The sequence below is a fragment of the Capsicum annuum genome, chromosome 5 (assembly GCF_002878395.1).
Source record: "Capsicum annuum cultivar UCD-10X-F1 chromosome 5, UCD10Xv1.1, whole genome shotgun sequence".
Lineage (NCBI taxonomy): Eukaryota > Viridiplantae > Streptophyta > Magnoliopsida > Solanales > Solanaceae > Capsicum > Capsicum annuum.
This window is the reverse complement of record NC_061115.1, coordinates 218,257,639-218,319,306: the sequence shown is the minus strand read 5'-3', so window position 1 is coordinate 218,319,306 and position 61,668 is coordinate 218,257,639. Positions and strand designations below refer to the sequence as shown.

General features: G+C 33.7%; 5 protein-coding genes across 11 annotated transcripts; 2 read left to right on the top strand and 3 right to left on the bottom strand.

Moving 5' to 3' along the window:
• The first annotated feature begins 10,385 nt into the window (after positions 1 to 10,385).
• LOC107872305 lies at positions 10,386 to 11,862 on the top strand. Its single transcript, XM_047412807.1, has one exon. The coding sequence runs from the start codon at positions 10,455 to 10,457 to the stop codon at positions 11,178 to 11,180; it is 726 nt and encodes a 241-aa protein (XP_047268763.1). The 5' UTR covers positions 10,386 to 10,454; the 3' UTR covers positions 11,181 to 11,862.
• Positions 11,863 to 18,536: 6,674 nt separating this feature from the next.
• On the top strand, positions 18,537 to 26,374 carry LOC107870236 (dolichyl-phosphate beta-glucosyltransferase). The gene is made up of 10 exons (XM_016716695.2): positions 18,537 to 18,760; positions 20,923 to 20,971; positions 22,243 to 22,349; positions 23,234 to 23,279; positions 23,878 to 24,012; positions 24,138 to 24,227; positions 24,397 to 24,528; positions 24,638 to 24,721; positions 24,836 to 24,900; positions 25,822 to 26,374. The coding sequence occupies exons 1-10, from the start codon at positions 18,648 to 18,650 to the stop codon at positions 26,006 to 26,008; spliced, it is 1,008 nt and encodes a 335-aa protein (XP_016572181.1). The 5' UTR covers positions 18,537 to 18,647; the 3' UTR covers positions 26,009 to 26,374.
• A 1,417-nt stretch (positions 26,375 to 27,791) lies between these two features.
• LOC107870237 (actin-58) lies at positions 27,792 to 31,365 on the bottom strand. The gene is made up of 5 exons (XM_016716696.2): positions 31,213 to 31,365; positions 29,963 to 30,035; positions 29,350 to 29,743; positions 28,344 to 28,957; positions 27,792 to 27,994 (listed from the first exon to the last, which is right to left on the bottom strand). The coding sequence occupies exons 2-5, from the start codon at positions 30,020 to 30,022 to the stop codon at positions 27,929 to 27,931; spliced, it is 1,134 nt and encodes a 377-aa protein (XP_016572182.1). The 5' UTR covers positions 30,023 to 30,035; positions 31,213 to 31,365; the 3' UTR covers positions 27,792 to 27,928.
• Positions 31,366 to 34,929: 3,564 nt separating this feature from the next.
• Positions 34,930 to 43,458, bottom strand: LOC107870238 (very-long-chain enoyl-CoA reductase). Of its 6 annotated transcripts, none has more exons than XM_047412800.1 (6): positions 43,045 to 43,175; positions 42,642 to 42,719; positions 40,537 to 40,576; positions 36,969 to 36,998; positions 35,922 to 36,676; positions 34,930 to 35,240 (listed from the first exon to the last, which is right to left on the bottom strand). In XM_047412800.1, the coding sequence occupies exons 1-6, from the start codon at positions 43,045 to 43,047 to the stop codon at positions 35,172 to 35,174; spliced, it is 975 nt and encodes a 324-aa protein (XP_047268756.1). In that variant the 5' UTR covers positions 43,048 to 43,175; the 3' UTR covers positions 34,930 to 35,171. The 6 variants fall into 6 exon arrangements, with proteins under 6 accessions (XP_047268756.1, XP_047268758.1, XP_047268759.1 ...); XM_047412802.1 differs by lacking the exon at positions 43,045 to 43,175 and adding an exon at positions 42,904 to 42,922; XM_047412803.1 differs by lacking the exon at positions 36,969 to 36,998 and having other exon boundaries at positions 43,045 to 43,458.
• A 2,641-nt stretch (positions 43,459 to 46,099) lies between these two features.
• Positions 46,100 to 50,666, bottom strand: LOC107870239 (KIN17-like protein). Of its 2 annotated transcripts, none has more exons than XM_016716699.2 (2): positions 50,537 to 50,666; positions 46,100 to 47,822 (listed from the first exon to the last, which is right to left on the bottom strand). In XM_016716699.2, exon 2 carries the CDS (start codon positions 47,777 to 47,779, stop codon positions 46,592 to 46,594), a length of 1,188 nt encoding a protein of 395 aa, XP_016572185.2. In that variant the 5' UTR covers positions 47,780 to 47,822; positions 50,537 to 50,666; the 3' UTR covers positions 46,100 to 46,591. The 2 variants fall into 2 exon arrangements, with proteins under 2 accessions (XP_016572185.2, XP_016572186.2); XM_016716700.2 differs by lacking the exon at positions 50,537 to 50,666 and adding an exon at positions 49,820 to 50,445.
• Between the last annotated feature and the right edge of the window lie 11,002 nt (positions 50,667 to 61,668).

Genomic DNA, 61,668 nt, shown 5'->3' with positions numbered 1-61,668 from the left:
GGGACCATACTTTCAAAACATGAAATCCTTCTTTATCATAATCTTTGTTCGGGATAACTTTTTTTTCTAGTTTTAATTTTGGTTTCAGGAGCCCGCCTGAAGAACAGGGTGATGAAATTGGAAGCTGAGGAAATTATAAGTCAGGAGCTCGCCTGAAGAACAGGGTAAAGGAATTAAAAGTCAAGCAACAAGGTGAAGAAATTGAAAGCCAAGCAACAAGTTGAAGAAATTGCAAGTCAGGAACCCGTCTGAAGAATAGGGTGATGAAACTCAAGTCAAGAGTCCAAAACAAGCTGCATAGATAGGATTTTTGTAATTTCATTTATGTTTTAATTTGTAATTTTCATTTTGATGTAATGACAGAACTGCGGACCAGAACCTCGATGGAACCTCACTCGACTCTCCAACTCGGTATAGTCCACTTTTCTTCAAACTCTTTGAGATACCTGTGACTTGATTATCTCATAACTAGGGATGAGTATGATGTCAAAATCAAGACTTGGTTTCCCTCCTTCCTTCTGTTTCATATAAATTTCTGTCTCGTGTCTACTTCTTTGTCTGAAAATACTCTGTGTTTACATTCAAAGGGGACATGTTGTAGACAACTAATTTTGTCCCTCCCAAAGTCCAATTTTATCCATTTTTAGCTCACGTTACTATACACCCCCTTCCATGTGATTATACCAACCAAAATACAAAAAATAACAATCCTTAACAAAATTTCTAACAAATTTTATCTTGTTTTATCTCATCCTAACCACTACCCCACCCCCCACTCACGTTACCACCCCTTCACATTTATTGATTCCTTTTTAACCAACACACTAACAACAAAATAGGGAGGGGTCCACTAATTTATACATCACATAATATCTATTCACATAGATATGGATGAACACAAAAAATAAGGGCCCACAGGGAATATTTCCCTGAACAAAATACTACTAATACAATTCCTATTTTTGAATAGTGGGCCCCACGGGTACACCTCACAAAAAAGACACCACTCCATTTTTATCATTCCATCCATACACACACTAATACACTCATACACACAGTGAGCTAGAGAGTAATCTGGAATTGAGAAAAGAGAGAGGGGGGGAAGAGAAAGAGACCGAGAGAGAGAGATAGAGAAATTGAGAGAAGAGGAGATTTGATCGGAGAAGAGATAGATAAAAATAGGGAGAGAATGGAATAGAGAAAGTAAAAAGAAACAGGTGTTGGTCCAGCTTTTTCCGGCAAAATCATCGCCAGAATCACCCCGTGGTTACTGTTACAATATCGAAAACACCCCTGGAAACAAAACTGACCAAATACGCTCTAAACCCCCAAAAACAGTGACGAAATACTCCAAATCCATCCTTCGTTCGATTCCGGCCAAGTCCCAATCGAAGTTGACTCTAACTAATTCTACTCCGATAATGTCCATCGGAAAAATGAATGAAGCGGTGACACCTAACACGGTTCTGATTTGGTAGTCCAAGTTCTATCGGGATCCAGTCATCGTGGGATCAGTGGCTGATCTTTCCTCGGTTTTGATATCGATTTGGTTCCGTTGGTTGAGAAAGTTCAATCCGAGGTCCGGTCGTGGATTTCGTCTCTTCACCCGGTTAATACTAAAGTTCAAAATCTTCGAATTGAGGTCCAATTCTTTTCCTTCTCTTTTTGATTTCGTTATTTGTCGTGTTTGATGCTTTGAATTGAATACGGTGTGTTAGTTGATATGTGATAAGGTAAATTATTGGTTATTGTGATTCGGTGTTTGATATCCTTGATTATGATTGATTATGGGTTGTGTTATGAAATAATATCTCATTAAGAATTAAAATTGGTTATTTGGAAAATGGGAATCGAAAATTGACAAAAATGAATGTTATGGTATTTTGATTCATTATGGATGTTGAAGGTGATATGTCATTGAATTGAATAGGAAAAAATGTTTAAGTTGGGTAGGCAAACTTAGAAATGGTGATTTGTTGAGAGTGTGAATCGTTCTTTCTTCTTTATCGCATAAGATTTGAAATTATATTCATTTGCCAGGGAATGCCCCGAGGTTTCATATACTTATTCACCGGAGAATGCCCCGACGTATTATGTGTTTGATGGAAGTTCGTGATCAAGGCCCGAGGCATGGAGTAAAGCCATGGATCGTAGTTTAGGATTAGCTTAGAATAGAGTAGGTTTACATTTCTGTACTTTTTCTATGTCGGACTGTATAATCGGACTGGACATTAAACTTTGAATTGTTTTGTTTGATTGATTATTTTGCGTATTTTTTTTTTTGTGTTTTATACATTTGTGGTGTCAAATTAGCTGATACTTTCCACCAAGAGACCGTGGTCGAACCACGGGATCGAGGGGTGCCTAACACCTTTCCCTCGGTCAACAGAATTCCTTAGCCGGAATCTCTGTTCGCAGATCAGTTTTTAGAGTCAAACTGTTTTGAAAAAGAATTTGCAAAGGTGACTTGGCACACCCAATTTTATGTCAAGTGGAGACTCTGAATTTAATTGTAAAAGATCCTTCTCGGAATAACATTTTCATCTTTTTGTCACTTAATAATAAAAACCCTTTCTAACCGTAAAACTAATCTTTTTGGAAAAAGGGGTGTGATAGCTTTGGCGACTCCGCTGGGAAGACTTTTCATAATTCGAGCTTATTTTTGGAGTCGTATCGGCTTTTTTGGTATTATGGATGTATAAACATTGTTTGTGATTATTATTTGTGTCATTGTTATTACCGTTGTGCATTTACATGCTCTTTGTTTACAGTTTTTATCCTATATATTACCACTTTATATCTGTCATCATGTGCATAACCTGAGTCATTCTTTCCGCAACAAGTCTGTAGTACACGTGTTGTACATGATCTATAGTTGAGTCACCCTTATCTTAAGAGGGGGAGCCGTCGGTGTTATGGAGTGGGTGGAAAGCTCTCGCAGCCACTATCAACCATGCGCTCCCCCGAACAGCCTTGTTAGTGAACCCCAACGCTGGTCAGCCCTTAGGTCATGCTTATTTGAATCATATTGAGACCTAGCGGAACCCACTTGGTCCTTTGTAGGAGACTCACCTCTAAAGCATCCCTACGTGCTAAATGACACATCTCTGAGGGTAATGTGGTCATTTGACAGACTGATTTGGGGAAAAACATGTATTAGAAGTAAAGTGTGTAGCCAAGAAATACGGAAAAGTGAAAAAAAAAAAAGTATTTCGTAGTTTTTAGTGTTCTTTATGGCTTTTGATTTTTACAATTCAAAAATTCAAAATATTTTTATCTTTGGCACTCATTTATACAAAAAAAAAAAAAAAGAAAAAAAAATCAAAAGTTTTCTTTTACTTTGTCTCCTTTAGCATGCATTCATAATTCGAAAACTTCAAAAAAGTTCTTTTAATAGGAGCCTTTTATAATTCAAAAAATATGGTAGAAGTTTTGTACATTTCATATATCATATAACGAAAATACCAAAAGATTTTTCCTTCATATTTATTGGTGTCAGTTTTATGTGAAGTGTCAAATTGAAAAACCCAAAAAAGATTTCATTGACTTTTTCATCATCTGTCTTTTGTCATGTCTCTTAAGTCGAGGTCTAGTTTGTTATTTAATCATTAATTGTCCAATCTGGACGAACTACGCACCCCTGATTCTCCTCTCTCGGGAGTGAGATACGTAGGCAGCCTATTGTGGGTTCGGGGATCTTATTTCAAAAATTCAAAAAAGATTTTCTTTACTGTTCATTTAAAGTAGGTGTTTCATGTACATCTTTAAAAGAAAACAACAAAAAAATATTTTCCTTTAATAGGTTCAAGCTTCATTTTCGTATGAAATTCAAAATCGAAAATCCAAAAATATTTTCTTCGATAATCATAGATTTCATTTTGTACAGGAATCTGAAAAATTCAAAAAGATTTTCTTCACTCTTCACTTAGAGTAGGTGTTTCATATACATCTTTAAAATAAAACTACAAAAAGATTTCCATTAATAGTTGTAAGTTTCATTTTCATATGAAATTAAAAATTGAAAACCCAAAAAGATTTTCTTTGGTAATCATAGATTTTATTTTGTATAGGGATGTTAAACCTGAAAAATTCAAAAAGATTTTCGCCAATTCTTTTGACAATTTGTTATTTTCTTTTCTTCTTAAAGTTTCAAGAAAAAAGAAAAAAAAAAGGAAAAAGAGTTTAAGTGGCCATTTTGGCAAGATTTCACGAACTACGCACACCTGATTCTTCTCTTTCGGGAGAGAGATACGTAGGTGCCCTTCTTGAGTTCGGTGATCTTTTCTAAATGGAAAAAAAGGTTTTGAAGAAAAATGTTGAACTCTAACATATTTATTGCTTCTTGTTCAATTAGTTTAAGGTGGCTGGTTTGTGGCTTCCTGGTTGGTCCTCCACATCACACCAAATCCAAGGAAGGGTTAGTTGTGTCCAACAAGGATATAGAGAGTGGCATCGTGGATGAAACAAAGAGTCAGGAAATTAAGAGTTTAAAGGAAGATAATTTGAGACTGAGACAGCGGGCCCGGTCAAGAAGACCACGTCGTCGTCACTCTCAGGCTAAAAGGGACTATCGATATAGGTTTATTTTATTCTAAAGATTGCAGTCTCGATTTTTTTGTTATGCTGATGCTGGCTATTTATCTGGCCCGCATAAAGCTCAGTCTCAAACAGGCTATGTGTTCATATGCGGAGGTCCTGCCATATCTTGGAGATCTACAAACCAGTCTATCGTAGTCACCTTATCGAACCATGCTGAGATTATAGCTATTCATGAAGCAAGCCGAGAATGTGTGTGGTTTAGGTCCATAATATATCTCATTCGACAAAAATGTGGTTCGAAATATGACAAAGTACCCATGATTTTATATGAAGATAATGCAGCATGCATAGTACAACTTAAAGGAGGATTCGTAAAATGAGATAGAACGAAGCACATTTCACCAAAGCTTTTCTATACACATGAGCTCCAAAAGAATGATGACATTAACGTATAACAGATTCGTTCAAGTGACAATGTGGCTGATTTATTCACCAAGTCTCTTCCAGCTACAATTTTTAAGAAGATGGTGCACAAGATCGAAAAGGTTCAAGGATGTTCTTATTGGGGGGGATTAATACGCGTTGTATTCTTTTTTCCTTACGAGGTTTTATCCCACTGAGTTTTTCTTGTAAAGTTTTTAATGAGGCAGCATCTATGCGTATTATCTATCAATTAGACATTCAAGGGGGAGTGTTATAAATGTACCATATATTGAATGTCTATTTTACCATATATAGTGAAGATCTACTTTACCATATATTGTGTATATCTATTTATGAAAAAATTACAAACCCCAAGATTAGTTTTCCCCTATAAATAAAAGTGTTTTCCCTCATTATAATTCTTCCCTCAAGAGAAATAACAAATACTCTCCGTGTTCTCTCTACTCTTCTTCTTTATTCTTTATTAGTTTATAACATGTGTTTTTTTTTCTTTTTAATTTTCAATTTAATACTCGATATCTGCATTAATATTTGACTAATTTGATTTTGTGTCGTATAAGATTCTTTCAGGAAAAGCGCTTCCTTCAAAGGATATACTTTTATGTATAAATCACAATTTCCAATGGAGCAAGAAAGAAAAAAAATGATTTTTTGAAAAATATGCAGTATTCTTGTTTATTTTCAAATGTTTGATAAATAAATAAAAAATTTTATCCTAAAATTATTTATATTTAGGATATATTTGGTACGGAGCTGAACTAGGATATATAATAACTTTGTGGATTCTGAATTTTGAAAATTACGAATTCGATCAAGTATTAACAACTAAGATCTAAACTTCTCTAATACTTGCACATATTTAACGAATTTCTTTAACATAAATACCCCATTTAAGTAAAAGTTATTAAATTTCAACGGAAAATATATCTAAACTTCTAACTCTGTAAAAGGTTGTCGGTCTTCTTTTCGATTCATGCCCTCGTCAACTTGCCCTCCATCATGAATGTCATATTATATCAACTTTGCTGACGGAGCGGTTAATAATAATTTTAGTGCGCCAACAACCCCTTTCGAAACAAAAGAACAAAAAAAAATATTTTTCAACTATGAATTTTTTTTATTTTTTAATAAAATAAATGATTGCTAAATTCTAGGAGATTCAAAATTAGAAAAAAAAATAGTACAAATACTGTATGTAGTATGGGGAAAATAAAACTTTGTCGTTGAGCTACACTATGAAAATTTTCTTTTGGTCCACAAAAATATTGTCACATATACCATTTTCTAAGACAAACATATATTTGGTACAGCATATTATTTGTCTCAACAAAAAATAAATATTGTTAGTGCATGGTAGAAGGTGAAAGATATTATGTGGATTTAATCGAACTGCATGAAAGCTGCCTCATTTATTATGATTATAAAAAAATAATTAAAGAAATAATCAAGTATGTATAAAGACGAAAATTTGTCAAAAATTCACGAATGAATAATGATTGAAAACAAATAGATAAGTTCAAATCACGAGTGCTATAGTAGAGTCAGCCTTTGCTATATATAGGTGTTATCTGACGTAGTGACGGAGTTATGATTTTTTATTAGAGAATTCTCGAAGTTCTAAAAGTTGTCTTACGTTAGATATAACTTAGTGGTAGAAAAATCAACTGCACTAAGGTCCAAGTGAATAATAATCGTAATTATAATGATCCTAAGGTATTGAAAATCTTTATCAGGTAAATTCAAAGCTGCATAAAGTACGTCAATCTGAAAACTATGTCGAAGAGAAGTTTGGGAAAATCGATATATATGTAAAGATGCAGATTAGCTATGCTCAGACAAAAAAATCGCGATTTAATCTCTTAAATAAAAGAGAATAAAAAAAATTAAAAAAAATATTTGCTAATTCTTTTTTACATTTTTTTTGTGGCTTTTCTTTGACATGATTGATGGATATTGTGCCTTAATTAGAGCAACAAACAAACTTCATTTGTAAGATTTTTTTTTTTGTTGTCATATAATAATGGGATGTTATACCTTATCCTTCAACAAGAAGAACCATATAAATTAAGTAATTTTTTTTCTTTTTCCTTCTTTTATCTTATCATTTGAAGTAAAATTAATATTTCATACATTTAGTATGGTAGTAAGAAAAGTTTAGATGAACCAATATATATATATATATATATATATATATATATATATATATTGGTTTGTTTATTTAGATAATTAAAAATACCAAAAAGATTAGAAATAATTACTAATTCTTTGTCCCAAATTTACTCCTATAATAATCATAAGTTTTACTTTTTTATGTTTTCACTTGAAGTTTAAATTACCTAACCATAACTTGAAAATGATTTACAAGCAGTGTAATAATCATATAATATAACTTGAAAAAAAAAAAGATTATTTGCTTTATCTTTTATGATTATCACACCATTGATTATTGATAATTGAATTTAATTTTAAGATAATTATGATAGGATCAAACGCTTATCATCATGTAAAAATGATAGCTGGTATCAAGAGTGCAATCCAATTTCTTAAAATAAATCAATCAAACAAATGTTATGTTCGATCATAACACCGATTTGTAGCCCCCTCGTAGATCATCGTTGTACTGGCAGAATATTGGCGTTATCCGATATAATGTATTTTTTTCTTACATGGGCATGGAAAGAAAAAGAGAAAAGAAAATGTTGGAATTTTATAGAATATTTAAAAATCATGACAGGTTCAACATGTGTGCACATTTCCAAGTAACTATTTATATTTATTTTTTTTGGTATATTACTTTAACAGTACATTGAACAAGAATAATATTCTCATGTAGAAAAACCAGTTAATATACATTAAAAAACATTATAATGGACCAAAAATGGGAAGTGGGACAATGATTATAGTTTTACATTATAGTTGCAATTGAGAAAAAAAAAAGTATATAATTTGGATCAATTTAGTTACATTTTTATGTTATTATTACAGCATGTTAGAGCTTTACAATTAATAGTTGTATCGATTTGGCCTAACAGTCAATAATATAAATAACATTATGAGAGAAATCAGCGTTTAAATCTTAGCAACAAAATTTAATCGCTTTTTTAGTACATAACATTATTCTGGGCTTGTGCTGATAGAAAATAGCGATGTTATAATAAAGATGTTCGCAAATTTTTTTTAATAAAATAGTAATATTAAACATGTAAAATAAAAGAATTAAAATTCCTAAAGAAAAAAAGGACAAAAGAAGTGACATAATTATGGATTACTTTCACACCTACTTTATCTAGACAAAATAAAGAGAAAACAAATCATCATTATTGTGATTGAATTAGAGTAAAAAGAAAGATTATGATAAATGAGTATTTCTTCCTTCTTAAATTAAATTTTGGATTTAAATTTGAAAATGAGTATTTTATATTACACTTCTGCAAAGAATTTAAATTATTCAAATTTCAAAAATGAATATAGAATATTAAATCTACCTCCCACCCCTCAAAGAGAAAAAAAAGAGAACACTCATAATGTGATTAACTTAGCTTAAAGATAACATGGAATTTATTCAAAGTTACATGTCCTTTTCTTTATTATTAGTTGATGTTTTCGTTATATTATTTTTTAATTATATTTTTTTATATTTATTTTGATATGTTTTACTTTAGCGATTTGTTGGAAGTACTTTCTCTATTTACACCAAGTAGATGTAAGATTGTGTACAAGCCATTAGCCACCATTTAATATCTCTGCTCATAAAATTATATTGAATATGTTAATATAATTATAGTTGTTGGGTGTCTTTTTCTCGAGATTAAATCTTAAAAATAATGTCACTTTTGATAGAGATTTTTTTTCTTCTAAAATTACATTTTTCGATATAAATATAAAATAATCAAATCTAAAAAAAAATATTTAACAACAAATGAGAAAAAAAAGGAAAAGAAACAGAAAAAGAAAAAGAAGACAATCATTTATTTGATTAAATTAATACAAACATAACCTTGAATTTATGCAAAGTGGTTTGCCCTTTATGTTGGTGTCATTATTATATACTTGGTATAGTACGTGTACTACTCCCTCCGTCCTATTAAGAAAAATAATAAATAACATAATTAATTTATCATAGTATTCCTATTAAATGATGTTTATATTTTAATTTAATGAAAAAGTAATTGATGCAAAGGGTAAAATATGGAAAAAAAATTATCTTATCTTGATAAGTAAAAAAGAACAAGTAAAATGAGACACCAAATTAAAAAATTTGAGACGAATAAAATTGGACGGAGGGGATAATATTTAGATACAATACTTTTAATAAACTTAACAAGTAGTCTCTGTCTTGTTAAATTTATGTGATACAACTGAAATTTTGAGATATAAATCTTTAAATTTTAGTTGTCTGTTTAAATATAGAAATTCAAATTTTTTAAATTAAAATTCATATATTTAAATATTTCTTACAATTTTACGTTACTTTAATTTTTTTAAAATTTTATTAGATGCGTATCAAATTTATAAATATAATACTTCTTCCGTTCCATTTTATGTATCGTCATTTTACTTGACACGGAGTTTAAAAAATAAATGATGATTTTGTAAAGTTTACGAAATTGCTCTCTTAAAGTTAAAATGGGATCCACTAAGAATAAAATGGGAATATTGTCATTAAATAGTTATCAAATAAAAAAAGATGGTCTTCTTTTTTAAACGAACCAAAAAAGAAATAAACACCCATAAAATGAAACGGAGGAAGTATAATTTTCAGAACGCCACACAACTGTGATATTATTATTGAAGAGTTCGAGCAACAGAAGTAAAAGATACAATAAATTATGTTCTCTTTGTCTCAATGCATATGAGTTAGTTTAACTTGACACGAAATTCAAAAAGAAAGAAACTTTTTAAAATTTACATCTAAAATAAGATATACATATTTATGTGATTATAAAATTATTTCTTTAAAGATAAAATAAATATTTTAAAGTTGAATTGTTACTCTCACTATTTCAAAATAGTTAAGTCTCATTGATTTGACACTTCTCTTAAAAAAATTATTAGAAATTTATTTTATCAAATTTAATTTTATTAATTATATTTTTAAAATATAAATTTATTTAGTCATTTAATAAAGGACAATATTGAAAGAATACACATAAATTTCTTCTGATTTTATAAAAGGAATAACTAAATTGAAATAAATCTTTTTAAAAAATAATCATAAATAATTTACTAAGAAACATTTATTTTAATAATTAATATACTAACATATTTAAAAGATATATAAAATATTTTGGTAGTAGTAAAAATTTAGTCAACTCTCTAAAATTAAATTTGTGACACAAATTAGGACAGAGATATATAAATAAATAATAAAATCACAAAAAGCTAAATATTGGTCACTTACCTCATTTTCGACCACCACAACCATCTATCTCTATCATCATCATCCTTTTCTTCAACCTCCTCCTTCATCAATGGGAGAAAAAAAGCCGCAACAGCAACAAAAGGAGAGAGAAAAATCCAGTAAGCAGAAATACAAACACTCAAATACTCCATCTGCAGCACCAGCAGCAAAATCCACTTCAGATTTCACATTTAAGCAGATCTCCGATGTGAAAGGCCTCCGATTCGGAGGCCAATTCATCGTAAAATCCTTCACCATACGCCGCGCTAAGCCATTAGAGCTCCTGCGTCTGCTCTCCCTTCACCCCGTTAATCATCCATCTGCACCTAACACTACAAAGATATTTCCAGCATTTCCATCTACCACAGCTTATTTACCAACCAACTTCACAATCCTAGCCCACCAAGCTTGGCATACGCTGACGTTAGGTCTGGGTACGAAGAAATCGAAGGTGGTGCTGTTCGTTTTCGAATCAGAGACGATGAAAACAGAAGTGGATATGAAATGGCCAGTTGAAATACCGTTAGGTGAAGTGAATAAGAAGATGATAAGAGGACTACAAGGTACTGAAATGGCAAGATTTAAGTTTAGAAAAGGGTGCATAACATTTTATGTTTATGCTGTTAGGAAAATTGGTGATTTAGGGTTTGGTTGTGTTGAAGATCTGAAATTGATTTTGGAATCAGTTGTTGCATTGAAAGATTTTTTTGATCATACTGCTATGTTAGCTATGCCTAATCAGAGAAGTATTAATTATACTAATGGTGAATTTCAACATACGGGGATCGCTCATTAGTATGTATATTAAGAGTTTTGTTGATTGGACTCTTTGAAAATGTTATTGTACATGTGTTGGATTATTCTTCGGAAAAAGCTGATGGAGAAGAGTTGCTCGGATGGTAAGCGTACTCCGCCTTCCTTCTACCTTTAAACTGTTGAGGTTGTGGGTTCGAGTCACCTTCAATTGCTTAGGTCATGGGTTCGAGTCATCTTCAACTGTTAAGGTCCGTGGTTTCGAGTCGCCTTCAACTGTTGAAAGGTCGTGGGTTCAAGTCGCCTTCAACTGTTAAAAGGTCGTGGGTTTGAGTCGCCTTCAACTGTTAAAAGGTCGTGGGTTCGAGTCATCCTCAATAGCTAAGATTGTCAGTTCAAGTCACATTCGACTGTTAAGGTAGTGTGTTTGAGTCACATTCAATGGTTAAGGTTGTGAGTTTGAGTCATCGACAGAGTAAAAACATAGTTTCTAGCTAAAAATGAAGTTCTTCGCAAGATTATTTTTGAAGAAGTCGACACGTTGATAATTTTGAAGAGTTTGAGCGCCATATAATTTGTCGGTCATCATTTTTCGAAGATTTTTATTTTTGATTATTAAATACATTGTCAGTGTAAAAGATTTTTTTATATATATATATAGATAAGTTCATATATGCATTGTAATTGATGATTTACTATCATATTTTGCAAGATTTCTGAGTTTAGTTTACTGTGAAAAAAATACTATAAAAATGAAAATTTAATTTGAGTCCATATGTATCTTTTTTTCATAGTTATTTAATTGACTAAAATTCAAATTTATAAGTGGTATTAATTATTTTACAACCACCTGCCTATAGTAGTTAAATTCTTTTCATTTTTAGTATTAAAGGTGTTGAAGTAAAGTTTTATTAGAGGCGAACTCAAAATTTAAATATTGAATAATGAGTTTCAAGTTAAATTTTTTGCCACTAATTGCTTAATTTATTAGTTTGAGATCTATCGTTTATAATACTTATTATTTAATAGATTATTTTATACTTATATTGAATGAGGTAGCTGGATGGATGAAGTGTTCATCACTTTTTTTTTGTTTTTTTTCTTATTTTGTTGACTTGAAAATATTCTAAATATGGAGGGAGAATTTTTTAACTTTTTGGTTAGATCTTTTGTATTCTATTTTTATTATATGAGAATTATTGCAATAAATGAATAGATTGAATGTGACAGAGTTGAGTTCAAGAATGAGGAATGAAAGTTATTGTTTTGATTTATTATAATGTTATTTTAAATTATTTTGATTTTTTCATGACATATGAAAAAGTTGACTATTTTAAGGTCGAACTCATGAATGAACATAATTGCTTAAATTATAGTCATTCTAATAATTAATATAATTTGCTAAAATTATAATTCATGTTTATGTGCATCCCACTAGAAATTTAAGAAAAAAGAGAGGAAACAATAATTATTAGTCCTGTAAAAATTATTTTATTTTTTATTCTAATTTCTGATGTAAACAAATCACATATATATTATTTTTCATCGATCATTTAAGTTATGTACACAGTACACGCATAAAATAAACATCTTTTATGCTATCAATGTGATTTGATCTATTATAACAACTTAATTATCATTTTAGCAATTATCAATCAATGTTTATTCGTAAGAGTTTACGCTTAGTTATTTTTACCGTCGATAGTCAATAAAGGTGGATTCAATTTGTACGTGCTTAATTTACTTAAATCCTATATATGTATCAACATATTTATTAAATATTTATAAATATTTCACTATAAACTCAATTATTATTACATAAATATATTAATTTGAAATTATAATAAAATGTCATAAATTTTAAATTCTGAGTAACATCGTTTAGTCAATTGTTTGAATTAAATTGAAGTGTTAGGGGCCTATTAATATGACTTATTGTCACCAAAATTAATGCACATCGAGGATACAAAATACTATGATTGAAAGGTGTCCCTTTTTCATTAATTTATTTTGTTGATTTAAAATAATGTCTTGGCCAATTTCAATAAGGTATTATATTAAACTTTATGAGCAGAGACCAAATTTATGAAATTTAATTTGTTGATCATTCAATTAACGTGAACATTCAGGTAGTTCGTGTGATACTTACCTTATCCGTTTACGTTTACTTGTGACATTTCACTCACCGAGAATTAATTTGTTTAATTTTTCAAAATTAGATTAATTTAATATTTTAAAATTAAAATTTAGATATTTAAAAACAATTTAAAAAATATTGCTAATATAAGTTACAATTCTTCTTATATTAATATGATGAAAAGAAATCTTAAAATGTCGGTTAAGATCATGTAATATGACTTTCGAGAAGAGAAACACAACAAGTAAAAGTGATGAAAATGACAGATTGAACAACTCTTTAGGAATGAACATTGAAATTGTAATTATTTACTATTTAATGTATACAATTAATTAAAAGGGTAAAATGAGAAAAAAAAAAAAAAGTAATTCTATCCTGATTTAGTATGTGATCAACTAATATGAGATATTTATTTTTAGTAGGGATAAGTATTCGGTCCCCCCTTAAACTATGATTAAAGTTGCTACGACACACTCCAACTTTACAGGGGTCCTATTTCCCTCCTCGAACTCCATTTTTACGTATTTTTTATCCTTTTGTGTTAATATGACACCTTTATTACATAAAATGAGATCCACGTCGGTTAAAAATATTGACAAAAGCTGCCACATTAGCTAAAAAGGATGACAAAAATACGCTAAAATTTAATTCAAAGAGATAATAGGATTCACGTGAAGTTGGAATTTATCGTAGCAAATTTGGTCATAATTTAGGGAGGTACTAGATATTTTAATTAAAATGACCAATTAAAACGGGATAGAAGGAGTAACCATTTCATGCTTGCATGTCCCATACAGTTTCTCTTAACTCTCGAGAAGCGAAACAAGACAAGTAAAAATGATTGGAGGAATTTTTAGAAGCCAATGTCCTTTTTCTTTAATAAAATTTTTAGAAGCCAATGTCCTTTTTCTTTAATAAAACTATTTAGTGATGGCATGTCCCATGCTCTTTCCCTTATTGTGACCTTCTAGTTGGTGGGAAAATTGCCTATATTGAAGGCAACTATATAGTGCTATCCAATATAAAAGTTATTATGTAATATCTACATCAAAGAGGTAGGGTATAGTACTAAACAATTTTTCACATCTATATTGTGAAAAATTCAACTCCATTAATTTTGCCATCTCTATTCAAATTGTTACCTCATTTTATAATTATACAACAATATATCTGTTATAGTTCTGCAAAGTGAAATTTGAAGAGAATAGACTATAAAGTGGACGCGAATCTTAAATTTACCTTAAAATTAGAATTAAATCAAATATTATTTTCGATAGACTATTGATTTATATTATAGAATAATAAAAACAAGTAATGGCTTGATGAGAGGGATGTGACCTTCATGATGATGATGAATAATTAGATAGTGAGGAAAAGTTGGAAGGTAATAATGAATCATGGGGGAGACAAAAAAAAAGTGTTAAAGAATGAACAATGTAAAAAGGCCAACATATGCCAACTCTACACAATTTTATGTATGTTGTACCACAAACACTAAAGTAAAAAAGAGAAAATGAATTTTAAAGAGATAAGCATTCAGTACCCTCGAACGATGGCTAATTTTATAGGGGTTTTATTATTCTTGAACTTAATTTAATGTATTTTTATCATCTTGTTGTATTGACGTGGAACCTTTATTATGTAAAATGAGGGACGTCTGCTAAAAAGGCTGATAAAAAGTGTCGCACCAGCTAAAAAGATTGATAAAAATACGCTAAAATTTAGATCAAGAAGGTAATAGAACTCTCGTAAAATTAAAGTATGTCGTAGTAAATTTAATCATAGTTCGGAAGGTAATAGATAGCTTTACTCAATTTTAAAAGTTCCAACTTTTAAACTTTTTTTTTCTATTGTTTACTACCTTTGCCTTTAATCATTTCTTGAGAAGGTCCCTACAATAGCAACCAACTTTTTATTTTTATTTTTCTGTTACTTGTATATCAATTGGGATGTTACACAGGTGTGGGACTCCACAAGGGGATCAAAAATCTACTTTTTTCTATTTTTCATCCATAATTCAGTACACATTTTGAAGCTCGAATAATTTAAATTCTTATGAAGTATGATCAGAGAATGCGATCACGAGAAATAAACAACAGATGATACAACAATGATAATAATATACACAGTGTAATATCACAAATAGGATCTAAAAAGAGTAAGATGTATGCTAATCTTACCTCTGTGATAAATATTAAATGATCTTTTTTAAAAGGTAGACCGATGTACAAATCATCCTACATTCACGCAGAGATGGAGCCAGGATTTATGCTGGGGGTGCGGGGTTGCAAAATCTAAAGAAAACAATATATACATAAAAATTATTTTAATTATGTATTAATATTTAATAGCATAATTTTTCGTCGAAGGAAATTCTGATAAACCTCCTATTACTAAGCTGACTCCGCCTCTGCATTGACGGGGTTAGAAAGGGCCAAACCTTTAGTAAATATATATGATAAGAACAATCTATCCTCGTACAAGCATCAATGATCGATTTTACGAATCAAAACCTGTCAACTTATATAGCTCATACATAAATAATTTGTAGTTGCTTCAAGGCTCACTCTAGATAAATAACTCTACATGCTATAAATTAATTAAACAAACTTATTTAGTATTTTATTTGTCCTAATTTCAAGTTATACTATAAATAAATAGGGCAGTTCTAACTTCCAACTGCAAAAAGAAAGAAAAGCAAAGTATAAAAAAGGTTAATGCTTAGATCACAATGGCTGGGGCACTGTGACACTTTAATTTGTTTACTATAGGTTGATAAACTTTTCATCCATATAATTAATTAAGCATAATTTAATTTTTAAGTTCCAAATATTAATATTTTAAATACTTGATAACTAAGCTCATTTAAAACAACTACAAGTATTATATATTCAACTTAGCTAGTTAATAAGGAGCAATATCTCATTAACAGAGTTAGATAAGAAAAATAAAACCAATATATTTTAAATATATAAGAAACATAACCATACTATTTATACTAAAACTTAAAAAAGGAAAGCAAACAAAAAACAAAGAGCAAAAATATTAAATTGCACGACTTGTCTTTCAAATGAGCTGGTCAATAACTTTTGTCCTTAGTAATCGAACTTACATTTAGCAAAAAGTACGTTCTTTAAAGGGGCAAGACATAAGTACCTGTGTAATATTTTGACACTAAAATATAGAAAAAAAATAACATAAACATACACTTTATCTTACCATATTTACATAACTTCCACTCTTAAAAAAGTAATTACAAAAAATCTAACTAATTATATATCTTTGTTGAATGTATTTAGAGCTAATTGTGTATCTCGACAGACCCAAAATCGAAATTTTTTTATCAAGAGTTAATTATATATTTTTACAAAGAAAAAGATGTATCTTCATTGGATGTATCGGAAGCTAATTATGTACGTCGACAAATCAAAAATTAAAATTTTCAGTAATTATAAAAAATATCAAAATTTTTTATAATTAAACTCCAAACTGTTAAAATTTATTTTGTTTGCCCTAAAATATAAACTAATACTCTGCAAACCCGAGAAGAAAACAGATAAGCCCAAACCAAACAAGTCAAGGTTTTGGGCCAAGTTGTTGACACGATGGATAGAAGCAGGGGCGGCCATATTTTGATTTAAATCGAAAAAATCAAAAAATCAAACTGAAATTTAATTTTGATTTCGATTTTTTGGATCGAATTTAGTTTATAATTTTAAAATTTTAATTTTTCGGTTCGATTTTCATTTTTTTAATTAAATTTTATAAATAAATTATACATATATATATATATATATATAATATAAATATATATATAATATTATATCTCTCTATATATATATAATATTTAGTAATTTGCATTCACAATTTACACTTAACAACAAATTCTCATACGTCGCAGGTTATTTATGGATTGTTTTAGTGACTCAAATATTTTATGGACTATTTTGGTGACTTTGGACTGTTTTATGGACTATTTAGGCAGAAAGTATGTTGTTTTATGGACTATTTTTATGAATTTGTGTTGTTTTATAGACTATTTATGCAAGGTTATATTATATACAATGATTAATGACGTTATGTATTATGTTAAACTTATGATTATTTCATTTCGTTTCATCCATGTTGAGTTATTTATAATTGTTTATATTTGGAAATGAAAAACAGGTTTGAAAAAAATATTTTTTCTAAAAAAACCATCAATTTTAAATGCTCAATTACGAAAAAGAGAGGATAACTATTTTAATATTTCAAATCGAAATAAAAATCCGAAATAACCGAACCGAATTTGTAAAAACCGGACCAAATCAAATTTATTTCGGTTTAATTACAGATGTCATTTTTGTTAATCCAAAAATCGATATTAAACAATCAGACCGAACCGACCGAACACCCATCCCTAGATAGAAGGCCTGAAAAAACATAAATGGGCCTAATGCAGTATTTTCAGAACATAATTTTTGGGGGCAAACAACATAAATTTCGACAGATTGAAACTCAATTACAGAAAATTACAATATTTTGCATAATTACTTAAAATACAAATTTTGGGTCTGTTGAGATACATAATTAGCTCTCGATACATCCAATAAAGATACATTTCTTTGTAAAGATACATAATTAGTTTTCGATATTTTTTTTTTCGATTTTGGATCTATTGAGATACATAATACATTCAACGAAGACATATTTGTCCTTTATAAAAATACATAATTAGCTTTTGATATTTTTTTTTTCGATTTTGAATTTATCGAGATACATAATTAGCTTCAGATACATCCAACGAATACATAATTAGTTGGGATTTCGTGTCTGTCGAGATACATAATTAACTCCTGATACATTTAATGAAGATACATTTTTTTGTAAACATACATAATTACCTTATGATATATTTTTTTTTTCAATTTTTGAGTCTGTTGAGATGAATAATACATTCAATGAAGATACATTTTTTTCTTTGTAAAAATGCATAATTAGCTCCTGATACCTTTTTTGATTTTAGATTTTTCGAGACACATAATTAGCTCCGGATACATCCGATGAAGATACATAATTAGTTGAAATTTGTATAATTATTTTGTAAGTATGAAAAATTGTTTAAATATGATAAATTTAGTGTATATTTATGTTATTTTTTCAATAAAATAAATTTTAATGGGCTCTGCAACACGCAATCCAGATTAGTCAGGCTTCAATGCGGGCACCGGATGAAAAAAAAAAACAAACCCCCCCCCCCCCCCCCCCCCAAAAAAAAAAAAAAAAAGGTGTTTACCTTGTTGACCTCGGGTCATTCCGGGTCACTTTTTACATTAACCCTTTTTCTTCTTCATTCAATTTTGTTCAATTGATTTAATTTAACCCTAAAAAAAAATGGGAACAATTTGGGCGATTTTGGAATTACTATTAATCTCAGCTATTGTTGTCGGAGTTGGATTAGTTGCTGCCATTATATTCGAAACTTTCAGAAGAAGATTCAATCATTCGTATGTATTCTTACAATTACCAATTTTTGCAATTTTTATGAATTATTTGTGGTGAATTATCGATTTCGATTTTTTTGAACTTTGAACTTGATAATTTAGAAGAAGATTTGATCTACAATGACCCTTTTTAGCCTAAAAAAAATACTAATCAATTTTAACAATAATAATTTTAAAAAAAGCTATTTTGCGTTTTTTTTTTCCTGAATTAAACTATTTGTTGTATGGATTTTTGAATTTGAATATAGCTTGGTATTAGAATTTGAGGGAGAAAGTTGATCACATGGGGTATTTACAATAACCCCTTTTAACAAAAAAGCCCCCCTTTTTGCATTCTTCTGAAGCATTTATTGTGAATTTTTTATTTTCATTTTGCACTTTGAATTTGATAATTAGACGATATAGCAAAAATGACATATTTTTGCATTTTTTTATGAATTATTACTCTTTCATGGATTTTCGATCTTGATTTGGCACTTTGTATTGTAAATTTAGGAGAAATTTGAGCACATCTATGTATTTGCAATAACCACTTTTAGCAGAAAATACCTATTTTGCATTCTGGTGGCTGGTTCTTGCATTCGACTAGTTTGGATTCGCACAGTGTATAACGTCCGTTAGGGGGAAGCGCTACCACCAAGAAAGGATTTTTCCATACCCAAAGCTCAAATTTGGTTAAGGGAGGAGCAGCCCCATCCGCTGCATTATTCTTTTATGAACTTTTGATCTTGATTTTGCTCATTTGTATTAGAAAATTTAGAAGAAGATTTGATCACATGGGTATTTGCTGTAAGCCCTTTTAGCAAAAAATCCCTATTTTGCATTCTGGTGGTATTTGGTACTTGCATTGGAGCTAGACTAGTTCGGATAGGCCCTGTGTGTAGGGTCCATTTGGGGGAGGACTACCTACCAAGGATTTTTCCACATCCACAAGTCAAATCTGAGACCATTGGTTAAGGGAGGAGCAGCCTCATCTACTCTGTCCTTTGATCCCTGTTTTGCATTCAGGATTACTCTTTCATGAATTTTCAATCTTGATTATCACTATGTATTAGCAAATTCGGAAGAAGATTTGATCTCATGGGGTTGTTTACAATAACCCCTTTTAGCCAAGAAAAGAAACATTTCTTTTTTATGCAATTCGTTTGTATTACTGTTTTATAAATTTTTGATTTTGGTTTTGCTAATTTGTATTAGAAAATTCAGGAGAAGATTTGATCATATGTATATGTGCTTATAATAACCCTTTTTAACAAAAGCCCCCTTTTTTGCATTCCTCTGAATTATCTGTTGTATAAATTTTAGATTTTGATTTTGCTCATTTGTATTAGAAAATTCAGTAGAGGATTGAATCACATGTAGGTTTATTTTACGCAACAACAACATGGCCAGTGAAACCTCACAAGTGAGGTCCGGGGAGGATAGAGTGTACACAAACCTTATCACTACCTCGTGGAGGTAGAGAGGGTGTTTTCGAAAGACCCTCGACTCAAGTGTAGCAAATCCTAGTATAAATCAGAAGGAAACAATCAGGAAAATATAACTAATAGGAAATAGTGCAAAGTCTACAAGAGAAAAATAATAATAACAACAAAAAGGTGCTATAAACGAAATACAATCGACAACATACTATAATAAATATCACAAACAGGAACTACAATACTGTGACTAGTACAACTATAAACCCCAACCAGCCTAAACCCTCGACAAGCAAGACAGTATTCCTACCCGACCAACCTTCTACCCTAATACATGTCCTCCGCACCCTCCTATTTAAGGTCGTCATGTCCTTGGTAACCTGAAGGTGCGTCATGTCTTGGCTAATCATCACTCTCCAGTACTTTTTCGGCCTACCTCTCCTCGTACCAACCATATCGAGCCTGTCGCACCTCCTCACTGGGGTGTCTGCACCTCGTTTCTTCATATGTCCAAATCATCTCAATCTCCCCTCCCCCATCTTGTATGGATTTTTCAAAAAAAAAAAAACAAAACAATTTTGCATTATGAATTATTGTTGTATGGATTTTTGATTTTGATTTTCACTTCGTATTATAAAATTCAAAAGAACATGTTTATAATAACCCCTTTTAAGAAAAAAGTCCTATTTTGCATTCTTCTGAATTATTTATTGTATGAATTTTCGATTTTGATTTTGTATGTTGCAGTCATGTGGAAGCTCCTCCAGTCTTTGAAGATCCGAGTTCATTTAAGCAGGTACTTAACAAACCCTCCTCCAAAGTTGAATCATTTTCTCTTGCTAGGTTCCTAGAAAAAGTAGAAAGTTTGTGTCGTTATTGTTTTGGAAATATATGTACATCCGTAGCATGTTTCTTTTTTCCTGATTGTTTGGATTGTTTATGCGGGCGATATATTGTTTACTATTGGAATGAAATGGGTCCGAATTACAGACAGAAAAAATTTAGAGTCAATGGATTCAATAGTTAGATTCTTATTGCTGAACCCATGACACTTCTGAAATCATGGATTCATAATATTTGAATTTTTTGAAGTGATCTTTATATTTACTGTTCTGGCCCAAATGGAGCAGAACTGCTGTAGTAGATTCATATAGGCAACCAAAGTAGTTGCTGATTGATGCATAGTTGATGGATAGTGGGATATATTACTAATTTGAATTGTGTCATTTGGCATGTGGTTAGAAAAAAGGATGAAAATCTAACTGTAATTCTTTTCCAAAATGCTTAGTTGTGGAAATGTTCTATTAGATTTTATTTTGGAAGTTGTGGGATTGAGAAGCTATCTTTCCGTAATTTTCTTTGTACTGTTTTCAGCATCTTCTTGATGCCGGTCAATATAACAATTACTTCATTAAAAAAAAAAGAAGAGAAGCTATCTTTCCTTTCCTGGATTTGTGCAATCTTGCTTTTGTGACAATGATTTGTTCTTGCAAATTCAATGTATCTTTCAGATTTAAAGTGTCTTGATCTGCAGTGTAATCTGATTTTTTGCATAACTTGAGTATCGAAGTTGTTAAGATTATGTATGTCACAATTAGAAACACGGGTGATTGAATATTGGGATGACACAGGTGATAGACTAAGAATTACATAGGCAATTTAAATTGATCCAGAATAGGAGGGGAGTGTAAGGAGTATCAAGCTGATGGTCCTAAGTAGCTGAAGTAGACATGACAAAGGTGATTGACCAAGGTGTATTTTAAGCGATGTGTTAATTAGGTACGCACAATCACACTTTTATGGAATTGTGATTTTCCTAAATACTTGAGCTTACCAATCCACTGTGATATTTTGGATCAGTTCTACAGTTGCGTCAGTATTTCACTTTAATCTCTAGTGTTTTTTTACTGGACTGCATGCTGAAACAATCTCTAGTCATTGATCATATATTATTGATCTTAGTCTCAGAGCCACTTTACCAGCTTGAAACTACATGATGATGTGAAGTGCTGTGTAGCCTTGAGTTTATTTTTTTTTTTTAGTTGACCTTGTTAGCATATAATTCAGGTTCCTTGTCCTCATATATTTGATCCTGCTGAGAAGTACATATCCTTAGTCATACCTGCATACAATGAAGAGCACAGGCTACCTGGAGCCCTTGAAGAAACTTTAAAGTAAGTGAATCAGAGTTGGCCTTCTATCTCTACTGTTTACTTCTCTCCTGTGATGTCTGATTCCACAATCTACAGCCTTAATATTTTCTGCTGATTACTCACAGTTAGTCAGTGGCTATAGTCCCCATGCTGTCTTCTGACTTCTGGTTCATTTAACTTTATAACATGCAGAGGTTCAAGTTTGTAAGATGACCATGTGGTTTTTAATTATAAATGTTCTGCTATCTCTTGAATTGCAATTTTGACTCATATGGGTTCTGCCCTAGTACTCTAAGAAGTCTACTGATGGATCAATTGAAATCTTATGATATGATCGGTTTTTGATTAGATGATAGTATGACACTGTTTTCTGCACACTGCATATGTTAATACTGCAAACTTTTTGTGTTCTGCAAAGGTTATAACTCGTTCTGACCGCTATGGTTATGACTTTGACAGCTTTAGTCGGCATGTTAACATGATGCTTGGTCTTTGTTATCTTGTTGAATAGAGAGCCATCCTCTGGTATTAATTTTCTGTGGATACTATGTCATGTCTCTGTATTCGTGAAATTATATTCTGACTATTTTAGTTTGGTTGTGAACAACTATTCGTGGTAGCTTAAGTTTCTTGATTTTTGTTTGTTGGTGGGGACGTTTGAAGGTGGTAAAAGAGAGAATTTACATTATTAATTTCTTAGACCTGCCATTAGATCTTCTATGTGGTTGCATGTGTTCTAATGTAGAAGATTATCTATTCAATTCCATGTGTACATCAGCAGGAAAATTAAAGTTATTCATTTGTGAATTGTGATAATACTTTTGCATGCCCTTGCTGTACATTACTTGTAGAACTTCACTTAAATCAAGACATTAAGGATCATATAAATTTTTGGGTTTGTGCAGTTATCTTCAAAGGCGTGCGGCCAATGAAAGCTCATTTACATATGAGGTATGAGTCAAGATATAACATGTTTCCTTTTGCTTTAGTTTGAATTTTCGAATCCCGAGAAAAAAGAAAAACTCTCCCTAAAGTCTCATAAGGAAGCTGACTAGGGTTTTCATCTCTTCTAACAATTTGAGCCTGCCTGTCTGCTAAACAAAAAGACAGGATGTTGAAGAAAAACATGGTGTTTGATTTGTGTTGTTTATACCTTAGATCTTTCCATCATTTTATTTATCGAAGAAAGGAACAGAAAGGAGCATGAGTTGGGTTTTGAAGGAAGAAAGATAGTATCCAGTTCCTGATTGTCAACTCGTGATCCTTGACCCTGGTCAAGCAATTCTAGTTTTATTGGTATTATTGATGAGTAGGCAAAGCTCTTGGAGACAAGCCTGTAAGAATCTGAAATGGAGATGAATGTTTCACGACACCATAGGCATGACACAAAATTTATAAATTCAATGGAAATTGCACAAAAGTTGGAACAAAAAACTTATAAAACTTGGGTTTCCCTTTGAATAATCCTTGCTATTGCTATTGTTTATTTGGGTAAAGCCTGGATATAACATTGCCTTTCTACATTCTTAACTGATTGATTCTTGAATAGGTAATTATTGTTGATGACGGGAGTGCTGATGGAACAAAAAAAGTTGCTTTTGAATTTGTGAAGAGATACTCTGTAGACAACGTACGAGTTATCCTTCTTGGGAAGAACCATGGGAAAGGGGAAGCTATAAGAAAAGTGAGTCCAAACTCAAGATCCCATCTGATTCAGAAAGTCCTCTGTGTCATGTGTTTACGAATTCATTTTTAGTCTGTGGCAATTGATTAAAGCCATTTGCTTCTGCGAAAGCATTGTAAAAACAGGGAATGCTTCACTCACGTGGTGAATTGCTTTTAATGCTTGATGCTGATGGGGCAACCAGAGTAGATGATATGGAAAAGCTTGAAAACCAGGTTTGTGGCCCTTCACTGCTGATGTCTTTGCATCTTTAATTGCAACAACAACAACAACAACAAACCCAGTGTATTCCCACAGCGTGGGGCGCATCTTTAATTGCATCCATTAAATTTTTGTTAGTGAAAATTGTGGCTACTTTCTTTTAGTTAATTATTTTCCAGCCAGATTCATGCAGTTGCTAAAAAGGGACCACAGTCTGAAGATTCTGCTGGTAGAGATACAACTATAAGAATATCAGATGTTCCCGCAGCTGCATTTGGTTCACGTGCTCACCTTGAAGAGAAAGCCCTAGCAACAGTTTAGTTTTGACTGTTCTTGTTTGTTGTGTATATGTTGAGTTGTTCCTTCTTAGTTCTGCGTATTTCCTGTTACCTCCTTATGGTTTGATATCTGTGCAATGTTACAGAGAAAATGGTATCGCAATTTCCTGATGAAAGGTTTCCATATTGTGGTTCTCTTGGCTGCTGGTAGTGGAATTCGTGATACTCAGGTAATCTTGTACTCTATAGATTAGCTCAAACCTCTCGTCTAGATTGAGTTCCTGTATAGAAGCCTCAGCTAGGCCTTTTACTTGTACTTATTGAAAATTGCTGCGTTTATGCAGTGTGGATTCAAGATGTTTACCAGATCTGCCGCCAGGAGACTTTTTCTAAATATCCGTTTGAAAAGGTATTTGTTCAAGCGCCTACTCTTTGCAACCACTGTGTTTAACTGGAGCTATATTTTAGTGGATTCTTTTATTTGTCCCATGACTAGAGTCTTTTTAGGAGCATTATGAGCATTTTCACTTAGCTGGTATATATTTTGCTATCGCCTCATTACTCCATAAAGCTTTTTCCTTTGGGGTACGTATTTTGCAAAGTATAACTTTTTATGGTGGAATGAAGTTCAAGTGTTCAACCAAATCTTTGATTTTGCTTCAAAGCTTTGGTTTCTGTTGAACTTGCACAAAAGGCCGTTTGGCCATTTATTGGCCCCTCTACAAAGCCATTGAATCCCACAATACCTTTATGGGACTCGTCTTTATAATTTTTTTTCATGAAATTTTTTTTCCTCATTTAATTTAGCGTATTAGTGTTTATTATTTTCTCTAAATTCACTTACGAGAATCTAGAAGAAACATGCTGTGGTTAGAGTGTAGTAGTCCTCATGTTTATATGCTTGTTTGGAATCGTCTACACTTAATGGTTGTGAATCGTCTTAGGATCTTTTGAGAAATTCTTCTTCTCTTGGTGTTACACTGTCACATGGCAACAGGAGCTTAGCATACCGGGCTGTCCACTTTCTTCTTCTCTTGGCAACCTCATATAGATCGTAATGAAGATGAAAGCTTTAATGTCCTGATTTTACATTTCCATAGTTTTCCCCATATGCAAGGTCACTGGGGACTCACTGTGTACGAACATTAGTTGTTCTTTCCGATCTCTCTGTCTGTACGCCTGGGTATTTACCTCATAATGCATCTGCCACTCATATGTTTATTGAGTGTTTTAGTTTACATTGCTCTTGCCATCGTCGAGTTTTTGCGTTTCCTCAAAGATCTCCAACTTTGGGCAAGTAGAAAGATACTGACAATCCTTTTTCTAACAGGTGGTGCTTTGACGTTGAACTAGTCTACTTATGCAAATGGTTTCGGGTTCCAATGATTGAGATATCCGTTAATTGGACAGAAATACCCGGATCAAAAGTCAATCTGTTGAGTATCCCAAACATGTTGTGGGAGATGGCGATCATGTCTTTGGGTTATAGAACTGGTATCTGGAAGATCTACAGCTGAGTTTCTTGTACTTTCAGGCCGTAGTAGTACTTGGAGGTCACGCTCTTTAACACATACCTAATTGGTTCTCGGGACATTTAACATGTTCTTGCACTACTACACGTTACGCGCTGCTTGTTGATCAATGGTAGTAGCTGTGTTTCCATGAATGATGAATGAACATGGTTATCGACTTATCGTTGTTGCTGTGTAAGTCAGACTAGTAGTAGACTATATATGTATACTCTTTTCAGTCTCAATACCTTTTTTGATGGAATAGACCAAAAAAAGAGTTTAAATTGGGACTGAAGGAGTAAAAGAACAAGTGTAAAACTGATTGATTTTGAGTAGTTTAAAAAAATGTCATCGTACTATAATTTGAAACAATTTAAGTCTAAAGTATGATGAAGGGTATATCTGGATCATTTATTAAAGTTTAGGGCTATATATGTACCTTTTCATTAACGACAAGGGTATATTTGTATCTAAAGTATGACGGAGGGTATATCTGTACCATCACTCAAAGTTCAGGGGTATATTCGTACCTTTTCCGATATTCAAATATTGTTTTAAGCCACAAATTTTAAATAGCGTTTGTGTCAATATATGTTTTGGTCTTGGTGAGTTCAATTGACATTATAGTAGTTGGGAAGGTTTCTATGGGGCATTGAATACTTTGAAGCAAGTTGTGGTGCATATCGGAAGCTTAGTGCAGTTCAAACGACTACCTTTGTCGCTTTGCTCGAGGATAATTTTTTTTTTTTCCTTTTCTCTATATTCTTCCATTCTCCTTTATATTTCGATCTTAAGTGAGATAAAAGATTACCTTAATTTATGAAATGTGAAATACAAGTACATATCGCCTTCAGTCCTAAGGTTGTGTGTTCGAGTCAACGATACTCTTCTAGTTTAGTGCTATTACCTTGATTGAGAATTATCATCTGAAGGTGAATTCTCCATTCCAAAAAGCTAGAGAAAATGGATCCTATCTTATAAAGAGCGAAACTAAATAATCTCAATTTTACGACAAATCCTGTCTTGAATCTCCACATTCACTTATCTAATCTCGAAATCTACTTTCAAGCAACTTCGTTTACTAAAGGAGTATGGAAAAGGACAAGCGTCATGCTTGAGTAGACCAGCTAGTATACGTTAAAGAAGTTCTGGAGATCAATTCAACTTCATCAATCGTCTCAAGTGGACCGTGGAGGTGTAAAGGGTGAGTAGACCAGCTAGTATACGTTAAAGAAGTTCTGGAGATCAATTCAACCTCTCAAGTGGACCTCAGAGGTGTTAGGGGTGACTAGACCAGCTAGTATACATTAAAGAAGTTCTAGAGATCAATTCAACCTCTCAAGAGGACCTCAGAGGTGTTAGGGGTGACTAGACCAGCTATTATACGTTAAAGAAGTCCTGGAGGTCAATTCAACCTCATCAATCGTCTCAAGTGGACCGTGGAGGTGTTAAGGGTGAGTAGACCAGCTAGTATACGTTAAAGAAGTTCTGGAGATCAATTCAACCTCTCAAGTGAACCTCAGAGGTGTTAGGGGTGACTAGACCAGCTATTATATGTTAAAGAAGTCCTGGAGGTCAATTCAACCTCATCAATCGTCTCAAGTGGACCGTGGAGGTGTTAAGGGTGAGTAGATCAGCTAGTATACGTTAAAAGAAGTTTTGGAGATCAATTCAACCTCATCAATTGTCTCAAGGTGACCGCGGAGGTGTTAAGGATGAGGAGATAGATGCACTGAAGGGAAGTATTATGAAACAGTTGAAACTTACAAAGTGAACAGACATAAAAGAATTAGATCATAAAAACAAATCAACTATTTGCACTCTTTAAGTTCTTAATCCAAAATGAGAACAACAAATACAGAAAACAAAGAATGTAATATCACAAAGCTGCATTTTGTTCCAGTAGGAGGATGCATTTTCCTCTTATCAAAAGCACTTTCTGTGGACAATTGAAGGACCTGATTCATCGTACTCTGCCTTCGTGATCCACATCTGCAGACAAAAGAAATACAGAAACCCCGGTTAGGACTAAGGGGTGTCGGAGTTCATCCAAACCCCTTCGTTTAAAATAACACTGTATATACAAGGTTTAAATTGTGTAATCCACTTGGCTTCTTGTTGTGTTTACAACAACATATCCCCACAAGTGTGGAGCGTAGACTGTATGCAGACGAGGTAGAGAGGTTGTTTCCGATAGACCCTCAGGTCAAGGGAATAACTACGCGTTAGTCCCTAACAACTTGGAGGCAGTGATATGAATCCGTGCTAACCATGTTTCTTTACTTAAGCTCAACTCATATCATCATAACGCGAAATAAACATAAAAGTGAAAGATGCAAACCTGTTGGAAGGTGCTGAGGGAAGCCAAAATAGAACCTCCGATCCAGACACTATATTTTCGCTCCGGTGGTGCCACTACCTTGATCTTCATGCTACTTGGAGCCAATGCAGTAAGTTCTTTGCTCATTCTATCGGCTATACCGGGGAACATGGTAGTACCACCACTGAGGACTATGTTACCGTAAAGGTCTTTTCTAATATCAACGTCGCACTTCATGATAGAGTTATATGTGGTTTCGTGGATTCCAGCTGCTTCCATACCGATCATTGAAGGTTGGAATAGGACCTCAGGGCAACGGAATCGTTCAGCACCAATGGTAATCACTTGACCATCGGGTAGCTCATAGCTCTTCTCTACGGAAGAGCTGGTCTTTGAAGTCTCGAGTTCTTGTTCATAGTCTAACGCTATGTAAGAGAGCTTTTCTTTCACGTCCCTGACAATTTCTCGCTCAGCTGTTGTGGTGAATGAGTAACCACGCTCCGTGAGGATCTTCATCAAATGATCAGTGAGGTCGCGACCTGCTAAGTCAAGGCGAAGAATGGCATGCGGGAGGGCATACCCCTCGTAAATTGGGACAGTGTGGCTAACACCATCACCGGAGTCCAACACAATACCTGTGCAAAGATAATGCATTTAGCAGTGCAAATACCAGAACTCTTCACAACAGTTAGCGAAATACTAGTTCAACGTCCTAAGTATTTCCAAACAAAGGTGAATCTACTCTTGCCTATCGTAGATGACTACCATATGTTGCATTCTGTGGCCGAAATGCAACAGTTGAATGCATCACAACAACAACAACAACATACTCGGTTTAATCCCACAACTGTGGTCTAGGGATGGGAGAGTGTACGCAGACCTTAACCGTACCTCATGGAGGTAGAGAAGCTATCTCCAAGAGTTTTCACCATGCATCACACATAAATAAAATTTCCTTTTCATTGTAGAAACATGAGATGTTTGAGAGTCGAAAAATGCATATGCTGGTGAATGAAGATTTGCTTACCGGTGGTACGACCACTGGCATACAGCGAGAGAACAGCTTGTATAGCAACATACATAGCCGGAGTATTAAAGGTCTCAAACATGATCTGTGTCATTCTTTCGCGATTAGCTTTAGGATTAAGCGGTGCTTCAGTTAGGAGGACGGGATGCTCCTCTGGGGCAACACGAAGCTCGTTATAGAAAGTATGATGCCATATCTTCTCCATATCATCCCAGTTGCTGACAATACCATGCTCAATGGGGTACTTCAACGTTAAGATGCCTCGCTTTGATTGAGCTTCATCTCCTACATAGGCATCCTTTTGACCCATACCAACCATCACACCAGTATGACGAGGGCGACCAACAATACTAGGGAATACAGCTCGTGGAGCATCATCTCCCGCAAACCCAGCCTAGATATTGAAACAACATCAGAATCTATTTAACTTTCTTTAGGATATTGCTCGGACTCTACAAAAATGTGGATAGGTGCATATCGGATCCTCCAAAAGTAGTGCATTCTTGGAGGATCCGACACAGGCAAAACAACATTTTGCAGAGTCCAAGCAACATAGGATGGATGCATGCCGCTGCATTAACTCTGTTGTACTAGTACATAATTTTCAGCTTACCTTGACCATTCCGGTTCCATTGTCACAGACCAGTGGTTGAATATCCTCACCTTCTGCCATCTTATGTCACTTCCTGCATCGAGAACCGAACTTTTAGCATAATATGCAGCCTCAAAGACCAATTGTTGTGGTTCAAAGACTTATAATGTTAGAAGTTCCACATCGGTTGTGGGATGGGGTTTGGGCAATCCTCGCCTCATGAAATAACTTTTGACGTTGAATTAGGCCCAAAGTCCCATTTCTTAATATGGTGTCAAAGACAGGCTCATCTCAATGCTTGGTTTACCCGATGTTGGACCCCCATATGATGTTGTCTACGCTATAATCGACAAGCTTGGGCATCCAGGGTGTTAGAAGTCCCACACTGATTGTGGTTGTGGGACAGAAAATTGGCCTCCTAATATGGTCGGGCAATCCTCACCTCATGAGATAGATGTTGCGGTTGAGTTAAACCAAGGTCCATTTCTAAAATCTATGATCTAGTTTCTATGCAGTTGATCCAAGAACAAATTACCAAACAATAACAACAACAACATACCCAGTGCATTCCCACGAAGTGGGGTCTAGGGAGGGTAAAGTATATGCAGTCCATACCAATACCACTATCTCAGATGAAGTAGAGAGGTTGTCTCCGATAGAAAACAGTATAACAAAGAAAAAACATAAAAATAAACAATAAAAGAATAACACACCATGCTTGATAATAAAAGAAACAAGACACAGAGTAATACTATAAATCAGATGTAAATCGAAAACAGGAACCAAAAAAATTATAAGAACAAAATCCAAAATCACACAATCCGATTTGAAACAGGTGCACATATCTCTACATTCATATACACATTTGAAAGCAAAATTCTTTATATACATTTTTGTGATACCTATCACCTATTGTTGCTCGGACACTGCTCTCTCGTTTGCGTCAGATCCTCCAAAAGTAATGCATTTTCGGAGGATCCAACAAGGGCGCAGTCACATTTTTGAAGAGTCCGAGCAACATAACATGCCACCATACACAACGACATGTGATAAGACAGATAGAACGAGATCACCTATTTTCGTGTCTCCTATAATGCATATATGTATACATATTAACGAAAAAATATATGATCGCGCATTTAGTGCTTATATAGACCAGCATAACTTTAGCTCGAACCTTGTATTCCGTCATTATTACTTATATAGATTGAAACATGAAATGTAACATAGAAATTAGAAATAAAAGCATGAAATTGAAAATGAATTTGTACCTTTTGGAGAATTGAAAGGAAAACTGTTGAGAAATGTAAAATGGAAAGTTTTTTCTTTTATTCCTTTTTTCAGTTATTGGTTGAGATAGGAAAAAAAGAATTGGAGGGGTTATATTGAAAATAGAGAGTAAATATTAACCGTTGGATTTGTTAACAGTATTGATCAACGGATGATATTATTTGTTTCGTTAAGTGGTCCCTACTGGATCCATCTATTTCGCTTTTTCTCTACTTTTCTGTTCACCTTTATTTGTTTTCGATCTCTGATACATATATTAAAGTCTGATTAATTGAGGAAAAAATGTTATTTATCTTTCCTTTTTCTGCACTTAGTTAACGGAGAAGATTTGTGATATACTTTATTTGAATCGAAGATTTATCGAAAATATCTTTATCTTCACAAGATAAGTGTAAAATTGAGTTATCCCTATCTTAAAGAATATGAGAGATTGTTTTCGATAAACTCCGATCATTGGCGGAACCAGGATTTTCATTGAGGGGTTCAGAAGTATACTTACGAATTAGTCGAAGGGGGTTCAACATCTACTATATATACATAAAAAATATTTTTAACCATGTAAAAATAGTATAAAAATAATATAATTTTCTGTTGAAGGGTCGGATGAACCCCTGAAGCAAATATATTATTGTTGTTGTTATTGTACTTTTAAGGTTATGCCATACCGAAATTGTTCGACTCATCAGACTTACGACTTAAAGAGTGCATGTTCGAGTTCTATCCACAATCCGAATTTGACATATCTCGATAATTTTGGTTCAAACCTTTTATGTGTCATAGATTCATAGTAAATATAAAGGGCAGCCCGGTGCACTAAAGCTACCGCTATGTGCGGTGTCCCTTACTAAAGCTACTGCTATGCGCGGTATCCGGAGAAGGGCCCCACCACAAGGGTGTATCGTACGCAGCCTTAACTTGCATTTCTGTCAGAGGTTGTTTCCAAGGCTTGAACCCGTGACCTCCTGATGACATGGAGATAATTTTACCGGTTACTCCAACACTTTCCTTCACTCATAGTAAATATGTAGTGTTTAAATTATTTTTGTACCTATATAATCTTCCCTCCATCTGCCCTACTTAATTAACAAAAAATTAGCACCTCAGATGTCAAAGCTAATCAAGACAGCAAATACTTAATGTCATGACAGAAGAATGCTTTTTCTCAAAGTTGAAAAGAGTTGATAATTAAATCATTTCAAATCTCAAATTAATATAATAATGGGGTATTAGATCTTGAAAAATCTTCTTAACCCCCCATGATTATGATGTGTGTATACAAAATCTCATTTTCTTTAATACAAGTCAACAGATTTATAGTTGGAAAGTTGGTTAACAATGAGGTAGTGGGGGTCACCACCAAGGTTATGGACCAAATTTTTTTTTTAATATATAATATTGATGTTTGGCCAGCTTGTGAGCATCTTAACTAATCTCACTGGGACATCAGTTATTAGTGAAAGTACTAAAGAAATCACTTAGATGTGTTGCGTCCTAGGTTGTTCGAATTCTGGTGCGGATGTTCGATATGAATACGGATCTAGGGTCGAATTCTTCGCGATCTCAATTTAAATACTCGAAGATATAGATCTAGGATGAATACGGGTATGGAGATTTAGTGAAAAATAATTTAAATATCGAAAAATAGAGTTATAAAACATAAATTATGAGATATTATGTGGAAGAGGAGAAAATATATTCAAGAAAAAAAATCCTCAAAGGAGATAAAAAGAAGAGCAATAACATATAAATTTTTATATACAAAGTATTCCGTTTTCTTCAATTTCACCTTAACTTTTGTTTTGATTACAAAATTTCTTAAATCTTTCCGAACTTTTCCAGTCAATTTTGATCAAAGTACCCAAAATAGATTGACCAGATCAAGGTCGAATCTCATACTCATATCCATGTCGTATCAACACGGGTACGATACCGAAAGTGAAGAATCTGAATAACTTAAGTTATTATTTTGTTGTTAAAGAAGTCATGCTCCGATCATGGTTCAAATTCCGATAAAGATTTTAAAAAACGTTAAATACGTTTTACTTAACTGTCGTAATCCTTGTGCGGATAAAATTACCTGACACATGTATTAGTAGGAAAAAGCAGATAGAATATAAAATAGTTCAGATGCGCAATAGCTGGTCCGAGATCCAAATAGGGAGGATCCATAGCTACGGCCCCTCCTATTTGAGGCCAGATGGCGAGACTGAAATTAAATACATAAATAGTGGTTTAATGTCAACACCAACGAAGAAAGCTCACGACAAAATCATGAGGCGAAAGTCTTACATACGATTCTCTCAAAAGGGAATGGCTACCTAACACCATCAGGGCGAACCTATAGCCAAATATTTGGTGCTCTGGCATTCACTAAATCTGACACAGATCCAGTATAATTATATATAAAAACAGGTATAAGATTTAGAAAAGCACGTTGTAAAGAAAGAAGATAACTGGGTGCTTTAGTTTCCCGGTAGAACCTTAACGTCAATATATGTGTTCGAACCTCCCGAACACCACGATCCTTAAATCCTGGGTCCACCACTGAACACCATCCTTCTATAGATGTAAAACATAAAGAGAGTGTGGGGGTCATACTCCATAGCCATTCCAGCTTTTTGTAAAGACTACTTTAGCACATGCCAATCCAACTTAGAAAGACTACTTTTTTCTCATCATACAGTTGTCAATCTTGAACACTTTGGCCTGGGAATGTTCAACCAAAAGATTTTAACTTTTCACGTTACCAGGAGGTCAAGGGTTCAAGCATTGAAAACAGCCTCCGACAAAAATGCAAGGTAAAACTACGTACAATACACCCTTATGGTTGGGCCCGTCTGGACCCTGCGCATAGCGGGAGCTTTAGTGCACCGGGCTGTCCCTTAAATACATGGTTAGCAATCAACATCAAACAAGTTGAACCTTTACATGCTCATTTTCTTGCATGAATATAACTTGACTAATTCCAACCAGCACAAGTACCATGTAACTCTGTTCATCCAATCAGCAAACCAGCACAAATACCGAAATACCTGATAACTCGGTCCACCAAACCAGCACAAATACCGAAATACCTGATAACTCGGTCCACCGACCACCAAGACTTTAACATGCTATGGCTTTTCATCCTCTGTTTTTCTAATGAAAGTACATTCAGAAATATTACCATCTGGAGACAACTAGATCCATTATTTGATGGATCTTTACAGCAGAGCATAAAAGGGAAATCGCTTACTTTGTGGCTCTGCCCTACCAGTATAAAACCAGATGCCTTTCTAATAACACTGCAACGTTAAATCATGTAAAAGGGCAGTCTGGTGCAGTAAAGCTCCCGCTATCACAGGGTCCGCCGAAGGACCCCACCACAAGGGTATATTGTACACAATCTTACGTTGCATTTCTGCTGGAGGTTATTTCCAAGGCTTAAACCCATGACCTCCTAGTCACATGACAGTAACTTTACCAGTTACTCCAGGGCTCCCATTCCAACACTAAATCATGTATGAAAGCTAAATCGATTTAAACTTGATGAATTCAACCTCTAAATTTCATAGAATTAAATATTTGACCAAAATATGGTGCTTTATTCAACACATCTATGTTCTGTGTCGAAAATACTAAGTTCAGTCGAACCTACTGTAGATAGGCTACATCCGCCGCCACCTGTAAGATGCATGTGAGTTTCTTGCAGACTGTCATAACTCACAAATAATATATTAATGCAACTGATGGTTCTTGAAGCTTGTCACAAAGAAATGAACTACAAATATCATCTGGTCTAAAAAGAAGCTAAGACATGGAACAGTAATACAAGAGAAAAATCTGATCAAGTATTATATCCTTTAATGAGAAACATAAACCTTCAAAAGTTGCAGGTTCACAGAAAATGGTTGACTAAATAAATAATACTCAGGCTTCCTCACATCGTCGAGGAAATGGTCTACAGGAAAGGAGGCAAAATCACCCATCGTCGAGGATACTTTGGTCTTCCTTCCTTTCCATCAAAGAGCTGCAAAGAAAATGTATCAAAGCTAAGAACCAGAACAAATGACACATTGAAAACAGAAAAGACAAGTACAAAAGAGTATTTGTTTATAGTACATATCTTGCTGGTTAGGAGTTATGTTAATTTGTTTAGAAGCTTCACTATGTCTAGCAAAGTAGCTTACAAATTAATTCGACGAGCAAAATACAACTTATTCACATTTGCTATCCTATCTGAATAAAGTGCAAACCAAATTTGGCAGGAAGTTGAGAGAACTTTTAGTGATAATGTAGTCATCATGCATAATGTTTAAATTCTCTTGTAAGCAAACCGTGTTAAAGTCTGACTGTCAACCATCACAATACGCAAATGTGAACAGTTTTCTAAATAGAAAAAAAGAGTGTTTTATTTGAGTCCTCTCTAGATAAGATAAATTGATTGCGAAGGAGATGAGGTTCGACTTTCTTTCCTTAGGTTCAACTCCTACAAGACTACAAATTGTTATGCACCAGCAAACGGAAGCTGATAGAATAGTTAATATGCCATTCGAGATAGCATCACATACTTTCTAATTGAAGCCTACTGATATAAGAAGAAATGTTACCATTTCTTCAAAGAAAAAGGCTCGGGTTGTCGACAACCCTCAATGTAGATGTAATATAATGCAAGCAATGTGATCAAATGAACCAATAACCAATAGTTTACCTTCTTCAAACGACGATGCTTTCCAAGGGCCCAGTTAGTCATAATGCCAGCAGCAACAACCATGAAGACATATCCTGCAACAGTCTGAGTAGCAATGTTGAAGCCCAACCACTGGTAGATCTCTGTTGTGTAATTTGCACAGGTGACAATATTGAACAAGAAGCCACGGGGTATTTGGTAACCTCCATTACCACTGGGACTTCGGAGATTTCTCAACAATAAATGGCAATAGAAGTTTGCAACTTGACAAACTATCCCAAATCCAAATCCAATCTTCATCTGGAGATCGCTAACAGGAGTATAAAGAGGATGATTCACGAAGTAAGCAATGAAAGCTCCAAAAGACCAATAGTAGGCACAGTTCCGGAAAACATTGGAAATTGGAGAAGTGGCGTGGCTGAAGCGGTGCACAAAGAAGGTTTCCATGATTCGTTTGAAGTAGTGGAAACACCAGTAATACAAGGCATAAGTCTGAACAGGGTGGATAACACGCTCTTCTTTGTAGCCAAAATACTTGTAGACTGGGAAGTAGTAAAAGATAGGATAGAGTAGCAAAGGCCCCAGATACTCAAAGAAGAAAAGTGTACTATACTTGACTTGTGGACCCAGATCCTTGAAAACTACCGTTAACTCGCTTGTGCTCCCCTTAGTATACTCACTGAGGCTCTTCTGGTAGTGAAGAACAGTTGGCCTCTCTTTTGAGCCAGGTTGGACAGGCAGAGTGAGTCGTTGTCTAGAAGGATAGTATTTTCTGGCTGTTTATCAGAAGTAAAGAATATTTCAATGAAGTCAAACTCATAAATTAATGCAACTTCTAAAATAAGAAACTGGCATCAACAGAAGACAAGTACTAGTTCGCAATTTATCTGATGGATTGATCCTTACCACAGTGCGTTCAATTTCAATGTTACACCTCATAACGATTCCATAACAATGTCAAGCACAGACAGAAATGACAGAAGGATTAAATAAAGAAAATGCTCGACTGTAAGCTGCACAACTGAGAACTAGTGGGAATGACATTTTGTCATGGAGCTAAAACCTTACATGTACGTAATTCATCACCCCCAGCATTCCCTAAAAAAGCAAAACTGCATATGATCACTTTAAAGCAAGAAATACACCGAAACATCATCGAGACAAGTTTTGCAGATAAAGAATATCCAGTTTGATACAAACTTGTGCCGATGCTAGATTAACACAAACGCTTTAACCGTGGGTCAAGTGTATCAAGTAACAAGGACCAACTACTTAGAAAAGCATTCTCACTTCTTACACTACTTATGATCCTCCATCCTCCTATAAAAATTAAATTCTAAGAATTTATTCTTTCGATTGAGTTTAAGCAAAAATTGTTCAGATGCACTGCAGTTGTCATCAGATCAGTCATCACTAATCAATACAATCTAATCGATCAAGTATCAATTGTTTAAATGAAGTCAAACGGTATTTCTTCCCTTTACTCTTTTATTGCACATGTTAGTTCTAAAACTTGACTACACGAAACTTTAAGGAGACCACGAAACTTAACCCCTTCATGCCATTTAAATCCCACGACTTAAAACATTTAGGTCGAACTTTCAAACCTGAATTGAAATTAGTATCGAAGTTCAAAATTATGATAATGATACCTGAACAATGAAAAATCATTTTATAAATCCCAGTTAAATTGATGACTAAATTGTCAAATTGTAATTATAACATACAAAGAATGCACAATGAAAACGAAAAAAGTTTGTCAAGAGAAGTTTAATCTGTGTCATCAACAACAACATACCCAGCAAAGTCCCACAAATGGGGTCTGGGGAGGGGAGAGTGTATGCAGACCTACCTCTACCTAACAAGGTAGAGTGGTTGTTTCCAAAAGACAAATATCGTACCTTGTGGCAGGAGATAAATGGAACTAAGAAAAACCTCAATACGCACAGTGGTTCCATTTCAAGATGTCTTCCTCTTATTAAAAAACAAACAATGAACTCTATGTAAGTTGATGATTATATTTTCAAATTTTTTGTAATACCCCCTTCCTCTGTTACATTTTGTGGCATTATTTCCTTATTAATTTGTTCTAAAAAGGATAACACCTTTCTATATTCGGAAACAATTTAACGTTAAACTTCCCTTTTTGCCCTTAATGACATAAAAAGGGCAAAGGGCAGCCTGGTGCTCTAAAGCTACCGCTATGCGCGGTGTCCGGGGAAGGGCTCCACCACAAGGGTGTATCGTACGCAGCCTTACCTTGCATTTCTGCCAGAGGCTGTTTCCAAGGCTTGAACCCGTGACCTCCTGTCATATGCCCTTAATGACATGCTTTTAATAATTCACTAAACTTTCCTTTCCATTTTTATATCCACACAAATGTCATGGCATGTTTAGCACCACAAGTTACAAAAGCCTCTTTCTTTATAACATTCTATGTCTGGTCAAATACTACCAGATAAATCGAAACAGAGGGAGTAGCATATAAGGAATTCATGAGAAAAACAAAAAGAGTTGGACAACAGAAGAATGATCCGTTCACTTGAATCGAGCAAAGGGAATACATCCTTCTATTTTTTTTCTTTAAGAGGAGTGCATCTTTCTAATATATATTAGGTATTAGTCTGACTTATCAAAATTATATGTTATTTGTCTTAATGAGGGTGGTGAACTTCTGCCTAGTGGTAGACTGGTAGGAGATATACTGAAGCTAGATAACGTTTTTGACACTTAATTAATTCTTACATGCATACAATGGGAGAGCAAACAAAAATACACATACACACACACCCAACACATATGTTCTCATACACTAAATATCCTAATATTGCAGCTGATCAAATAAGAAACACACACACACAGAGAAAATTTTCTTATTTCTGACAACAACAACAACAACAACAACAACAGACCCAGTGTATTCCCACAAAGTGGGGTGTGGGGGTTAAGATGTACACAGTCCATACCGTTACCTCCGAAGAAGTATAGAGGCTGTTTCCGATAGACCTCCGGCTCAAGATATAGAATATTCGACATGGGGGTGGATGACATAACAGAAATAGAAATAACAGAGATAAGGCGTAAGGAATAATAAAACATAAATCAGAGAAGTACGCAATACGTGATATAAGGCAACACGCAATAAGAAAATAGGAACTGAGAAATTATGAATGGGACTGCCGCGTAGAAGTAACAAACACTCACAAACCATAGGCACCTATGCGCACAGTCCTAATAGTACTAGCCCACTAGCCTTATACCCTTATCTGCTCCATGTCATGTCTAATCACCTCCCTCCAGCATTTCTTCGGCCTACCTCTACTCCTCCTGAAGCCATCCAACGCTAACCTCTCACACCTACGAACTGGGGCACCCGCGTCCCTCCTCATCACATGCCCAAACCATCTCAGCCTTCCTTCCCGCATCTTATCCTCCACCGAAGCCACTCCCATCATCTCTCGGATAATCTCATTCCTAACCCTGTCCCCTCTAGTAAGCCAACACATCCAACGCAACATGACCAATCAGTAGAGCACTAAAGTTCGTGGTAATGCACAAATCAATTTAAGTAAAATGCAGGGTAAAAGCTATCACACCTTCCTCTCAAACTACTCTGCCTTTTCATTTAGTCAAGTGTCTTAGGGCAGATATGATAGATATTTGGAGTAAGTTGTTCTTTAAGTTGTGCCCTTAACACGAAGCTAGGGCAGAATGTGAACGTTTGTGAGTGCATTAATTAAATTAAACAGATACTCCCTGATCTGAATATGCAGGATCGAGCCCTGGCCTTGAAGCCATCCATTCAAGCCTTCTCAGTCCTTTTTTATAGTTTTTTTATTGGACTTTCTAAATCCATATGATATGATATGGCTTTCAAGCTTCCTAGTCTAGGTTTGTGTGAACATGAGCAAGCTCAGTCTTTCGTTACTCATGTGACCCCGCCTCATGGCTTTCAGAAGGGCCTAAAGTGCATGATGATGCGATTCCCGAAATATATAAATATAAAGAAAAAGGCCTCCCCTAGCTGTTCTCTTTCTTTCTCTCTCCTATTGACTATTGACATAGCAAAGTCGAACATCATAGCAAAATAAATGATTCACTATCAGGAACTTTCCAAGGGACGGATCTTCTATTCTCTATGCAAGATGCATGAAGTGTGAAATAGCAAACTAAGCTACGATTTAGCACATGAAAGGCATAAAACACTAGGTGATTTCTTCCCATATGTCTACACCTTGGCGGGGATTGTTACCCCACGTCTGCGCTGGTGGTAGATAGCAGCTACTCCCTGAAATAATCCAGCTGCACGCAGTGGCGGAGCCACATGTATTCAAGATCGCTAAAACATTAAAAAGTGTGTGTGTATGTATACACACACACACACACTATGTGTTGAATCTCCTTGATTTCTTCATAGGTTTACTTTTTCATATTTTGATACCTCAAAAATCCTAGTAAGCCATGGCTACATGGTTCACGGTTATTAACAAAGAAATACAAACCAAGCTACTATTTGCGTACACAATAACACAGTCAACTGAATATTCTTAAAAAAGGTTGAATCTTTGAAATTGCTAACTCAAAATAATGCAGCCCTATATTACATAGCAATAGAATAAATCGAGTAGCCACTCACTTCGTTTATGAATTGCCTCCTGCAGATCAGCAACTGTAGCCTGAAATGACAAACAAGAACAACCCCAGATTCACATCAGGAAACCAATAAAATACAAAAATCACACATCTATATGCTTCATTTTCTTAAACGAATCAAATACTATTCTGCTTAAAATACGCATCACATAGCAAAATTGAGCATAAAACAAGCTGAATTTCACTAAACAAAATAAACCAAGATAAGGAAGGACAACAACCAACAAGCAGGATTACACAAACAAACCAATAAAACCACGCATCTATATGCATCATATTTATAACGCATCACCCACTATTTCACTTAAAATACACGTTCATTTAAAAAAAAAAAAAACCGGTAACATCTTAAAATACACATTCATGTAGCATAATAGAGTATCAAGCAAACTGAATTTCGCTTTTTTGAAGGAAAAAACAGACGAGGAAAGATGGAGATACATACAAAATTAGTGACGATAACAAGAAGAAGAAGAAGAAGAAGAAGAAGAAGTAGAATTGCATTAACCAAAACCAATAAAATTAAAATGCCCCATCTATATGCATCATTTCATTAAACAAAATGACCACTATTCTGCTTAAAAACAGAGTTCATGTAGCAACAATAGAGCATCAAGGAAGCTGAATTTTACGAAACAAAAACAAACCCATACGAGGAAAAAGAGAAACATACGGAATCAGTGACATAAACAATCCAATTAAGCATCAAACAAGCTGAATTTCACAAAACAAAAACAAACCCAGACGAGCAAAGATGGAGAACCATATAGAATCAGTGACAACAAGAAGCATAAAATACACAACCAAACCAAACCAATAACATAAAATCGTGCATTTTCATACATCAAGGAAGCTAAATTCTGCATAACAAAGTTCAATGAAGTTGGGTTGAGCACCATAAGGTTTCAGGTTCAATTCCCAACAGCCAACCATCGTACTGTAAAAATTGGATAGGTTCGATCTATAGTCATTAGGGCCTCCTAAAACGATCTACTAAATTCATCGAGTTGTTCCAAAGGATCAAAATGGCCAGTTATTAATGGAATTCCTTGTCGGGTAAGTTCCGACCCGCACGAAAGGCGTAACGATCTGGGCACTGTCTCGGAGAGAGGCTCGATTCCCAACAGAGACAAACATTAGGTGATTTCTTCCCATCTGTTCTAGCATTGGTGGATCGAGTAAACTGATACCAGTTGCTGGTGGGAGGTGGCAAGTATCCCGTGGAATTAGTCGAGGTGGGCGCAAGCTGGCCCGGACACCACGGTTATCAAAAAAACAAACCCAGATGAGGAAAGATGTAAGAACATACAGAATTAGTGACAACAACATATATCAATCATAATTGAGCATACACTAAGCTGAATTTGGAAAAACAAAAGCAAACCCAGATGAGCAAAGATGGAAAAACACACAGAATCAGTAACAGCAACAAGCAGAATTACATAAACAAACCAATAAAAAATGCCATCTATATACATAAACAAACCAATTGAGCATAAATTAAGCTGAATTTCGCAAAACCAAAAGAAACCCAGACGAATAAAGATGGAAAACACACAGAATCAGTGAGAATAACATACATACACAAGCTAATCAAGTACAAAAATCACGCATCTATAAACATCATTTTTAAGGAATTCACCTCTATTTTAGCTTTAAATACACATTCACGTAGCATAATTGAACACCAATCAAGCTGAATTTGACAAAACAAAAACAAACCCAGATGAGGAAATACGGAAAAACACACAGAATCAGTGAGAATTACATAAACAAATTAATCAAATACAAAAATCACGAATTTATATACGTCCTTCTCAACGAATTTTCACCACTATTTTAGCTTAAAATACGCATTCACGTAGCAAAATTGATCACCAATCAAGCTAAATTCGACAAAACAAAAACAACCCCAGAGTCAGAAATATGGAAAAACACACAGAATCATTAAGAATTACATAAACAAACTAATCAAATACAAAAATCACGCATCTATAAACATCATTTTCAACGAATTTTCACCACTATTTCGCATAGAATTAAGGTGAATTTGACAAAACAAAAAGAAAGTCAGATGAGTAAACATACAGAATCGTTAAGTTGAAGTCCACCCTTGATGAGTTCTTTACCACTACGGGTAACCACTAACACCTTCATTTTTGGGATCTATGAAAAATATCAAAATAATAATATTATCTTATAAAATTATGAAGAAATGGGAGATCTTTAATATTAGTAGTAACAACTAACAAGCAATTAATGGGAGTATGTATAGTAGTTGGGCAGAAAGTAGCTCAACCAACTAATTTCTGTGTTTGTTTGATGAACAAAACTATCAAATCTCAGCTACCTAGTTATGGTAGTTAGTTAACGGGCTGAAATGACCCATTTCACTAGGCCCATGATCCGGAAAATAGGTGCACTAAAGCTCCCGCTATGTACAGATCCGAAGAAAGACACAACCACAAGGTTGTATTGTATGCAACCTTACCATATATTTTTGCCGAAGGTTATTTTAAAGGCTTGAACCTATGACCTCCTGGTCACGTGGCAATAACTTTACCGGGAAGATCACAAGAAGAATAATCTCGGAATAAAATGTGGAGTCTTAGGATTTGTTTGGCCATGAAAATAAAAAATGTTTTCACTTTATTTGGTATTTTTGAAGTTAAAAATAAAATTGGAGTTGTGTTTGGTCATAGTGTTTTCAAAAATATTTTAGACTTTGGATATACTTTTTTTATGAAGTGAGAGAAAAAATTGAGTCCAAAAAAAATAAAAAATGTATTTTCAAAATAAGTTTTTGATTTTCATGGACAAATAAGTATTCTGAAATAAAGAAAGAAGTATTTCAAAATATCGTGAATAATATTTATGGCGAAACGACTACTAAGAATGTCTAGGATGATTAGGATGTATATTGAATGTAGAACCTTTATTAATGGGGAAAAGTCATCGTTTTCATTCTAAACTATACTCGAAAAGTCTAGGTCACACCTAAACTATCATAGTGACCTATTACACACCTAAACTATATAAAAGTAATATTTTTTACACCCTAAATCTGACAAGAAAAAAACATAATTATTTAAATAACAAAAGGCGCGTCTAAATTAAAAATTAACGCCAAAAAAAAATTAAAACTCTCTTTTCGGCCTCCAGCATCCATCTCCCCTCCCCACCCCCAAATCATCATCTTCTTCATCATCCCCACCCCCAAATCATCATCTTCTTCATCACCCTCCACCCCCAAACTCCAACCCCACCCCAACCAACATATCTTTTTCATCACCCCCACCTCCAAACTCCAACCCCGCCCCCAAATAAAGCAATTTCTTCACATCCCATCCTCCACCCCTGTCGAATCGACGGGGATTTCACCCATTCTCAACTCGGCCATGGACCATTAGGTCTGTGTAACAATTTCATCACAGATCCATATCCGCCACAAAATCACCATCCTCATTCCATCTTCTTGACCTATAGCGCAACCACCACAGATAACCACCCAAAACACCCAAATGAAACTACCACAGTTGCTACTCGAAGCTTCAATCACCAAACGTCTCCCTCTTTAATGTCGGAGTTCTAGCAGCGATGACTGGATATGTTATTTGCATCTTTGACAGTATAAATTTAAATTTTAATATTTTTGGTAGTTTTGTTCCACATATCTTTTTCTTCATTCTAAAAGGAAAAATTTCTTGCATTTTTCACACCGAAAAATCGACAAAGAAGAAGAGAATTTTTCTTTTTTTTAAGAAAAGATATAGGTTACAGATGAAGAACATGGTTAGAAGAAATTAATTGTTATGATAATTTTGTTGTGGTGAATATGATGTTCATGATCTCATAACAATAGAGGTTTTGAACATCGACCTCATAACAATGGAGGTTTTAGATATTGAATAAAAAGAAAAAAATTAAATTAAAAAGAAAAAAGAAAAAAGAAAAATTTATGAAAATAATAAATTTATTATTTTTTTCGTATTATACTGATGTGGCAAGCGTGTGCAACACCACATGCAAGTGGTATAATGCTTTACAGGGTGAAAAAAATATTACTTTTATATAGTTTAGGTATGTAATAGGTTACTATGATAGTTTAAGTGTGATATAGTTTAGGTGTGTAATAGGTTACTATGATAGTTTAAGTGTGATATAAACTTTTCAAGTATAGTTTAGAGTGAAAACGATGACTTTTCCCTTGTTAATGGGCTGAAAGGATCCACTTCACCAGGCCCATGACCCGAAAGATGGGGATAACATGGTTTGGGGTCAGGAGGGATAATGACCCGAAAAATGGGGATAACATGGTTTGGGGTCGGGAGGGATAATAATTACGGAATAAAATGTGAGGGCATGGAGAGTGTAGGATGTATTATCTATATGTAGATCGTACCTTTTATCTTTTGGATAGAAAAATTATTTTCAATAGATGCTAAGCTCACACGAAAAGGTTGCAACCAATGAGTCATTCGAGATTCTGTAGAAATAATAATAATCTCGGAATAAAATATGAGACTTTTATTTAGCGTTTGATTGAACTTTTGATTGCAATGTAAGTAATTTTGAAATTAGTTATATTAAAACTATAGTAGTATTATTTTGTATCATGTGTTCATGAAATAATAATTTTGAGATAAAATATAATATTACTTTATTTTATTTAAATAACAATTGTAGTATTTCTTTAATTCCACACTCGATGTGGGATAATAGTCCGGGAGTTAGTGAGGGGTGAATCGAAGATCTAAATAAGGTCGAGCGTACACTTGATACATATTTTTTGTTAAGATAAATTTTATAAATTTAAAAAAAGGTTGAACCGTTTGAATCGTGTAATCTTTGAATTCATTCAACGACGTATAATATCTTGTGTTATGGATGGATAGAATCCCTCCAACCTTAACTAGAGATTTCGATTTCGAGTCCTGGGAACAAAAACTTCTGGTAAGGTGTGTTTCGTCCTTTAATGAACCAAATCTTACGCAACACAAATTTAAATTAGTCGAACCAATAGATATCGAATACCAGATGGTTCTACCAACAAAAAGAAACACCTTGGCTTTAGTCTCTACTATGAGAGGGTGGACTACTAGTTTGCTCAACACTACCAAAAGATGCAACCTACGCTGCTCGGATGCATTTGGATCCTCCAAAAAAAAGTGTATTTTTGAAGGATCCGACACGGGTGCAGCAACATTTTTGGAGAGTCCGAGCAACGTAGGATGCAACTATGATTCAAACACAACTGTTCTTTCGATGCGCAGTGCCTTTGATGTGTCAACCAGTATGCTTACAGTGAATGCTAATCTATAAGTATTTGCACAAATATAAGATAACAAATAGTCCATAAGATCAACTAACTCTAAAAAGTGAGCATAGAATTATAAGCCAAATGCATCATGAATTCATGACTCTCTCTGCTTGTAACAATTTCCACTCTAAATTGAGTCGATGAAACCCGAGGTTCATCGAGTGATCCATTTTTCATCAATACCAAAACAGAAAGATATATAGACTGCATAATACATCTCAAATCATTCAGACGACTTCAAAACGAGTTACCTGATGCTGCATCAAATTAGACCAAACAAGGAAACTAGTAACTGTACACAAGGGAATTCATTCTATCCCTCGTTCACAAATTGTTCGATGACCTAAAGCATGTTAATATTCTCCAACGACATCAAGAGCATACTGCAGTAAGGTTTTGAGAACCAATCTTTCTAATACAGATATAATAAGATCAGCTCATGGTAGAAGACTGTTTTACCAGAAAATAAAGGAACAATAAGGTCTACGTTACAACTCAGTACGGTTACTGACTACCAGCAAAACACGATAAATCCAGTATCTAAAATCTGTTGCCAAAAGCAAAAGCAAGAAAGTACCACGCAGTTCCCCTTATAGCACGCATCGAAAAGTCACAAGAAGGAAAAAAGTGGGGGACTACAAGTGGTATTGCAAACTACGATAAGAAGTAGAAGAAGTTCTTGAACGATACTAGTTCTTTGCATCATTTATTTATCCTGTTAGAAAGCAATCATTGCTATATCTTTGTAATCAATAGCCTTGAGAATCTTCCCGTCATATATTCCCCTCTTGATTTGTACTTTAGCAGTAGAGTTCTTTCTATCAACTGCTAGCAGTCTGGCATTTGCACGATATGCACCATTAATGATCCTCACAAGACCTCCAAGTTGGGGAAGCACAGTCTCGAGGTCATCCTGATCAACCCTTACAATATCCCTACTTTCAAGCATCTCAATCTCCCCAACGTACTTATCAATGACCTTACGAACAATACCCTTTTGCTTATAGTAACTCGTGTTAGCCCAGTCCTTGCTCACTACCTTCACAATTATCCCCACGATTATCCAGTTATCTTTCCTATTAATTCGGTCCATTTCTTGCTCTGTCTCTGTAGTCAACTGATCCATCACCGAGCAACCTCCCCATTCATCATTCTTACTAGCTCCTTCACTGTCCTTGTTACCTTTTCGCCTCTTCTCAACAAGCATAGATCTTGACCTTCCTGCTCTCTGTTTCACAACAGATTTTGATGTCGAGCCTGATTTTAACTGGATGTTCTGATCAGTCTCCGGTTTTTGGAAGAGGTACGGATGCAACTCAAACATGTGAGAAGTATCAAACAGATTTCCCGCACCCGTAAACTGCTCTGCACACTCTCTTTGCTTCTTAAACCTCATTTCCAGCTTCACTTGATCTGCTAGGTCGGCCCTTATTCTCTTGTTTTTCATTTTTTCTTTGAAGAGAGCCTCAGAGTCTCGATCAATGTAGGTAATAAACAAACCTTTCAGGGTCCGTTCAACTTTACACTTTCCTGTTTCACCCAAGTACTTCACAAACTCAGTTAATGTTGCCCATTGAGTGGAACTTATAAAGACATGGTGACGATCATCAGCGCTATACTCTTCGTACACAACAGCGGCAGAAACACGACTAAAGCGATAATTACGCCTCATATACTTAAGGAATAACCTCTCAAATTCCTCAGAACAGTCACTATCAATGCAATCAGAGTCCTCATCAGATATTTCCATTTGACGTTGATAGGACTCACTCATGCAGTAGCACTTGAATCCATTTTCATCTTGAGATTCCATCTGGCACGTATCGCAGTACCATCGTAGCTTCTCCAGACCCGTTGCTAGTATTCGGTTGGTCATTGTCGGGGTCAATATATCGTCTTTCCCCATTTGAATTTGGGGAGTTCAAATCGGTGGACCTCTTAACAATTACCTGAAAAATTCACCATTACTCAACATCATTCATAAGTATATCCAGCTTGTTTGAGGAAAGAATTAGGTGGGCATTAGGGGTCAAATATAATCTACTTTCCGACTATTAATAATATTGATGAATGAAAATATATTTACAATTATGGAGATCAACAAGTTCCCTAACACAGTAACTACCAAAGCTGAATCCGCTGGTTCATGATTAGGTGAATTTAACAAATGACTTGTGTGGATAGCTTGTCCTTCAAATTGCTCATGTATGGCAATATGTAACAACGGAAAAAGAAACAATCTATCCAAAAGTTGTATTCGTTAATACAAATCAATCAAGGGAAATCAAACAAAAGTTGTATTCATTAACACAACACAATACAATACATGATGAAATATATGTAACAACCATCAAAAGAAGTGTTAGAAAACTGATCAATCCGAATCAAGGGAACACTCTATTCCCCACCACACCCTATTTGAACTTGTGCAGATTCTATACACAAAAATTTTTTACCTCTAAAATCAAGAAATGCTCGTGTATAGCATTATATAACGACAGGAAACAACACAGTCTATACAGACATTGTATTCATCAAGACAATTCAATACAATACAATACAAGACAACACAACACAATATAATGCAATAAGATTCATTATGAATATGTGACACTGATCAATCTGATTCATGGAAAGACCCCTTAAAGCGAAAAGTCCCAGATCTATTAAGACATATGTCGCTGCACAAGCAGAGCAGAAAGAAAGCAAGGGGAATTCTTATCCTTTGGAGGGAAATTCTTTGACTTGGAACAAATATTCGACAAGCTAAGATCAAGTTTCCGATTTTACCTTATTTGAAAGTTTCAGAAATTTAATATTACATGTGCAGCCAATACAAATTAGCTCATAAGAATCAGGAAAAAGATTCTGATGATTGCAATTTAAGTTTTTGTGTTAACTAGAAAAACAATTTACATCAAGAATCAAAATCCGAATCTATGCAAGAATCTATCCAAAAGTTGTATTCATCAAGATAATTCATTACAACACAACACAATACATTATGAAATAATATGTAACAACCATCCAAACAAAGAAAATTGATCAATCCAAATCACGGAAACACCCCATCCCCTACCACACCCTATTTGAACTTATGCAGATTCTATACAGTAATTGAGCCAAAGATTTTACCCCTAAAAGCAAGAAATTCTCATGTATGGCATTATATAACAAAGGGAAACGATACAATCTATCCAAACATTGTATCATCAAGACAATCCAATACAATATAATACAGCACAACACAATACAATACTATACCTTATGAAACGATATGTAACACTGATCAATCCGACTCATGGAAATACTCCATCCCCTACCAAAATCTGTTTGAACTTATGCAGATTTTATACACTAATTGAGCCAAAGATTTTACCCCTAAAAGCAAGAAATGATTGTGTACGGCATTCCATAACAATAGAAGACGATATAATCTATCCAAACGTTGTATTCATCAAGACAATTCAGTATAGTACAATACAACACAATACAATACAATACATTATGAAAAAATATGTAACACTAATCAATCCGAATCATGGAAATACTCCATCCCCTACCAAAACCTATTTGAACTTATGCAGATTTTATACACTAATTGAGCCAAAGATTTTACCCTAAAAGCAAGAAATGCTCATGTATGGCATTAAATAACAACAAAAGACAATACGATCTATCCAAACGTTGTATTCATCAAGACAATTCAGTATAGTACAATACAACAACACAATACATTATATTATGAAACGATATATAACACTGATCAATCCGAATCATGGAAACATTAAAAGCAAAGAAAAATCGTAAGGATCAACCAAAAAGAAAGAAAGAAACTCTGACGGTTACTATTGAAGTTCTTTTCTCGTAAATTAGAAAAACAATTCATAACAAGAATCGAAATCGCAGAAAAATTGACAAGTAAGATCAAGTTTCCAATTATCACCTTTTTTTTACGACTGAAATTTTCAGAAATTTATTATTGCATGCGCATGCAATGCAAAATAAGTACTAGTAATAATCGAAAAAAAAATGTAATGCAATTGAAGTTTTTTACATAAATTAGAAAACAATTCACAACAAGAATCAAAATAGTAGCAGTAAAATTGACAAATTATTACATACAATGCAAATTAGCTCATAAAAATCGAAAAATCAAAAAACTCAGACGATTTTGAAGCTTTTTTTTTCTTCATAAATTAGAAAAAATAATTGACAAATTAGAATTGAAATCGATGTAAATTGAGAAATTAGATTACAGAAATGAAATAGAAAACGGAAACCTTTTTTTCACAAAATTTCAGAAATATATTATTACATGCACATCCAATGCATATTATATCATAAGAATCGAAAAACAAAAATGCAATTGAACTGTGATCGCGATAAAATCAACAAATTTCACCGAAGAAATGTGGAAAAAGGAAACTGGCTATTGCAATTGAAGTTTTTTTCGTAAATTATTAAAAAAAAAAAAATACTACGAGAATCAAAACACCCGGTAAAATCAATAAATAAGATCATGTTTCCGGTTCTTTTACATTTTAAGAAATTAGTTATTCACATGCGCATGCAATGCAAATTAAGTGTAAGAATCGCGGTGAAATTGAGAGATTTTGCCGGAGAAATGAAAAAGTGAACGGAAAATGAAACGGAAACTCACGATTTTCGCCGGAGAGTTCGCCGGAGAAAAGAGAGGTGAAGGAGGAAGTTAGTTGAGAGTGGTGATTAGTTGGTTATATATACAGTTGGGTTGAATTCCTTTGATTCCAAAATGGGCCGGGTCGGGTCACTAGTTAGAGACTTATATGTAGAGATGGAGTGACAAAATTAGGGTAAACAACAAAAATTCTGACAATATTAAGTTTCATTATAGAAAATTCTAATATTTTTACAAAATTCCTAAAAATTTCGCATAGTGGTGATAAGGTAAGGCTGCGTACGATACACCCTTGTGGTGGGGCCTTTCCCCGGACACTACGCATAGTGGTAGCTTTAGTGCACCGGGCTGCCCTTACTAAAAATTTTGATTTTGAGTTTGTTGAGATACATAGTTAGCTCTCGATACGTTCAACAAAGATACAATTTTTCTTTTATAAAAGTATATAATTAGCTTTCGATATATTTTTTTCGATTTTGGATCTGTCAAGATATATAATTATCTCCCGATATAATTTTTCTAATTTTGGGTCTGTCGAGATACACAATACATCCAACGAAGATACATTTTTTCAAAGATACATAATTAACTCCCGATACATTTTTTGCAATTTTGAATCTGTCGAGCTACATAGTACATCTAACGAAGATACATTATTTTTTACTTTGTAAAGATACATAATTAGCTCCCGAGACATTTTTTTTTCAATTTTAAATTTATCGAGATACATAATACATTTAACAAAGATACATTTGTTTCTTAATAAAGATACATAATTAGCTCTCCGATACATCTTTTTTTATTTTGGATCTATCGAGATACATAATACATCCAACGGAGATATAATTTTTTCTTTGTAAAAATACATAATTAGGTTTCAGTATTTTTTTTTATGTTGGGTCTATCGAGATACATAATATATCCAACGAAGATATATTTTTTCCTTTGTAAAGATACATAATTAGCTCCCGATATATTTTTTTTTATTTTGGGTTTGTCAAGATACATAATACATCCAACGAAGTTATGTTTTTTTTCTTTGTAAAGATACATAATTAGCTCCCTATATATTTTTTCAATTTTGGATCTGTCGAGATACATAATTAGCTCCCGATATACCCAACAAAGATACATAGTTAGTTGAAATTTTTGTAACTATTTTGTAAGGGTGATAATTTGTGTAAATGTGATAATTTAAGGTGTATGTTTATGTTATTTTTTCATAAACAACATAAATTTTGACAATTTGGAGTTTAATTACAAAAAATTCTCTCTCTCTCTCTCTCTCTATATATATATATATATATATATATATTTATTTATTTTTTTAAATTTTGGGTCTGTCGTGATACATATATAATTAGCTCCTGATACATCCAACGAAGATATATAATTAGTTGAAATTTTTATAATTACTTTATAAGGCCGGAGATTTGTGTAAATATGATAAGTTAAGGAGAATGTTTGTGTTATTTTTTTCATAAAATTAGACAATAAAATTATAACTTGCTTAATCCGTTTAAATTTGGTTCAATATTGATCCCGTCTATTTATTAGCTTAGTTCATTCTGTTTCATCAAAGTGTGAACATCGTTTTGACCTGCTCAAATTCAATTCAACCCGTCTTTTGCTTAATCCACTTAACTTTGGAAAAATTACATGATGCAAAAAATATTAGTTAAAAATTACATGACAGTAGAAAATTATTCGTACATAATAACATATTATAGCGAAGGTTTGAAATGAGTATAAATCACAACAATGGCTTAAATTAATAGCTAGTGTATATGTATTTTGTTATAAAATAAGAAAGAATAAAGAAGAAGAGTAAAGAGAATAGAGACAGTAATTCTTATTTCTTCTCTTGAGGATGAGAGATCATAAGATTGTAAATACAATGAACAAAACCCCTCTATTTATAGTGAAAATTTACTCCCAGTCTGAGTAAAAGACGGATGCTTCAAATCCTAATAGATATCAAAGTAGATCTTGATAGATCTTGATAGACATTCACTATAATGTAAATACATTTATAACACTTCCCCTTGAATGTCTAGATAGATAATGTGACTTGTTAAAACCTTACTAGAAAAAATCCAGTGGGAAAAAAATCTAGTGAAGAAAAAAGAGTACACATCTCTAACAATACGCATATAGGCTGCCTCATTAAAAACCTTACAAGGAAAACCCGATGGGACAAAACCTTGAAAGGGAAAAAGAGTACAACGCGTATTTGCACCCCCTAATGAGAACATCCTTGAACTTCTGCATCCCGATCTTGTACAACATCTTCTTGAAAATTGCAATTGGAGAAGATTTGGTGAATAAATCAATTACATTGTCAGTTGAACGAATCTGTTGCACGTTAATATCATCATTCTTTTGTAGCTCATGTATGTAGAAAAGCTTTGGCAAAATGTGCTTCGTTCTATCTCCATTTATGAATCCTTCCTTAAGATGTGCTATGTATGCTGAATTATCTTTGTATAAAATTGTGGGTAGATTGTCATATTTCACATCATATTTTTCTCGAATGAGATGTATCATAGACCTCAACCGTACACATTCTCGGCTTGCTTTATGAATAGCTATTATCTCAACATGATTTGATGAAGTGGCTACGATATACTGCTTTGTATATCTCCAAGATATGGAAGTACCACCACATATGAACACATAGCCTATTTGAGATCGAGCTTTATGCGGTGTATCGTGGACCTCAACCACACACATTGTCGGTTTGCTTCATGAATAGCTATAATCTCGCATGGTTCGATGAGATGGCTATGATAGACTGCTCTGTATATCTCCAAGATATGACAGTATCCCCATATGTGAACACATTGCATGTTTGAGATCGAGATTTATGCGGGTTAGGTGAGTACCCAACATCAGCATGATCAGTAAGATTGGGACTGCAATCTTTAGATTAAAATAAGATCATGTATCTTATCCCATTTCGATGTCTCCTAGTAGGAGTAGAAATATACCTTGCTAACATATTAACCAAAAAGGCTATAGGCCTTGTAGTATTTGCAAGGTACATGAGTGCATCAATTGCACTAAGATATGGTACTTCATAACCAATCCAATTCGATATATTTCAAATTTCAGCAAATAATCTATTGCTTTGAAAACTCTCCAAGAGTTCCAATGATTTTCAAGCTATAAGCTTATACAATATAAGGATTATAAATAAGTTTCCAGAAACTTTTATATGCTTCAAGCATTTTGAATCCTTAACAGTTTTTCACATAAGTTTTGTCAAGTGACAATATTCAATATTTCATGAGTGACATCTTCAAATATCTGGACTGCAAATCAAATAAGTTTAATACTTACCAAGATACATCCTTTCATGTCACTTGATAAATGTTTCTACGTCAGCATGCTTAAATTAACGTAGAATTAAGATCCTCGTAATCTTTCACAATATTGCGCCAATATAGTGTCAAATATATTGATGATATATCATTTAGTATCGATTCACAATGCGACATAACATTTTGAGATCTCATTACTTCATTATTTTCAGGCACATGAACCTTACATAAGGTTTTATGAAGTGTTATGTCGTAGGCTCTTCATAAACTCTTCATACAATCACAATCAAGTGTACGTTTGCATTAATAAGTTTTTCATTCCCCAAGAATTGAATATAATCGTGCCTTAAGCCTATCAACTTACGATAGCTTATAACCTCTTTCAAGATTTTGCTACTTCAAAAGCAAATCGAGGCATACATATGATGTAGAGAATTCTTCTCTAGTATATATTCTTCTCTAGTATATCTTATAATCATATAAGCGTGAGAAAATATCGTCACTTTTGATGATCATTATCATATTGCCCCTCCACGGGTATATTTGTGCATTTAATCACTTATCTTCTTTCAGACATATTATGCACTGCTACCAAATACACCTAAAGAATGAAGTAAGTTGTCATATTTTAGACTTATCATATATTGCTACCACATTCACTTCATGAAATGGAGCATATTCAATGGGTCGAATTCCATGACTTTTTATTAAACACCCATTATTTTGCTTTAGTCATCATAATATCATCAATATCGTGTATTGAGATTCAAACTCAACATCTTATCCATATAAAGGCGTCTTAGGCATGAATCGATGGGACTTGAACCCAACATATTATCATCCTTTTTGATAATATTATTTTTGATTAATAAATTTAAAATATAAATGGTTCCAAATCTATTATTTCCTCAAATCCAATAACAATTATATTAATAGTAGCAAAAGAAAGATAACATAAAGAATTACTAACCTTGAAATCATTTAGATTTATAATCTCACCTTGTTTGTCAGAGTCTCGTACTGATAACGTGTTATAAAACAATAAAGAACAAACAAGAAGAATAAATAGAGAGAGAAGAGGGAGACTTCTTTATTTCTTCTCTTGAGGGATGAGAGATCATAAGATTGTAAATACAATAAACAAAATCCCTCTATTTATAGGAAAAATTTACTCCTAGTCTGAGTAAAAGATGGATGCTTCAAATCCTAATAGTTATCAAAGTAGATCTTGATAGACATTCACTATAATGTAAATACATTTATAACATATTTGATGTCTCATGTATTTTTTAAATGTATTTGATATGTCGTACGTCATAGTATTGTATATTTCACATGTATATGTATTCGATATAAAAAAAAGGGCAGTCCGGTGGACTAAAGCTACAGTTATGTGCGGTGTCCGGGGAAGGTTCCCACCAAAAGGGTGTATTGTACGCAGCCTTACCTTGCATTTCTGCTAGAGGCTGTTTTCAAGGCTTGAACCTGTGACCTCGTGGTCACATGACAACAACTTTACCAGTTACTCCAAGGGTGTATATGTATTCGATATGCATTCAATTATATAGTTGAACTGTTTTCGTAGTTCTATTCAACAGTCATATGCATATGTATTTGATGCCATGTGATTTTGTATATATATTTACAAGGAACAATTGTATTTATATCAACTGTATTTGTATTTTTATTCGTAAAAGACTTTCAGGAGTCAAATTACGTTTGTTGTCTAAATGTAACCATGACTTGAGATTAGCCAAACGTTAGCTACGGTGGTTGATCTGTTGCATAAATATTAGGCGCTGTTTCTGAAATTTAACCTTTAAATTTTGATTGATTATTAACTCGAACATCATTTCGACCTGTTCAAATTCAGCTCAATTTGCCAATTATCACCTTCATTTGTTTGTTGGAACAAAAATTCATTTAGCATAATTATTTCAGATGATCAAATAATAAGATTATTAATGCTAAACTTCTTGTAGATAATGAAAGTTCTTCCAAGTTAACTTAAACATGTATTATATTAATGAATAAAACAAGTTATTTTTTTTTAAAAAAATTCAACATTGAAGGGTAGGTATTGAAAATAATTTTTTCCAATTTTAATACAGCTTTAGAAGTCAATTAAAATTAGACAAAATAATGTTTCTTTGGTAAATGATAAAGAAAGAACAATGTAATATATATATATATATATATATATATATATATATATATATATATATATATGTATAATGATTGAAAATCTTTACTCTTACTTTCTTTTATTCAACTAGAAACTTGATTTTTCAAATTCGCTTGCCTTGAAATTTGGTTTTTGTTGACATTGATCTAGAATAAAGGTAATTGTTTGATTATTTTTTGGTTACAAAAAATAAAGTTTTATATCCATTTTGATGTTGATACTTGATTTAAGGTTCGATTAATCTGAATGTGTCATCGGCTATCTTCTCAAAACTCGAACTCTAAATTTATGGTTAAGAACAGAAAACTTTGACACACGTCACTATAATCTTTGATGATAATAAAACTTTTTTTCTTTTAATTTATTTAACAGTAAGTATCTGATATCCATTTCAAAGCTCGATTTGTTTGAATTCGCATCATGATATTCCACATTCTCTGTTAGAGATAATTTCATTTTTAAAGCTCGAATTCGAGATAATCTTTTCGCGATACTAAAAACTTGTTTTTAAATTATATGTGAGTCGGCATTAAGAGTGTGTTTGGTACGAAGAAAAATGTTTTCTAGCAAAACATAAATGACTTTTCTTTGGATCTTTTGAGTCGGGTAATTTCCGGTATAAGACGATAACAATAATATACTTCATGTAGTTCAGTAAGTAGAGTCTGAAGGGGATCGTGTGTACTCAATCTAATTAGAAATCGTTTCCCATAGACCCGCGGCTCAAGTAAAATTGAATGACCATTTGGAAAATTAACTACTCTTTCCATTTGTTACTTGTAAATAAAGTAAAAATATACATCACTTATGATGAATAAAGTCAAATAGTCTGTAAGTTTCAGTGGAATTACAAATTTTTAATTAATTAACTTAACCAGGACTTTATACTTATATGATGATGATTATATTATCATATGATAGAATTAGTCAATAAATATTACCGTGTCCCTTATTGCCCTTGCATCATGTTGGTCTATCTAATACTAAAAAAATATAATCCATGCATTAAACTTCTACTATGCATGAGATCCAGCAAATGACCGAGCCGCAAAGGTCTATTATATACAGCCTTTTGCCGGTCTATCTATAAGTGTTTCACTCACAAGTTCAAGTCGTGAAAACAACCTCTTGTAGAAATATGGTGTAAGACTAAGGTCTGTTATACACAACCTTTTGTCGTTCTATCTATAAGCATTTCAAACACGAGTTCAATTCGTGGAAACAGCTTCTTGCAGAAATGTGGGGTAAGGCTAAGGTCTACTATACGCAGCCTTTTGTCGGTCTATCGATCTATAAGTATTTCAACCACAAGTTCAAATGTAAGGCTAAGGTCTATTATACGCAGCTTTTGTCGGTCTATCTATAAGTATTTCAAACACGAGTTCAATTCGTGGAAACAACTTCTTGCAGAAATGTGGTGTAAGGCTAAGGTCTATTATACGTAGCCTTTGTCGGTCTATCTATACGTCTTTCAAACATGAGTTCAAGTCGTGGAAACAGCCTCTTGCAGAAATGTGGTGTGAGTCTATTATACGCAGCCTTTTGTCGGTCTATCGATCTATAAGTATTTCAAACACGAGTTCAAATCATGGAAAAAACCTCTTGCAGAAATTTAGTGTAAGGTTAAGGTCTATTATACGCAACCTCTTGTCAATCTATCTATAAGTATTTCAAACACAAGATTTTAAACCCGAGTTTAGGTCGTGGAAACAACCTCTTGCAGAAATGTGGTACAAGGCTAAGGTCTATTATACGGAGCCTTTTGTCGGTCTATCTATAAGTATTTCAAACACGAGTTTCAAATCATGGAAACAATCTCTTGCAAAAATGTGGGGTAAGACTATGCTGCATACACTAGATCGTTGTGGTCTGAACCTTTCCCAGACTCCAGATATAGCAAGAGCTTTAATACACTGGACTGCTATTTTTACCTATAAGTATTTCAAGAAAGCAACTTAGAGGAAATTATAACTTACAATTTCACAACTCTATTCCTGAGAAAAGAAAAAAAAACTTTGCAATTTCAAATGGCATATTCATTGGTTTATCCAAACAAATTTGCTTTGAAGCAGAAAATACACAGCAAGATTTGTGAGAAGGAATTGAAAAACATGTTACTAAAAATCCAAGATGTTCATTCAGTGAAAATTGATGAAAAGCTTGGAAATTTAATCATTTCAGGCACAGTTGATCCTTCAACAATTATAACCATGTTGGAAAAACTTGGGAGAAAACCAGAACTTTTATGGTGTTGAGTAATAAACTAATTCATAAGTTAGTTAAAGTTGTTATAGGCTCCACTAGTTAGGTAAGTTAGTTATACATTGAGTTGGTTATAGATCATTCTAGATTGTTAGCTCACCTAGTTAATTAGAGTCAGTTACAAACCACTATATATATACTGAATCCATGTGTACTTTAAGAATCAAGATTGAGAATAATAATCTACACTAAATTCATTCTCTTCCTCTCATCCTACTTCTCTTGCTCTGCTTCTAATCTTCCATTGATACTTTTACTCTTTTTTCATTGTTCTCTACTGTAACTGGTACTTATATGACTCTCAAAATCACAATGATGATCATTTAACATTCAACATATGGGTACAAGAGTTTCCGATAAACGGTAACCAGGTGCACAAAGCATCCAACGTTCATGCAGGGTGTTCGAGAAAGGACAATCGTCATCATCGCCATCGATGCCTATCACCGATCATAATGTCTTCAGCGACGAGAATGTAACATATATGTCTTTGTGTGTGTGTGTGTTTGTGATGTGATAGATCTGTTAGTCAACTTCTCTTGTAACTACTCGGTCAATTTGCTCATAGTTGTTTAAATATTCTAGTTTTGTAATCTTTTTTTTCAAAGGTACCTATTACGATCAGCACTGGAGAATCTTAGTAGCTCAGTTGATTGGCTTTTTAAATGTTCACCTTGCTGGTGTGGGTTCGATTCTCCATTTCTCCTTCCTCTGCCCCCAATTTCTCGGTTATTAAAAGAAAAAAAAAACTACAACAACAACAAAACAACATTACCCCGTGTATTCCCACAAAGTTGGGCCTGGAGAGGGTATTGTGTGTTAGGACCGAAATAATCAGGTGTCATGCGGAAGCTAGCAAAGCAAACCTCGAAAGACGCCACATAAGAAGACACAATAATTTAACGTAGCTCAGTCAATCGAACTACATCCACAAAAGGAGATGAGCAATCCATTATATAAAAGAGAGTACAAACTGTCAAGAGAGACAACCTCACACAATTCACTCAGAATAAAAGAGGCTCACACAAGTGATCCCGCAACACTTGTGTCTTACAAAGTCTCTCCCCAAACGAAACTCTCAAACCCCTAGGACTACATTGTGGATGCTACAAAACTAGAAGCAAGGAGTCTCTATTTATAGAGTTTATAACCTTTTCCTACGAGAATAAGGATTAGCCAAATATGGAGAATATATTTTCCTTTTCCCAAAAGGAAAACCCTATTATGGTACCTAAAGGAAAACCCAAATATGGTAAGAAAGTCAGGACAAACACCAATATTGTGTACATAGTCCATACCATTACCTTAGATGAAGTAGGGAGGTTGTTTCCAATAGACCCCGGCTTAGGACAGATAACAAATAACAAATAACAAACAAAAAACATAAAAGCAAACAACAACAAGGGATATCACACCGCTAGATATTAAAGAAAACAAGACACCCACAAAGTAACATTATAAACTATCCAAACGAAATCATGGCCATCACTAAAACACCATGAACAAAAGGCTACAAGACACTACAGACCCCAATATTTCTTCGGCCTACTTCTACCCCGCCTGAAACTATCCATAGCTAGCATCTCACACCTCCGAACTGGAGCATCCACATCCCTACTCAGCACATGCCCGAACCAACGCAACCTCATTTCTCGCATCTTGTACTCCACTGAAGCCACTCCTACCTTCTCCCGAATAGTCTTATTTCTAACTCTATCCCTCTTGGTAAGTCCACACATCCATTGCAACATCCTCATCTCCGCCACCTTCAACTTTTGGAAGTGGAAGTTCATAACGGGCCAACACTCCGCTCGATACAACATAGCCATTCAGACTGCCACTCTATAGAACTTACCTTTAATCTTAGGAGGCACCTTCTTATCACACAAGACTCCAAAGCGAGCCTCCATTTCAACCTCTCTACTTCATCTGAGGCATTGGTATGGTCCGCGTAGACTCTACCCTCTCTAAACCCCACTATGTGGGAATACAATGGTATGTTGTTGTTGTTTAAAGATACATAATTAACTCCCAATACAGTTTTTCGATTTTGGATATGTCGAGATACATAATAAATCCAATGAAGATACTTTTTTATTTGTAAAAATACATAATTAGCTCTCGATACTTTTTTTTCTTTTGTGTCTGTCGAGATGCATAATACATCTAATGAAATACATTTTTTTCCTTTGTAAGGATACATAATTAGCTCCCAGTATATTTTTTTCGATTTTGGGTATGTCGAGATACATAATACATCCAATGAAGATGCAGTTTTTTCTTTGTAAAAATACATAATTAGCCTTCTGTATATTTTTTTGATGTTGGATCTGTCAAGATACATAATACATCCAATGAAGATACATTTTTTCTTTGTAAAGATACATAATTAGCTCCCTATACATTTTTTTAATTTTGGGTCTTTCGAGATATATAATTAGCTCCCGATACATCCAACAAAGATACATAATTAGCTGAAATTTTTGTAACTATTTTGTAAGGGTGAGAATTTGTGTAAATATGATAATTTAAGGTGTATGTTTATGTTATGTTTTTTCATAAACAACATAAATTTCGACAGTTTGGAGTTTAATTACAAAAAATTCTGATATTTTGCATAATTACTGAAAATTTCGATTTTGGGTCTATCGAGATACATAATTAACTTTTGATACATTTTTCTCAATTTTAGATCTGTTGAGATACATAATACATCCAATGAAAAAATATATATATTTTTTGTAAAGATACATAATTAGTTTTTGATTTTTTTTTTGATCTTGGGTCTATCGAGATAGATAATTAACTCTTGATACATCCAACGAAGATATATAATTAGTTGAAATTTTTATAATTACTTTATAAAGCTGGAGATTTGTGTAAATATGATAAGTTAAGGTGTATGTTTAATATAATAAGTTAAGGTGTATGTTTATATTATTTTTTCATAAAATTAATCCATGAATTTATAACTTGCTTAATCCGTTTAAATTTGGTTTATTATTGACCTGTCTATTTACTAGCTTAGTTCATTCTGTTCTATGAAAGTGTAGACATCATTTCGACCTGCTCAAATTTAGTTCAACTCGTCTTTTTCTTATCATTTAAATTTTAAAAAATTACATGACGCAGAAAATATATGTACATAATAACATTTTGGTGTAGCTATGGCGGTTGATCTTTTGTCTAAACGTTAGCTCCGAAATTTAGCCTTTAAATTTTGACTGGTTATTGACTCGTCTAGTTATTAGCTCACCCCATTTTAATTTTTCAAAGTTTGGGCATCATTTTGACCAGTTTAATTTCAGCTCAATTCGCCAATTGTCACCTTCATTTGTTTGTTGTAACAAAAATTCATTTAGCAT

Coding starts and splice junctions, on each gene's coding strand:
- LOC107870237 (XM_016716696.2), bottom strand. CDS start 30,022: ATGGCAGAAGGTGAGGATATTCAACCACTGGTCTGTGACAATGGAACC. Junction 29,744..29,962: donor ATGGAACCGGAATGGTCAAG/GTAAGCTGAAAA, acceptor TTCAATATCTAG/GCTGGGTTTGCGGGAGATGA. Junction 28,958..29,349: donor TGCCAGTGGTCGTACCACCG/GTAAGCAAATCT, acceptor ATCTTTGCACAG/GTATTGTGTTGGACTCCGGT.
- LOC107870236 (XM_016716695.2), top strand. CDS start 18,648: ATGGGAACAATTTGGGCGATTTTGGAATTACTATTAATCTCAGCTATT. Junction 18,761..20,922: donor AGAAGAAGATTCAATCATTC/GTATGTATTCTT, acceptor TGTATGTTGCAG/TCATGTGGAAGCTCCTCCAG. Junction 20,972..22,242: donor ATCCGAGTTCATTTAAGCAG/GTACTTAACAAA, acceptor CATATAATTCAG/GTTCCTTGTCCTCATATATT.
- LOC107872305 (XM_047412807.1), top strand. CDS start 10,455: ATGGGAGAAAAAAAGCCGCAACAGCAACAAAAGGAGAGAGAAAAATCC.
- LOC107870239 (XM_016716699.2), bottom strand. CDS start 47,779: ATGGGGAAAGACGATATATTGACCCCGACAATGACCAACCGAATACTA.
- LOC107870238 (XM_047412800.1), bottom strand. Junction 40,577..42,641: donor GACTTCAACTTAACGATTCT/GTATGTTTACTC, acceptor TTGTCATTTCAG/GCTACAGTTGCTGATCTGCA. Junction 36,677..36,968: donor GGGTGATGAATTACGTACAT/GTAAGGTTTTAG, acceptor TCTGATAAACAG/CCAGAAAATACTATCCTTCT.